Source organism: Taudactylus pleione, unplaced genomic scaffold (assembly GCF_031769625.1).
Source record: "Taudactylus pleione unplaced genomic scaffold, aTauple2 ptg000247l, whole genome shotgun sequence".
Classification (NCBI taxonomy): Eukaryota; Metazoa; Chordata; class Amphibia; order Anura; family Myobatrachidae; genus Taudactylus; species Taudactylus pleione.
The window spans coordinates 335185-405859 of NW_028284649.1; the positions used below are offsets into that span (position 1 = coordinate 335185).

At 46.9% G+C, this 70675-nt stretch overlaps 2 protein-coding genes across 2 annotated transcripts in view; both read left to right on the top strand.

The window, feature by feature from the left end:
- The window catches only part of LOC148516567 (collagen alpha-1(VII) chain-like), an 18258-nt gene extending 8415 nt beyond the window's left edge, over window positions 1–9843 (top strand). The window contains exons 3-6 of the mRNA XM_088479831.1: window positions 3612–3731; window positions 4710–4772; window positions 4902–5078; window positions 6907–9843. Coding sequence (XP_088335957.1) covers window positions 3612–3731; window positions 4710–4772; window positions 4902–5078; window positions 6907–6932 — 386 coding nt within the window. The 3' untranslated portion in view covers window positions 6933–9843. The remainder of the gene's footprint in view (window positions 1–3611; window positions 3732–4709; window positions 4773–4901; window positions 5079–6906) is intronic.
- Window positions 9844–26471: 16628 nt separating this feature from the next.
- COPG1 (coat protein complex I subunit gamma 1) lies at window positions 26472–59879 on the top strand. Its single transcript, XM_088479832.1, has 24 exons — window positions 26472–26628; window positions 38041–38093; window positions 39166–39246; window positions 41710–41781; window positions 42688–42767; window positions 43899–43974; window positions 44069–44161; window positions 44490–44576; window positions 44664–44821; window positions 44904–45037; window positions 45813–45880; window positions 46774–46962; window positions 47777–47872; window positions 48067–48310; window positions 48416–48491; window positions 49331–49434; window positions 49545–49670; window positions 51017–51085; window positions 54097–54239; window positions 54338–54509; window positions 55308–55405; window positions 55564–55702; window positions 56611–56709; window positions 58397–59879. The coding sequence occupies exons 1-24, from the start codon at window positions 26592–26594 to the stop codon at window positions 58525–58527; spliced, it is 2625 nt and encodes an 874-aa protein (XP_088335958.1). The 5' UTR covers window positions 26472–26591; the 3' UTR covers window positions 58528–59879.
- The last annotated feature ends 10796 nt before the right edge of the window (window positions 59880–70675 follow it).

Below are 70675 nucleotides of genomic sequence, written 5' to 3' on the forward strand. Positions count from 1 at the left end.
CAATGTGCTGCATGTGAGGCCTTTGCTCCCAATTACATTCTATATGATGTTTATGTTTCTTGTACCCTCTGTATGAGGTCTACGCTCTCAGTGTACTCTCTGTCCGAGGGCTGTGCTATCATTGTATCTTCTGTATGAGGTCTAAGCTCTTATTGTTCCCACTGTCCAGGTCTATGCTCTCTTTGTTCTCCCATGTGAGGTCTATGCCCTCATTGTACCTTTTGAATAAAGTGTTTGCCCTTACTATACCCTCTGTCCAAGGTCTATGCTTTCATTGTACCTTCTGTCCAAGGTCTATGCTCTCATTGTTCTTTCTGTGTGAGGTATATGCTTTCTTTGTATCCTCTGTATGAGGTCTATGCTCTAATTGTTCTCTGTGTCTGAGGTCTATGCTCTCATTGTACCTTCTGTCCAAAGTCTATGCTCTAACTGTATCCTCTACTTGCGGTCTATGCTTTCATTGTACCGTCTGTCCAAGGTCTATGCTCTCCTTGTTCATTCTGTGTGAGGTCTATGCTTTCTTTGTATTCTCTGAATGAGTTCTATGCTCTCATTGTTCTCTGTGTCCGAGGTCTATGCTCCCATTGTACCCTCTGTCTATGCTTTCATTGTACCCTCTGTCTGAGGTCTATGCTCTCATTGTACCCTGTCCAAGGCCTATGCACTCATTGTACGCTCTCTAAGGTCCATGCTCTCATTGTACCCACTATCCAAGGTCTAAGCTCCCATTGTACCCTCTGTCCGAGGTCTATCCATTCATTGTACCCTGTCCTAAGTCTATGCTCTCACCCTACCCTCGGGCTGAGGATAGAGTGAGCCCAAATCTCTATCTGAGGTCTATGCTCTCATTGTACCATCTATCTGAGGTCTATGCTCTCATTGTACTCTCTGTCCGAGGTCTATGCTCTCATTGTACCCTCTGTCCGAGGCCTATGCTCTTATTGTACTCTCTCTGAGGTCTGTGCTCTCATTGTTCATTCTGTATGAGGTCAATTCTCTCATTGTACCCTCTGTCTGAGACTATGCACTCTTTGTACTCTTTGCCTGATGTTTATGCTCTCATTGTACCCTCTGTATGCTTTTATTGTACTCTCTATGCTTTTATTGTACCCTCTCTATGCTTTTATTGTACCCTCTCTATGCTCTTATTGTACCTGCTGTGCAAGACCTATGCTTTCTTTGTGCTCCCATGTGAGGTCTATGCTTTTATTGTACCCGCTGTGCAAGGTCTATGCTCTCATTGTACTCCCTGTCCAAGAACTATGCTCCCATTGTACCCTTTGTCCGAGGTCTATGCTCTCATTGTACTCCCTGTCCAAGGCCTATGCTCCCATTGTACCCTCTGTCTGAGGCCTATGCTCTCATTGTACTCTCTCTATGAGGTCTATACTCTCATTGTTCTTTCTGTATGAGGTCAGTTCTCTCATTGTACCCTCTGTCCGAGGCTATGCACTCTTTGTACTATTTGCCTGATGTCTATGCTCTTATTGTAGCCTCTCTATGCTTTTATTGTACCCTCTCTATGCTTTTATTGTACCCACTGTGCAAGACCTATGCTTTCTTTGTACTCCCATGTGAGGTGTAAGCTCTCATTTTACCCTCTGTATGAAGTGTATGCTCTCACTATACCCTGTGCCCTTTACTTGTGGTCTATGCTTTGTTTGTACCCCCTCTGCCCAAGGTCTGTGCTCTCATTGTTCTCTCTGTCTGAGGTCTATGCTTTCATTGTATCCTCTGTATGAGATCTATGCTCTCATTGTTCTCTGTGTCCGAGATCTATGCTCTCACTGCACCCTGTGCGAAATCTATGCTCTCACTGTACCCTCTGTGTGTAGTCTATGCTCTTATTTTACCCTATGCCCTAGGTCTATGCTCTCATTGTACCATCTGTCCGAGGTCTGTCATTGTACCCTGTCCGAGGTCTATGCTCTCATTGTACCCTCTGTCCAAAGTCTATGCTCTCATAATACCCTCTGTCCAAGGTCTATGCTCTAATTGTTCTTTCTGTATGAGGTCTATGCTCTGATTGTACCCTCTATCCAAGGCTATGCTCTCATTATACCCTCTGAACGAGGTCTATGCTCTCAGTATACTCTCTGTATGACATCTATGTTTTCACTGTTCCCTCTGTCAGTAATCAATGCTCTCACTGTACCCTCCGTATGAGGTCTATGCTCTCAGTGTAAACTCTGTATTAGGTCTATGCTCTCATTGTACCCCATCTGAGGTCTATGCTTTCTTTATACCCTCTGTATGAGATCTATACTCTCATTGTACCCTTTGAATGAGGTATATGCTCTATTTATACCCTCTGTATGAGGTCTATACTTTCATTGTACCCTTTGAATAAGGTATATGCTCAGTGATCAATGCTCTGACTGTACTCTGTGTATGAGGTCTATGCTTTCATTGTACTCTCTGTATGAGGTCTATGCTCAGACTGTTCTTTCTGTATAAGATCTATACTCATTGTACACTATGTATCAGGTCTATGCTCCCATTGTTCCCTTATGCTTTTGGCTCACTGATGGGTATTTTTGGATCACTTTTTGGTATTGTTTTCATGGCATTGCTGGGTGTTTACAAAGTTGTGTATGATTTGTGGGTATACAACTGATATAATTTCTGTGTCACTGCTTGAGAGTCCCAGCTCAGTAATGACACTGGGGCCCTGGGATGTACCATAGATATATCACTGGGTCTATGATCTCATTGCACAATCTCTCTAACATCTGTACTTCTCCTGTATTATAATCCTGGAGTCTAGGCTCTATTTCACATTCTGCATGAGGTCTACCCCCTCATTGTGCTCAACTGCTTGAAATATTTTATCTCATTATACCCTCATCCTGAGGACTCTGCTGGCATTGTACTTTCGACAGGGTGTTTCACTGCTATAGGCCCCAATGTTTTTCTTATAAGTAGTTGACAACATTTAGTGAAATGTGACACAGACAGACCTTGGTCTATGAGAAACATGAGGAAGTCATAGCAAGTGTTGTTAGTGTTCGCCATTAGCAACCAGGCCAGCTGTTCATGCATGCGCGAAGTGAAGGCCAGCTGTTCACCACTCTAGTCAACAACGCAAATTCAAATAGGGGAAACACACCAACTGCCAGTGAGGATGGCAGTTGGTGCGGTTCCCCTATTTAACTTTTGGACTGCGCTACATCGCCACCTCTGGAACGTCAATTACTTAAAAAGTTATTAGGAAAACTTTGTGGCCAATAGCGAGTGAAACGCTCTTTAGCTCACACTGTGTTGTCAATGGTGCTTTCCAGTGTGATCTTTTGTTGCTGCTTGTCTCCATCTTCTCAGGACTCACATCTCCAATTGTTAAGACTTCTGCTGTCACTGCTCCTTTATATTCCCATTATAATGTCTTAAACTCCTGCTGCTGTTCTAGATGCCCCTTCTGTTTGTAGTCTACTCAGGCCTAAATGTAAATTTATTTACTCCTAGGCCAAGTTTGTGGCTTCTCTTTCTATTTCTAAGTTTGCTATCTCTTTGCCAATTCTACTTGAGGTCTACTGTGTCATGACTCCTTTCTATCTGAGGTCTGTCCATCAGTAGGTCTGTTATTAATACTTCTTCCCATGATCCTCCTGTAGGACGAGAACTCCGGGTGGTGGTGAACACCAATGACCCCGATTATGAGCACATATACACGGTGGATGACTACAAGGAAGATATGGATGAAGATGGGACGGAGAGCACCGTACTGTCGGATGGTGAGAGCCTTTAAAAACAATGGTCTTCATATCCGCTTCATCATATATTAAATGGGGAATGATCTAACTAACATACATGATGGCTTCCCATCCTCTTCTGATTATTTGTTACTACCTATAGACTTAATTTAACTGTGTGTCCATCAATATCTACAGGTCTACTCAATAAACCGGTCTCATCTCACTTTCATTTTGTGAGGGTTCCATGTGTGTATAAATATATATACCTGAACTTTGGGGAGTATATTCCTTCCATGACGTAAGCACCCACCAAGCAGGGATTTTTACTGTGGGATTGTAGGCTCATTGCCTGGGTCGGGTGGCAGCTACAGAGGTGGGGCTGCAGCAAAGTCCAATATTCAAATAGGGGAGCCACACCAACTGCCCGTAATGTTTGATAGCAGTTGGAGTGACAGTTGGTGTGGCTCCCCTATTTGAATCCTGACTGACTGACTTAATGACTCATCAATGCCCAGCCCAAACCACTGGACCTACAAACATAACATTCGGGGAGTATATGCCTTCCATGATGTAGGCACCTACTAAGCAGGGATTTTTTTTTTATTCGACTCCTAATGGGGTGAAAAGGTCTACATTTTTTTCCTCCCCCTGTGCAGTGTCCTGACTAAAAGACTCATCAACGTCCTGCCGAAACCCTTTGACCTAGAAACATGAAATTCAGGGAGTATATTCCTTCCATGACGGAAGCACCCACTAAGCAAAGATGACATTTGGGGTGGCAGTTGGTGTGGCTCTCCTCTTTGATTCCTGACTGACGGACTCATTGACTCACCAACGCCCAACCAAAAAAAAAAAAAATCTTAATTTACTTAATCTTGATACTAGCACACTCCTTTACCCCAGAAGCATAAAATGAACTAAATATATGTTAATTTAGGATGGGATGAAGGAAATGGAAATATCTAAGGAGGTCTACCCAAAAAATAAAAATGTAATACTATTTACCTTTCATTACAGGTGTGACTTTACCAACAGAACCGATGGAAATCTTACGGAGTAAGAGAGACACTTCGATGCATGGTACATAATACATTGCTTCTCCTGTCTAGGTGTAGATACCAATGATATCATCATGTAGGAATGAAGCTGTTACATTAACAGGAGTACTTTGATATTCTCATGCTGATAAGATCCTGTGACTCTCTATAGATATATGCAGATTACCCATGCAGGAGGGTCAGTGTACCAGGTATACGTTGAAATGGTATTACAATCAGCTGGTGGGAGAGTGTCGCCCGTTCGTGTACAGCGGCTGTGATGGAAATTCCAACCGGTTCGATGAGAAAGAGGAATGCGAGCTACGCTGTGTACACAGAAAAGCAGAAGGTTTGTTCCCTTACTGTAATGTACGGCGAGGTGGGCTTCATATAACTGCAAGGGCTATACAAGGCTCTCTTTTCAAATTAACGACTAACTCCAGCAAAATATCCCCCATGTAGTAGAACAATGGCAGGGGTGTATCTATAATGGCGGCCATTTTCCCGAAGATATGGATATGTGCTGTAGACTTTATCACGATGAGAGAGTTTTGTCCACGCACGTGGTGGCACCGGGGATGGGAAACTGCAAACGGGCCCCCTCCAAAATTTTAATCAATTTTGATCAATTTAAAATCTATGAAAATCGATCAGCATCGATGTTGTGTTTCTGGGGCTATAAATCACACATTTACTTATACTTAAAATAACAAATTAAAATTGTCTGTTTAATAAAAATAAAAAACCTGTCAAGTGGTTTTCTGCTCAGGAGCACCGAAAAAAAGGGTAATAGCGCTAAACAATTTAATAACATATATTGGTAAAATGGTATATGATGTTATACATTCAAGAAGTGTAATAGTAAAAATTAAATATTCACGATACACTTGACAATGTCAAGATATAAAAATGATCACAGTTCGGATGCGGCATATAAAAACATGAGATCTCACCCACAACCTCAAATGTCGTATTGGGCCTGTTCACATACAGCATGAAGGGGGGACACAGGAGTGTCAACTGGATTGATGTCCACTGATTGTAAGTCCTGGGTGCCGCTAGAGGTATGTCCCTTAGAAATGTGATGAAACAAATCAGATGAATGGGTCCTCAGACTGTGCGGTATCCTTAGAAAACAAAAGTCCCATTGTGACTGTAGATGTTGAAATCCTCCTGATTAAAGTCCTAATAGTCCCAAAAGCAGGTTCAGGCCAAATGGATCCAATGTTCTGATAAGTCCACAATGACAATAGGTGTGGGTGATGGTCACTGTGTAGTCCTAACGCGTTTCGCTGCAACTGAGTGCAGCTTTATCAAAGGTCAGGAGCACCGAGGCCAGAGTCTCTGTACAGACCAGAGAGTGCGTAACTCTTCACATGCCCACAGCATGAAGGCATAGCCACACCCCCTCCAGTGGTTATACCTTTCCCCCAGCACCACAGGTACCTGCCCGATGTCTCTGCCACGGCCATAGCTTGGAGTGTGCGAGCTCTGTCATCGCACACATCCTCAGCACCCTCTGGGCAGTGCCATACTTCCTACTGCTGGCACTCCGCCCCCTTGGCGCAACGTCATGTGCTCAGGGGGAGGGGCCGACACAGACTGCACTGCTGCCCTATTACGGTGCTGGTCTCTGCAGCCCCGATTCTAATTAAGGGGCGACCAAGATTTTATTTCTCACCCTCCAGAGCCAACTCTGCATTCACCTCTCTCCAACTGCATTTGTACACCTTATACCTTTTGCTGAGCTGCCCCTGCAGTGCCTCCCCCTGTGCACATCCTTTCATCAACATCTGCCACCTCTCCATCAAGACAGGGTCCCATCTCTGCCCTTCTGCCATCATATAGTAAAGAGGAGGAAGTGCATGGTAAAATGATTTTCCTTTGTATACTCCTTCCTGTACTGTATAAGGAGCTGGCCAGTCTCCCCTCACACAGACGTGCATCACTCTGTGCTTCCTCCTGCAGCGACATGAGCGCAGAAGTAGGGAGGGGTTGGAGAGCCAGGCAGGGAGACGTCACCCCTACAATTCTGCCACCAGAGGTCAGATTCCCATCAGGCACGATAGGAAAGACTTTATTATTCCCCAATTATAGCTCACCAGCCTAGCAAGCACCTCTACTCCCATGCCATTATCTCTACAAATGTACTAAACATATCTCTTTTGTATTTGCAGATAAACCACTTCAAGATGGAAGTTAAGATGGCGCGCAGAACTAGAGAAAATTATGTATAGTGTAATATTTTTGTAAGATTCACTAAAAAAATTTGCAAATGACATGGCCCAAATCTAATTATGTTCCTGTGTTATTACATCTGGGAAATAAATATTTGTATTTTTTATTTTTAATGTTATAATTATGACAACCGTAACTCGTATTACATTGTGCATAGATGTTTTTTTCTGTAGCAGAGAATTGGTGCTATCTTTTTTCACAATTTTTTTTATTTTTACAAAAAGTGAGAGTTTATCACAGAGGTTAGACTGATAAAGGGCCATTTCTTTAGCCCGATCCTCTCGCAGACAACATACAGTTTATCAGAGAGGTTTGACTGATAAAGGGCCATTTCTTTAGCCCGATCCTCTTGCAGACCACATACAGTTTATCACAGAGGTTAGATTGATAAAGGGCCATTTCTTTAGCCCGATCCTCTCGCAGACCACATACAGTTTATCACAGAGGTTAGACTGATAAAGGGCCATTTCTTTAGCCCGATCCTCTCGCAGACCACATACAGTTTATCACAGAGGTTTGACTGATAAAGGGCCATTTCTTTAGCCCGATCCTCTAGCAGACCACATACAGTTTATCACAGAGGTTAGACTGATAAAGGGCCATTTCTTTAGCCCGATCCTCTCGCAGACCACATACAGTTTATCACAGAGGTTAGACTGATAAAGGGCCATTTCTTTAGCCCGATCCTCTTGCAGACCGCTTACAATTTATCACAGAGGTTAGACTGATAAAGGGCCATTTCTTTAGCCCGATCCTCTCGCAGACCGCTTACAGTTTATCACAGAGGTTAGACTGATAAAGGGCCATTTATTTAGCCCGATCCTCTCGCAGACCACATAGGGTTTCTGGACTATGATTCCGGGATGAATGCAAAAATTCATGCATCGCAACTGCGTCACTGTCCGAAAATATGCAAATGTTGCAGCTGCCTAGATTTGTATTGAGACACCCACCAGCGTCTGCGCAAATCCAAGCGGTTGCGTACAAAGACTTACCATCGGACGCAGATCAGTCGATTAACAAACTTCTGAGTATGGTTACTCAAACTTCTATGGTTACTCAGAATTTCTGTGGGAACTAATACCCTGGGTGCCAGCGAATCTACGTATAAGGACGCAGTCGTTGGCTGCGACATGATTACAAAATGGTCGCAACATGCCCGCGTTTCTCTATCCACCACTATCCCCCCTTACCACAACCAGCCCCTGTCAATCATTTTGCATGTCAATCCTATCTGCGCGCGACAACGGTAATCCTTCGGGACGCATGCGCCTTGTGACTCTGATGTATGCGCAGTAATTAAAACATCAGCCAATTGTGAATATATCGGGTTTACGTCCATCTCTGTATCGGGCCCAATAACAGGATGTGCCTATATATAGCGGAGACAGCCATTTATTTTCCTCTTACTAGTAGAAACCAGTTACACCACTGACACCCATAGAGAACAAATCTTTGGCAAAAATCTCTCCCCAATCTAGAGCGTTAAACCTTCTGAGAATATGTTTGTGTGTAAATATTCAGTATATACTTTTATATTGCTTTATATGAAAAAAAAAAAATGGTTGTCAACCTAATCTTATTCTTAACAAAAAAAAAAAAGAATAATAAAAAAAGAATTCAGGGACTGAAATATGGTGCTATTGAGAACTCCAGCCAAGCATATTGCTTGTGATTATTATAAATCGCTTATTGTTGTTTTCTTCCTGTTAAATTTAGTTTTTTTACTAATTGACTGTAGCTCACAAAACCGTCAGACATCGATGCCGGTATTGCTCACGTCATTACTGCTGAATAAGTCACCCGTCTCTCACACAAAGATCATTTCAAGGTGAACTCTTTGCCCCCTCTGTTGTATGAGATGGTAGCGATCCTGCCAAAAGAAAGATGGTTCCACCGCTATAACTTTTAGTAGGGGGATAAAAAAAATGATTACAGCGTTAGCGGATTTCTTTTTTTTTAATCACCTTCCCTTCGCTGGGATTTTGGGCTGCGGCGCATTTTTTGGCATAGGACGTGAAAGAATGTGTTTTTCAAAGAGATTCAGCAGGGGAGATATATCAAACCCAAAGAAGACAAGCGATGTAGTTGCCCATAGCAACCAATCATATACTCGCTATAATTTTATAGAATGTACTAGATAAGTGATACCTTGGTTGCTATGAACAACTTCTACACAGGTCCTCTTTAGAATGTTTGATAAATCTCCCTCTTGGGAGTGAAATGTGATAGGCTGCAACTTACAGGCATCAGCGAGATTCCAGTGAGTTTGCACAACGTCAGTAAACCCTTTTTTTTGCCTTTTAAATGATTGCCACTTTAATACATCGCAGACTCGTAGGAATCTAAATTATGACTGCAAGTCGCAGGCAATTACATTTCCCCCTTAGAGCTCATTGGTGAAATTACAAATAATTTCCGAAATCCCACACGATCAATGGAATTCCTGGCCAACTGCCACTTCCTACCACCAACTGCCACTTCCTACCACCACTTTGATCTATACCCTCATGTATCTGTGACATCTCCGAAAATTGATATTTCACCAATACCGTTTGAGCAGTGCATAGTTATGTTATGGGAATGTAATTGTTTTTATTTACAGAAATAGCCTAACAGACATCCATCGTTCAACTAAATATGTCCAGCCATCTTTATAGCCGAACCCTGACAGGATTTTCAGTAACTTCTTACATTCCCTAACGGATACGTAGACGTCATTTCTTTAGATCATGTCTGCTATAAAACAATTTTGTTACCGTCACTGAGAGCTCATAGTGTGAGGATACTGGACTGAATGGTGGGGTACTTGTTTGCTTGTGTATCTAAAGTTACACAAATCGTATTTGTCACAAATAAAAATGGATTTATTTAAATGTTCTTGTCTGGCTGTGCAATTATCTTCCATCTATCAAAGCGTACCAGTCACTTACACAGAGCGGAGACTGCCATGAACCAACATTCAGCCTATTAAATCGCAAAGAACCAGTGGCATCTCAGAGGTATAAGGTACATGGTGCCTCAGTCATATCATTAATTCCCAGTGTATTGATAGCCTGCATTCTCATGAACAAACTAGCTGCCTACATTAGGTTAAACAACCAATAGATAAAAAACCGTCAATAGAGAAGGTAACAATAAATCCAAAAAGCAAAAATACCTGGGACATACACAGAAAACAAAGCACATACTTGTTTAATTGTCTTAATAAAGTAGCAAGTACGAAGTTGTGACTTGGCCGCTAGCACTGGATAAGGGTTCTACCTAAAGCAGCAAATCCATGGAAAAATAAGGCTATAAGAATAACCATAAATACTTATCATTTTTCCTTGGCTTGTTCTTCAAGGTTGCTATTAATGTTGTATAGTTCTGCAGTTTCCACAGTGTCATGTCACTTCCATAGAAACCAGTCATATGTAGTGAGCAGAGAGGCTTTGGAACACCTCTCTGAGCTCTGTGCAGTGTGACATCCTGCCCTCCGTTCTCCCCCCGCTGCCATCACATGACCACAGAGGCGTGATGGCGTTGCCTTGTCCTGTTAAAAATACTGGAGCAGAATCTGTGTGCCCCAGAGAGGCCTGGGCCAGGGTATTTTATACCCACTCCCACCCTTCTGTTGGCACCAATATTCACAACACCGAGAAATTACAATTGCTCTCCAGCTGAGAGTCTGAGTGTGACTGGCAGCCATACTTGTCTGCAGTTCAGAAAGATTTTGAATAGAAGAAAATGCTTTCTAGGGGTACAAGTAAGAGGAATGATTGTGAAATGCTTGCTTAAAAGGAACTTAACTTGTTCCTAAACGAATAGAAGTTTGTGGTAGAACATTTTTGACTACCACTGCCCTGTCCAATATAGATATCCTTTAAGAATAAACAAACTGTGTGGAGTATAACCCATACTTGCCTACCCGGAATCCCCGCCTGCACCCAACCCCCACACACACACCCCCCGCAGCGAGGGGGGGGTGACGATTCGCATTGAATCTTGTTATCGTGTCACTGTTCCCTGCTTCACAAACCTGATAATCTCAGTATTATGCAGTGGGTGGTGGGGCCACGATGACGTGGTCATGCCCCCGCTCCGCCCCTAATGTTAAGTAATGTCCCCGGCCACTCCCCTATATGCCGAGCCACCCCCCCTCCTGCTGTCCCGACCTGGCTGTCCCCTCCCAGAGGGGGCATCCAGGATGTCAGCAAGTATGGTATTACCACAACTTAATGCTAGCCTATATAAGCCATTGATTCTGCACTGAGGGCCTGATTGGAAGTTGTATGCTTGTGCACACATCAGCTGCATCTGTGTATGCATATATGTGCTGCAAGAGGCGACTGAAGGAAAAGACGCCTCTAGGCAGCATCTCAGGTCTGATGTCCGTGTCCGATGATGCAAGATTGGATCGATGGTCGTGATGTTTGCGACACTGGCCATCTGAGTAAGCCCAAGCTTACCCAGAATGGCCACCTCCTACCCACATCCGAGGCAAGCAAACCTGTGTCAGCAGACGAAGACGTTAGCTTCGTCATTCCCACAAAACATGACCCGACGCGCCCTTGTTTTCTGGGAACGCGGGCAGCGCAGCACCGTCCCCCGTCCATGAACTGCCTCGGCATGTCAATCACGCTGCGGCTTAGGGGGGACCGCCAACACAGCCAGTGATCGACACATGTGCAGTACAGATCCTCCACATCCACAGATCATTAAACATGGGAGCTGTGCGCAAACTATCGGGTTTGCATACACTCTGAATCAGGTCCTTAGACAAAAAGGGAAACATACAGTAAGGGCTGATTTACACCTCTCCCCTCTATATTCCCCTTTAGCTACAATAATAGTCTATCCATATTTGTTTCGTTACTTTCAGGTAAGTTGGTAATGAAGAGCGACTGATTATTGGTACTTAAAAGCCAATAAAGTCACAAACCTCTACTACTGGCATCCAGGACACATAAGGGTAGTATGTTCTAGACGCCAGCAGAGGAGTGCTCTTGAGGGCAGGAGTAGAATGTCCCAGGGGTTAGGAGTAGAGTGCTTTGGAAAGCGCAGGAGTAGAATGCTCTAACGGTAGGACTGGAGTGTTCTAGGGGCAGTAGTATTTTCTGGCCATGCATTAAATGTCCAGTTTCCATCCAGTGATGGTCTAGATGTTTTCCTGACTTTATAAACATTATTTATTTTTATTTATTACCAGTTATTTATATAGCGCACACAGAATCCGCAGCGCATTACAGAGAATTTATTACCATTCACATCTGTCCCTGCCCCGGTGGAGCTTACAATTCATGGGCCCGATTCAGACCCGGTCGCTAAACTGCGGACGCACGCTATGGGCTATTATCGCACGTTTGCACATGCGTATGCGTCAAAGTACGCATGCACGAACCAGTCACTGCGTCCGGGAATCGTGCGCTCACAGTGCACAGACAGGACGCTATTTTGAGTGACAGCGCCATTTGTGGGTGGTAACGGGAAGGTGCTTGTAAATGGGGGAGTGGTGGTGCGAACGCAGGCGTGTCTGGGCATCAAAACGGGGTCTTATGGTAGTGAATAATTAGCAAAGTAGCGTCATTGTACACGTCACTTGGTTGTATTTCAGCCTGCAGTGATCGCAGTGCTTGCGGCGGGGTAGGGTCTACCTCAAGCGCTGTGTGCACCTCCGATGGCTCTCAATGGTTCCGATTATTCATACACTTCCTGGAGATGACGTGTGCTAAGTGAGAAAAGTGGGCATCTTTATACCGGCGAGCGTTCGCTCTGCCGTCGCTCTCTAAGACATAGAGGGCGTCCTTACACCAGACAGTGCGATTGCAGAATTTGCATACCTGGCCACTTTAAGCTGTGAGAGAGCGCAGCTTAGCGACCGGGTCTGAAAGAGCTCCTATATTCCCTACCACATGCTCACACACATACACACTATGGTCAATTTTGTGGGGAGCCAATTAACCTACCAGTATATTTTTGGAGTGTGGGAGGAAACCGGAGTACCCGGAGGAAACCCACGCAAGCACAGGGAGAATATACAAACTCCACACAGTTAGGGCTGTAGTGGGAAATAAGTACATTCATTAACTTCAGCAAAGTAAAATGCAACCAGTAGGAATATGGGGAATACATATGTTATACCGGGGGCCGCATGGCCGGCAGTTCAAATCCCGGCAGCGCCAGCCCGACGTGGATGGAAATCCTGATCGTCTACAAGGTAAGTATCAACTAACCTAATCTACCCCCTAACCCTAACCCTCCCTTAGGGGTGCCTAACCCTAACCTCCCCCCCTGTGCCTAACCCTAATCCCCCCTCTAAGTGCCTAAACCTAACTCCCCCTTTTTCCCCCGCCATCTAAACCCCCGGGGGGGTGCCTAACCCTAAGTTCCCCCCGGGGGTGCCTAACCCTCCCTCCCCCTAGCCTAAACCTAACCTCCGGGGGGGTGCCTAACCCTAAGTCCCCCCCGGAACCCTAAACCTAACCCTCCCCCCCCTGCGGCTGTCCGCGCTCGGCACCCTTCAATCGGGATGCCGGGCGCCGGTCTCCTGGCGTAGGTTAATTAACCCTCGCCGGGTTTCTGTAGTGGAGATGCCGACCGCCGGCATCATAAACGCATCCCGAATATGGTATGGTCAAGATATTCATTAGTAATCCCTAAAGCTGGCCACATACATAGCGATATTTTACCCGATCTGGCCGATTCCGACACATTGGAACGACAAATCGTGTAAAATAAGGCCAAATCCTCAGTAAATCGCGAGTCCCCACTCACGATGCGATGCGCGTCCCCATTGGTCGCACATCGCATCGTCAGATCTGCCATGCAGTAGGGCAGATCTGACAATCTAGGAGGTGATGCACTGTGAAAGCCTGGATGCAGGAGAGATCGTATGAAGATTGGACACCAAATCGTGTGCAGAGCTGCCGGGGAGAGTTTCAAGGGAAATCGTACACATCGGCTGATCGTGTGCAGGTCGCCATGTGTGTGGCCAGCATAACTGTCCTCTTCCTTGTGTTGAGACACGAGCACATACCATTGCCATGTGGTGGGGTGGCTAGGGGGTGCTGCAGAATGCCCGCTGCCGTGCATGTGCCCATGGGCACTTACCTTTGCCACTCGCTGCACCTTTAGACCTCCACCTCCACCTCTCCTGGTGGACGTTTCTGGTACGGGTGAGGACGGTGGAGACGACCCTACAGTGGGAAATATGGGCTAAAAAAGAATTACCTCCACAGGGATCAGAGATTGGTCATTATTGGCACTTTTGGCCTCAGACTGGTTACACCCACGTGCCAAGCACAAGGGTGCAACCTGGACGGAAATGCCTTAAGGGGAGAGGGGTAGAAACGATGCACAACACAAAATATGCTAACCAAGGCACCCATGTCCCCTCAATGGAGGTCCTGCTCAGCCCCTGCAAGAAATGTGAGACAACCCACCTAGTGATACCCTGTTCCTATTGCCCTAGTGTGTACCACCCACAGCTGACTGCTCTGTGCCCAAGGAGCCCTATTCCATCTAACCCGGTGAATTCCCCAAAGCTCACTTTGGTGTAGGGTGTTCTAGCATGGGCCTACCGCCCTGACATAGCAACTGCGACTCTAGCAAAACCCAAATATATATACAGATATAACCGGTATACGAATATGACACAGTGAACAGTATGTGTAGAACCGCAGATAGTATATAAAGATGACACAGCAAAACATATATATATGCCTATTGCCCTGTATTGAAGCTCAGGCCTAATGCCTGCCAACTGATGGGCTTGGTACAAGCTATAAGGCCTAGCACCCTCTACTACCCCTCAGGTCTAATGCCTGCCTAAATGGAGGTCACTTACCATGTAGGGCCTAGCGCCAATGGGAAATTGTTACCCATTGTAGAACTGCACTGCATTGTGATAAGACAATCATATGCAATGTTTGATCTGATAAGTTTATTTAGCTGGAATTTTTTGTGAAGTATATGAATCAACCAAATATACCTTTGTAATAATTTTGCACACAATTAAGATTTTCAGGATTTACCTGGTTTAGCAGACCATATATCAGACCAATTTTTAAAGCAATTTATACATGGGTTAAAAGTGCAATGTTGTACAGCATAGGGAATGATGCATGCAGTAAAAAAACAACGGGCAAACTGCAGTAAATTAAATGTATGAGAGTCTTGTGAATATAACTGGGTTATAGACTAAACAACTATTCTGCCAGCAGAGGTATATAGGGGTATATATAGATTTTTGACCCAATAATACATTGAAGTACAGCACCAATTATTAGGGAAGCATATAGGGCCTCATTCAGAGGCGGTCGGAGGATGCAAGCGGTCGCTCAGAAACTGGGCGGCCGCTTCCATCCTGACCGCCCGCCTCAACTTGTCGTAAGCCCCCGGAGAGCTACTGGCTCTGTCACTAGTGATGTCAGTGGGGCCTCCCCCAAACGGCAGGCGTTCCAAAGGGAACGCCTCCATTTGGGCTGCCACCCCCCGGCTCGCCTTCCAAACGGGGCGAGCTGTCAATCAACATCGACAGCTCGCCCCCTTTGGAAAGAGACCCGCTACGACCAGCGCTGTCGGTCGTAGCGGGTCTCACGCATGCACACAAAGGAGCCGGCTAACTCGTGCGCATGCGCACTGGACAAACATCGAGGCGGCCGTGCGGTCGTAGACCGTATGGCCGCCTCTGAATGAGACCCATACTCCCAGGGTAATAACTGCCACAGCACTCACTGGGGGGCGACATAGCCTTAGTGATTCTTTCTGTCATGAACAGCCCAGACATGAGTGTTCAGGGCCGGCTCTAGGGGTGTTCGACCAGTGCGGTCGCACAAGGGCGCCACCCCTAGAGGGCGGACCCTTCCCCAGCAACCCGATTTCAGCGAGACAGTACTGACCCGTTGCTCCACTAGCGGGCTGAAGTGGCCCGCGGGTGGTCTAATCGGGAAGTTGGGGACCCCCACCGCCGCAGCTGTGCGGCGGTGCCGGACCCCCGGAGTGTGAATGGATCCATTCACTGACGGGAGAGGGCTGGGGGAAGCCCAGCCAGTGACGGAGTGCTGGGCTTTACCCCCAGCCTGACGTTATTTGGAGGCGTGCCATGCGGGCACGCCTCTAAATAACGTCACATAGGGGGTGTGGCCTATGGTAATTAGGTCACGCACCCAAATATGGTCGCGCGCAGCTTTGCCGCGCGCAATGAAAGGGCTCCTTCTGATGGGCCGGTACAGGGTGCTCTGACCCTTGGAGCCGGCCCTGTGAGTGTTGATTAATATTTTTCGCCAATATCTTTGTCACCATTTTTAAATACAAGGGAGACTCATAATCACTTTCTGGAGTCCACTATATATCCCTTATATTTTAGATTTACATGACATTAAAAGCTATGTTTTAATTATAATATCATTACATATAACAGTAAGAGTGCCCCAGCAAGGGAAATTTCTGATCTAGCTCTAGTCTAGAGGTTTTTGTTACCATAATTCATCATACATCATTCCCAAACTACAGAAAGAGGACAGACTAATGGTGCGTACACACGGGACGATTTTTTGACTGATTTGTCGTTAACGGCAAATTGTTCAAAAAATCATTCTGTTTCTGAGGTATAACGATGAACGAAAACTACAAATGGCGCTCCCGTTTGAAGTTTCCGTTCATCGTCCGAACTTCCTGTCCAACCTGACGATAATGTCAGGTGGAACATGTTCGGGGATGAGGGAGGAGGCCCGGCACTGAACGAAATCGTTATAGATTTTGTTCTTGTTGTGCTCAGTGTTGTTAACGACCCTGAGCACACCCCTGCCGGGGTCACACCGGGCGATTTTCGTTCGGGGAGAAAATCGTCCTGTGTGTACGCACCTTAAGGGTCTGATTCAGATTTGGGAGTTGAGTAAAATAGAGCAAGTAACTGTGCACCTGGGCAAACCATGATGCAATGCAAGGGGTGCAAATACATAATTTTAAAATTATAATAATATATTCAGGGGCAAACACATGATTTGTTACAGGGGGTTGTCAACAAACATACATAGATATGAAACAGAAACTAATATATATATATATATATATATATATATATATATAATATATATATATATATATATATATATATATGAGAATCCTTTACTGCAGCAGGCTCTGCCTTGATTTTGCACATCCTCTGTTGTCAGTTCATGCACCTTTCCTTATACCATGGGAATTGATACCTGATTCGCAGCTGAGAGACAACTATTGTGTATGAAGAGCTATACATGTATATGTAAAGGAGCCCTGGTGATATCACTTTCATTTTTTGTATTTTGTGACAATTGGTGGAGGTATCAGCCTATCAGGGACACCTGCATAGGTGATTGACACACTCAGCAGCCCCTCTTTTACACACTGTTTTATTCACCATTTGTTTTGGATCAGGAACTGAAATGCTACTTGTGATGACCTCCTGTGACTCAGTTACTACGACTTCAGTCATTATAGGGTAAAGTCTCCGGCTACTGATAAGTGCTTAGTTTTGTATTAGATATCAGTGAAGCCATAGGCTGGTTCAAAGTACAGACACCTGTGTATAGGAGGTATGGCCCTGCAGTGAATGTCAGACGTCTCCGGACACCATGTTTCTGAGTGACCACCACAACAGTATGTATATATTACATTACTATAATCACTGCTAAGTTTATTTTACTGTGATGACTAAAACATAAAGCAGAGCAGGGCTGTCTTCAGAAAATGTGGGGCACTACATCTCTAGCCCGATGGTGTCTCTCTAGCTCCAGCCATCACCCCTTCTGTCTCACCAGCCAGCACTCCTTCTGTCTCACCAGCCAGCACTCCTTTTGTATATCCAGCCAGCACTCCTTCTGTCTCTCCAGCCAGCACTCCTTCTGTCTCTCCAGCCAGCACCTCTTGTGTCTCTCCAGCCAGCACCCCTTCTGTCTCACCAGCCAGCACTCCTTCTGTCTCACTAGCCAGCACCCCTTCTGTCTCTCCAGCCAGCACTCCTTCTGTCTCACCAGCCAGCACTCCTTCTGTCTTATTAGCCAGCACCTCTTGTGTCTCTCCAGCCAGCACTCCTTCTGTCTCACCAGCCAGCATTCCTTCTCTCTCTCCAGCCAGCACTCCTTCTGTCTCACCAGCCAGCACCCCTTCTGTCTCTCCAGCCAGCACTCCTTCTGTCTCACCAGCCAGCACTCCTTCTGTCTTACTAGCCAGCACCACTTGTGTCTCTCCAGCCAGCACTCCTTCTGTCTCTCCAGCCAGCATTCCTTCTGTCTCTCCAGCCATAATCCCATCTCTCCAGCCATCACTCCTTCTCTCTCTCCAGGCAGCACTCCTTCTGTCTCACCAGCCAGCACTCCTTCTGTCTCACCAGCCAGCACTCCTTCTGTCTTACTAGCCAGCACCTCTTGCGTCTCTCCAGCCAGCACTCATTCTCTCTCTCCAGGCAGCACTCCTTCCGTCTCACCAGCCAGCACTCCTTCCATCTCACCAGCCAGCACTCCTTCCATCTCACCAGCCAGCACTCCTTCTGTCTCAGCAGCCAGCACTCCTTCTGTCTCTCCAGCCAGCACCCTGTCTCTCCAGCCACCACCCCTTCTGTCTCACCAGCCAGCACTCCTTCTGTCTCTCCAGCCAGCACTTCTTCTGTCTCTCCAGTCAGCACTCCTTCCGTCTCACCAGCCGGCACCCTGTCTCTCCAGCCATCACCCCTTCTGTCTCTCCAGCCAGCACTCCTTCCATCTCTCCAGCCATCACCCCTTCTGTCTCTCCAGCCAGCACTCCTTCCATCTCACCAGCCAGCACTCCTTCCGTCTCACCAGCCAGCACTCCTTCCATCTCACCAGCCAGCACTCCTGTCTCAGCAGCCAGCACTCCTTCTGTCTCTCCAGCCAGCACCCTGTCTCTCCAGCCAGCACAGCTTCTGTCTCAGCACGCAGCACTCTTTCCGTCTCTCCAGCCAGCACTCCTTCCGTCTCTCCAGTCAGCACTCCTTCCGTCTCACCAGCCAGCACTCCTTCCGTCTCACCAGCCAGCACTCCTTCTGTCTCACCAGCCAGCACTCCTTCTGTCTCTCCAGCCATCACCCCTTCTGTCTCTCCAGACAGCACCCCTTCTGTCTCTCCAGCCAGCACCCCTTCTGTCTCACCAGCCAGCACCCCTTCTGTCTCTCCAGACAGCACTCCTTCCATCTCACCACCCAGCACTCCTTCTGTCTCACCAGCCAGCACTCCTTCCATCTCAGCAGCCAGCACTCCTTCTGTCTCTCCAGCTGGCACCCTGTCTCTCCAGCCAGCACCCCTTCTGTCTCACCAGCCAGCACTCCTTCTGTCTCTCCAGCCAGCACTCCTTCCGTCTCTCCAGTCAGCACTCCTTCCGTCTCCAGTCAGCACTCCTTCCGTGTCACCAGCCAGCACTCCTTCCGTGTCACCAGCCAGCACTCCTTCCATCTCACCAGCCAGCACTCCTTCCGTCTCACCAGCCAGCACTCCTTCTGTCTCACCAGCCAGCACTCCTTCCATCTCAGCAGCCAGCACTCCTTCTGTCTCTCCAGCCGGCACCCTGTCTCTCCAGCCAGCACCCCTTCTGTCTCTCCAGCCAGCACTCCTTCCATCTCACCAGCCAGCACTCCTTCCATCTCACCAGCCAGCACTCATTCTGTCTCAGCAGCAGGGCACTCCTTCTGTCTCTCCAGCCAGCACCCTGTCTCTCCAGCCAGCACCCATTCTGTCTCTCCAGCCAGCACTCCTTCTGTCTCTCCAGCCAGCACTTCTACTGTCTCTCCAGTCAGCACTCCTTCCATCTCACCAGCCAGCACTCCTTCTGTCTCACCAGCCAGCACTCCTTCTGTCTCTCCAGCCATCACCCCTTCTGTCTCTCCAGACAGCACTCCTTCTGTCTCTCCAACCAGCACTCCTTCTGTCTCACCAGCCAGCACCCCTTCTGTCTCACCAGCCATCACCCCTTCTGTCTCTCCAGCCAGCACTTCTTCTGTCTCTCCAGCCAGCACCCCTTCTGTCTTCCCAGCCAGCACCCCTTCTGTCTCTCCAGCCAGCACCCCTTCTGTCTCTCCAGCCAGCACCCCTTCAGTCTTCCCAGCCAGCACCCCTTCTGTTTCTCCACATCCAACACTCTGCAGCCAAAAGACACCTTCTCCTGTGTCTTCTGGACGCTCCTCTTGGCGCTGTGGCTAGCACCTCTGACAATAAAAATATATATATATATATATTATACCAGGCAGCCGCCGGCAAGCTGCTGCCCGATCGGACCCCACAGTAATGTATAGGTTAGATCCATCTATAACTGCTGCCTGCACCGCTGCAGTGGACAGATCTCTCTATGCCCTCGACAGCTGGTGCCCAGAGAGTTCTGCCACTGTGCAGCTCTCCAGGCATCAGCGATAGGAGCCAGGGGCAGGCTCCCCTCTCTAACCGGGTCTGAGACTCCAGTTCTGACAGTCCCCCCCTGATGGCGGCCCTGTAGCAGAGCATTCAGATTCTGGGTATTAAATATTTTGTGTACAAATGTGTCCTCATACACTGAGCGTCTTTATGCCATATGGTGCGAGATGCCCAGCATGAATGAGACACACGAGATGAGTAGCGTACTATAGATTTCTTTCAATTTTGCATTTTAGTCACAGTGCAGCGAAAGGCTGCTCACTGGGCCTGATTCAGCAAGGATCACTGATACGATTGCGGCTGCAAACGCACATGCAGTTCTGCTGCGAAAGTATGCTAACAATTGCAATCGCACGGACAACATGCAGACGCCCACTTCCCTTCTCGCACTACCGTGATACCTTGCATTCCAGCCAAAACATCGGTAACATCAAAGTACATCGTAGCCTCTCGCACAATTACGGCAACTCAGACCTCACTTATAAATTGCTAACTCTCCTGTATGCAGTGAGCACTCAAGCTGCGCATGGCCCCGCAATGGCTAATTTATGCCCCTGTAACGGCGTTTAAACGCACTGGCACGCCTGCGTTTCTCCGACCACCTCCCCGTCAACACTTCCCCAAATGCTCGCTGCCTGTCAATCATTCTGCGATTTGCTTTGCGTGATCTCAGTGATCGCAGTGCGATCACAGTGAAGCATTCGTGCACACGCACTGCGATCCATACGCAGACGGTGTAATGGTTAGCATTACTGCCTCACAGCACTGAGGTCATGGGTTCGATTCCCACTACGGCCCTAACTGTGTGGAGTTTGTATATTGTCCCTGTGCTTGCGTGGGTTTCCTCCGGTTTCCTTCCACACTCCAAAAATATACTGTTAGGTTAATTGGCTCCTAACAAAAATTATCCCTAGTGTGTATGTGTGTAAGCATGCGGTAGGGAACATAGGGCCTGATTCAGATGCGCTCGCTATTTGCGAGCGCACGCTCTGAATCAGGGCGGGGAGGAATTGTATTTATTTTTTCTTGTCCGCTCGCAAAGCTGTGGGTGCCCACCCACAGCTAGTGCGAGCGGGCAGGAGATGGTCGCGATTATATCGGACTTGCGAGGAGACCCTGTGGTAGGGTCTCAGGTCCCGCAAGCCCGAGTGGACTTCCTGCTCTAATAGAGCAGGAAGTCCACTACTGACATCACTCGTGATGTTAGTAGGGCCGCCCACAAACGCCAGGCGTTCCTTTTGGAACGCCTCCATATGTTCAGCCACCCCCCCACCCCGTCTACAAAATGGGGCGAGCTGTCGGTCAACATCGGCAGCCGCCCCATTTTGTTGCGAGCCACGGAGCGAGTGATTTATCACTCGCTACGGGCCGTACACACTGGCCCACCATCGACCCGCTTGCGAGCGCTGTGCGCTCGCGAGCGGGTCTGAATCAGGCCTATAGAGTGTAAGCTCCACTGGGGCAGGACTGATGTGAATGGACAAATATACTCTGTAAAGCGCTGCAGAATTTGTGTGTGTTATATAAATAACTGGTAATAATAAAAAATAAGTAAATTAGGTTAGCAAAATCTGAGTAAGGTCTGACCTTGTGCAAGTGTACCTGAGGCTGCGATTGTACTTGATGTTACCGTTGGTTTCGCAGACTTGCAAAGTATTACGGATGCGTGTTAGGTGAAGTGGGCGTCCTTGTGTGGCTGCGACAGCATTGCGATTGCAATCATTAGCATATTTTCGCAGTGGGTCTGCGTGCGTAATCGCAGTTGCAATCGCAATAGCAATCCATAATGAATCAGGCCCTATTTCCGCACAGGAATTGGTTTTACACACGAACAAAGTCTCAGTTGACATACCACTTGAACTTAGCATGGGGAAAAGCCGAGGGCGCGTCGGAGCCCTTTTTAGACAGATTCAGGCTCAGTTGCACACAGAAGTACAATTGTTGCAAATCCCTGTATACACTAACTGCGCAGTTTTGTTGCATCCAGTTGTTTTTATTTACGGGGATAATATGCACATTTTGAAACGAAAGAGTCGCACAGGACCTGGAGCGCTAAAAGGTACTAATTGTCGCGATGGAGCCCACTGTATAAAAGAACGTCACTGTATTTTAAAGAGGAGCAAAATATTATGTTACACCCCCAAATCTTGCATGAGCGTTTTAGGGTAGTTGAATGCAAACCTTATTGGGTTTAAGGATTCAAAGGAATTTTCTGCAATGCAATCTTATTTATTTTTTATCATCAATAGTATTTTTTCGAAAGTTTTTTTGGGGAGGGATACAGAATAGAAAAAAAAAAGGGGGGGGGGAGAGGGGAACAGAGCCATAGTACAAGGGGTGCATACAAATTAATGATAGTAAAGATATACAATACTTAAGTTAAGAATAACAATTCGTTCTACAGTAACTTAAGGGTTTGCGAGATAAACACAACAGAAAAGTATCCGGGATTAGGCAGCAAAGAGAGAAATTATATTGTACAACTTGAGGGTAGTCAAAGTGAATCATCTTCATTTAAACTAAATTGAAGAGAGTTGGACTTAGGTGGTAGGAATACATATTGAGTGCTCTCCACGATTGTCACTAATTAATGCCATGCCATCCACTTCATGCTTGGGGAGGAATCAGAGTGGGATAAACTCAGTTTCCATGGTAAAATAGAAAATGTATCTTATGGGAAACCTTAAGAACAGTTGGGGAAGAGGATGCTTCCAAAATTGAGCTAGCACGGCACCGGCTGCCAGGGCCGTAGCTAGGGTAGTGCAGCCGGTGCCATCGCACAGGGCACCACAGGTCAGGGGGCACTGTTTGGGCCTGTCAAATGTATGTTTATTATCCTTCTCACTTGTAGCTTCCTCATCTCCTGGCCTCTCCTATCTCTTCCCTGGCCCTTCCCCATGATCCATGGCCCTTTTTTGAGTGCATTATGTCCCTTTGAAAAATGAGGGGGGCGCCAATGCTCTTTCTGGCACAGGACACCAAAAAGTCTAATTACGGCTCTGCCGGTTGCTATGCAAATATGACCAAGTACATATCAGAGCACACCTCTAGTTACGGCCCTGTCTTTGATGGGAGAGAACCGCATCGGGAAATATATAAAGCAAGGCCAAAGCAGGATAAGGAGAGAGAAAAAGATGTAACACCTTGTTAATCAGTCGGAAAACCTCTTTCCTGAAATTGTAGGGAACGGGACATGACCAAAAGATATGGGCCCTGATTCAGAGCCGGACGCTCTGACTAGAGCGCTCGCTCTGAATCAGGGCCCACCTCCATTAATATGGAGCGTCCTCCTGGACGCTCGTATAGCTGTGGGTCACCACCCACAGCATATACGAGCGTGCAGGATGATGGTCGCGATGGTCTTCACCATCGTGACCATCGAAACTGCGAGCAACAGCCTGCGGTTGAGGTTTTCAACCGCAAGGCCAGGAGTGATTTTGGCTCTATCAGAGCCAAAATCACTCCCACTGACATCACTAGTGATGTCAGTGGGGCCGGCTTCAGACGGTAGGCGTTCCCTTCTGAACGCCTCCGTCTGGCAGGCACGCCAACATCGACAGCACGCCCCCTTTGATGAGACACTCCAAGCGAAGGAAAGTCCTTCGTTCATCGCGTCTCGCGCATGCGCACGACGGAGCTGCCTCCGTCATGCGCAGTGCAGACCATCGACCCACTTGCGAGCGGACAGCCATGGACCATGAGGGCCATGGACCAATGAGGGCCATGGACCCACTTCCCCTCACTTTCACCAAAAGTACTTAGAGCAGGTGGACCAGAGCGTGTGTAATCTGTCATGTGTAAGATACAACCAATTTTAGTCATATTTTTTTTTTTCCACTTTTTTCTTTATTGAAGCGATTCAAGCAACGGGACATATGATAAGATGAGGTATTAATTTTCTCCCATTGAACATCAGAAAGTGAGAGACCCAAATCAACTTCCCACCGCGTCTGGGCGTTCGATTTAGTGGACGGTAATAAATCTAAAAGAATATTATACCAAAAAGAAATATCCTTTAGTTCCACTCATTTTAACACGAGTCATAACTGCCTGGGAAAGATCCTTGGAGACGTGTCAAATCTTTAAACCAAAGTGGAACTTGAAAGAAATTAAACAATTCCGTTTGTGGGAGAAAATAGAGTCTCTGTAATTTTAGAGAAAGAAAGCAGAACTGTACCATCTAAAAGGTCTCCCAGGGCCCGTATACCGCCGGCATATCCATGAGAAAGAATAAGATTCAAAATTAATTTAGTGATAGCCCGCAGAGAGAGAGTCGAAAATGCAGGAGAATGACCAGGAATCCTGGAAACTAACTTATCCCAAACTTGTATAGATGCGTTTGTGGAGGGAAGGAGCACCAAGTTTGAAGGGCGCAATGTTTAAGAGCTCATAGGATGTCTTCTAGTGGATAACCTGAACAGCCTACTTTTTAATAGACACCCAACACAGGGTGGAAGATACGGAAAGACATTTTTTAAGCTGAGCTAATAGACACACTTCATGATAAAATACCAGGTCCGGAGAGAGCTAGGCCCCCACGGGAACGTGACTGAATACTTCTAGATCGAGCCATTTTTGAGGGGCGAGATTTCCACTCAAATCTAGTAAGAATAGTTCTACATTTATCTACGTATTTTTTAGGGAAAGAAAACGGGATTGTGAGGAATAGGTACAGTACATGAGTTTTGGTAAAAGGGATATTTTAAATGCTGCTAAGCGGCCTAACCAGTAGATTTCATAGGAAAGCCAGGATGAAGTTATAGCCAACAGGCGATCAATAATGGGAGATAGATTCACCTCAAAGACAGAGGAAGTAGAAGGAGGTATCTGAATGCCTAGGTACTGGATAGAAGCAGTTCACCAATTATATGGATATAAAGAGCGTAACGTAGAAACATCTAAGTCAGAGGTAATTATAGGAAGTGCATCGGTTTTAGTCGTGTTCAGTTTATATTACGAGTCTTCACTGAAACCATCTAGTAACTATTGAGGTGAGGGAGCAAAGAGAAGAACGTTGTCTGCAAATAATCAGAGCTTATAAGGTATACCCCCACTCATAACCCCAGGGAAATCCTTTTCTATTCTAATCTTCGCGGCTAAAGGTTCAATAGCCCATACAAAAATCAGGGGCGGGAGAGGGCAACCTTGACGGGTGCCATTGGTGATTGGGAAAGTGTCCGACAGAACGCCATTACTGTACACCCGGGCAGATGGAGAACTGTACAAAGCAGATACAGATGACAATATTTGATCATGATAGCCAGTAACCAGTTCAATATATCAAATGCTTTTTCAGCATCAAGAGAGTAATAAAAGGCCCTTATCAACAGAAAGAGAGTCCATTAAGTTAAATACCCTGCGAGTGTTGTCGGATGCCTGTCTGCCAGGCACAAACCCAATTTAATCGGGGTGGATCAGGGAAGGCAGATAAACATTAAGGCGACTACCAATCAATTTAGCGTAGAGTTTAATATCACCTTTAAGTAGGGCAAAGGGACGATAATGCTGACAATGCCCGCCCCCGCGACATAACGTCAGGGTGCAATAAAGCCTATAAAGGGTCACGAGGGACTTTTCATTACAGTGATAAGAAAGTGGCTGGAAATCCAAAAATTAAAATGGTAACCCTAGTGCTTTTTGCCCCTGACCACACCCCCTGGTCACGCCCCCTGTCCTGGAATCCCCCTGGGCCCTGCGCCCTGTGCAACAGCACCGTCCGCGCACCCCTAGTTACGATACAGTATAAGCCGCAAGTGCTTTATATAAATGCTGGTGAGGGAGGTGGGGTGGGAGAGATGCATTCTATGTCAGAAGACCCCTCTCCCACCTCGCTGACCCATTACTGCTGGGTCCCCAGACCTGTCCCCCCGCTTTCCCAGACATGTGTTTCCATCCCTTCCCTGTCCCATTAGACATGTGTCCCCACCCTCTGGCTGTAAATGACGTTTCATTTTTTTTTTTTGTGTCCTAGATATGTTTTTGGTGAAATAAAAATAAATCCGCTAGAGGGCGCACTTAGCCACATGACGGTTCTTCTTACTGTAGTGCTCACGTTCTGCGCATGCGCTCCTCCATCACGTTCTATTACTCCCCCAGCGCCTGCGCCCGTCTCCCCCCCAATGCGCCTGCGCAGCCTCCTGCCCTCTCACCCCTCGCGCATGCGCTGCCGTGTTGTCAGGGGTGACGTGTCCCGGTGACAGGCTGGCAGAAGCAGGAAGTGGCGCGGATCGGAGCAGGCGACAGAGATGCTGAAGAAGTTCGATAAGAAGGACGAGGAGTCCGGTGAGAGTCTGGGGGCTGTGCGGGTATTTGGCTGCCGGTGCCCGGGTGCCAGTCATGGCTGCCTTCGTGACCGGTGCTGGTCAGTTCCTGGAGCCAGGCCGTGCACTGTGGACATTGAGCCATCACATTTCTAAAGGCAGCAGCCAGGGACAGTACCAGGCTTAGGGGCCACCTGTACCACTGTAGCAACTGGGGAACTACAAGTCCCAGCATGCCCCGCTAGCTCATATTGGGATGTATGTAGTGCCCAACCAGTTGAGGCACTCAGGCTGTATCCACCATGTGTGGTGTGTGTATATGTATGTATGTATGTATGTGTGTGTGTGTATATATATATATATATATATATATCCCACTCCCTAAAGCAGTATAGTAGATATAGTTCCTCGGTTATCGCTGCTCGCTGTATTCCTGGGAGAGCATCATTACATGGTCGGTCCATGCCGGGCAATCACTTACACTTCAGGGGCCGCATAGCTAAAACAACATGTTTAATCAAAGTAAAGAGTCATTTTAATGTAAGATAAACAAGTATTAAAAGCCAAACCCCCCAAAAAATCTGGGCAGCACAGTTGGTGTAGTGGTTAGCATTACTGCCTCACAGCCATGAGGTGATCGGTGCAATACCTGACCAACACATTATCTGTGTGGAGTTTCTATGTCCTCCCCATGTTTGCATAGGTTTTCTCCAGGTGCTCCAGCTTTCACTCACGCTCAGAAAACCACACTGGCAGGTTAGTTGGTGTCTGATAAAAAAAATAACGTGTGTGTATATGTTTGTGTGTTGGTACATGTAGGGAATATACATCATAAGCTCCACTGGAGCAGGGACTGATGTGAATGACTGTAAAGTGCTGCACTATATACATAACTTAGTGAATCTGACAATGTGGGAAAGCGTTAAACGACGCAGTGGTGCTGCGGAATTAACTTTTGCGGAATGTTTTTGTAGGCGCCCGGCGAGTAATATTAAATTATTTTGCCGATGAGTGCCGTGGGCGCCCATTACTTATTGTGCATGTTGTGCATGACGTAAAGCGGCTGACCCCTTGTAGACTGCTGGGGGCGATCAGTTTGGGTTCCCAAAAGCCGGAGCTGTGGCCGCGTTAAATCGATAGAATCTGCCCTTTGCTGGGGAAACCTAGCACCAAGCTGATCGGGGACGGTGCTCTTAACTGATGCTTTAAGCTCGACAAACCTCAAGCTTTGGGCTGAGGAGAACCAGGCACATCAGGGATTCTCCAACCCCCACGTTGTGGTTGGGTGCTGGAGAACAAGGAAGCTTGTCCTTGGAAGCTTATTTAGGTTTTAAGTGTTATTGGAAAACTATCTCCATTAATGAGCAGATATTATAAAAGAATAGAAATGTACTTTAACAGCAGTTGGAGTACTGATTTGCTTTTTGGTCTTACTCTTTATATATCACATATTTTACACCACTCCGTACAGAGGGCCTTATTCAGAGGGTTGGGTTTAGGGGGAGGGGAGGTTAGGGTTAGGCACTAAGGGGGGAGGTTAGGGTTAGGCACCTCTAAAGGAGGGGGAGGGGGGGGTTAGGTAGTTTACTCAACTGCGTCGGGATCTCCGCTGTTCGGCCTGCTGGCGTCGGGATTTCGACCGCCGTGCTCTCGTCCGGCGGTCATTCATACCAATCCCACTTCCTGCATGCATCTGCGGCCTTTGATGGCCGTCGCCATGGTTGCTGCTTTGGCCAGGCTGCACTGTGTTGGACTAATGTATTGCTCTGATAGTACAGCCTGGGAAAGGGGGTGAGACTCTGCAGTAGATTAAGCACAACATGAAGTTGCAGTGACACAAATGTCAATCACAGGGTCTGGGGGGAGAAAACACATATAGTGATAGAGGCTATTGAATTATCTCTGAAAACCAAACAGTAGCATATGCATACAATTATCACACACATACAGGAGGTTTCTGTCAGTGAAAATAACGTATGTGCTGATTATAAGTACATAACTGTTGCATTCCGGAAAGAGTACTTAATACCAATTGCAACAAATATAACAAGTGTTTTGCTTCCATCTGATACTGTTTCAATATTGTATCATATAAAACCAGCAGAGATGTGTGTAATAGAGGTAACAATTTGCTATATAATTATCTAATATTACAAGAACTGGACCCTCAAACAAAAACGAATAACCTCTATGGGAGACTGGTTTATGAGAACTAACATCCTTAAATAGAGATACAGGTTGAGTCTCCCATATCCAAATATTCCGAAATACGGAATATTCCGAAATACGGAATAATTTTGGCATGACTGAGATAATGAAACCTTTGATTTTTGATGGATCAATGTACACAAACTTTGTCTAAGGCACAAATTATTAAATATAATGTATAATATGACCTACAGGCTGTGTGTATATGAAACATAAATTAATTTCATTTCTGTACACAAACTTTGTTTGAGCCACAAAATTATTGAGAATATTGTATAAAATGACCTGCAGGCTGTGTGTATAAAGGTGTATATAATACATACATGCATTCTGTGTTTATATTTGGGTCCTATTCCCAAGATATCTCATTATTAAATGCAAATATTCCAAAATACGGAATATTCCGTTATCCAAAATACCCCTGGTCCCAAGCATTTTGGATATGGGAGACTCAACCTGTAATAATAATATTAACTCTCAGGGGTCTCTTGCCATAGGCATACAACCCACTACTAATAATAATATCTGCTAAAGATAATACCAGTTAGCAAATGAGATCTGGACACCGTTGCAGATAACAACTTTGAATTCACTGATTTTCTAACTTCTTTCACAAACTCTTCTATATTTTATTTTGCCTGAAGAGAACATGTTGAATTATGCACCCATTTAATAAAATCACTAATAAAAGCTATATTTGGAGCATCAGATGGATACATAAATACACTTCTATTTCTGCGCAAACACACCCAGAGTGCACCATAAATACTATCTTTTCTTATGTATATTACTAGTTTAAAGTATTGACAGCACCATTATTTTCAATTGAAATATTAGATTAGAAAAGAATACAAGAAATAAAGGAAAGAGGAGCGTGTTTGGATGTATTGGCAGTATCTTCTTTTTCTCTGCACTCTGTAGAGTCACCCATCTTTCACCCTACAGGACACATCAGATCCCCACACACAAACGACCCTGCAGAGATCCATAACACTACAGCCAACCCCACAGAACCCCACTACAACTCATACACACAGCAGCGGGCCAACCATTAAGCATGGTAAGCCGCATACACACTATACAATGTGTGTATGCGATGGTATTGTCATTGGTGGGCCCGGCATCGGCAAGTGTATACACACTTCCCGATGCCGACCAGCGACGCACGACGGCGTGGGGGGGACACCTGTTATTAGACACACACTACATGCATTTTGCATTCACCCTGATGATCAGTTTTTATTAGCACAGCAATACACTTACCCTTTCTACTTCAGGGTCCATAGGGGTCCACAGGGTGACCTTGGGGTATAGCTGGATCCTGGATCCTCGGGCACCACGGAGTTAAAGCTTTCAGCTGCTCCCAGGATGCACTTGGGTCCAACCTCCCCTATACCCCGCCCCCGAGCCACAGGCACCCCAGTTTAAGATGGTGCCCGGCCGGAGTCGGGTCACCCTGCGGGGGGGGGGGGCTGCAGGAGCAGCCCCCTAAAGCTTTTTATTTTAACTTAGTTAAATTTTTTTTACTATAGTTTTTTTCTCCAGAGCGGCAGCAATGGGCTGTCTGTACAGACGCCCACGCTGCCGCTCCTTCTCCCTGCTGGCGCCGCGACGCCAGCACTGAACTGGGGATCGCGGCGGGGGAAGCCAGAGTCTGTACTAGCCGGACTCTGGCTTCCCCCGGGACTGCTGCCGGAAGACGCCGGGGAGATTAAGGTAAGCCGCGCACCGCTGATTAGCGGCGGTGCGCGGGTTCCTTGTAAATGCAGTCCCATGCCCCCGGTCTAGGGGACAGACCGGGGGCGCTAGCGGTGGCGGCGGGCCTCCCCTCCAGCGGAGGAATACCCCACTAGACCACCAGGGTAAATTATGCGGCAAGCGGGATGCCGGCAACCCGGGGGTTAAATATGCTAGCCAGGGGAGGAAGCCTTCCCTGTCTAGCGGCTCCTCCCCTCAGCTCAGCGCGCCTTTCAGCTCGTAGTCTGGCGTCGCTGAGCTGCAGCTACTCGGGCCACTCCTCCTCTGAGGTCTCCAGCGGCCATTTTCTTCAAGTGGCAGCGCAGATCTTCAGGGAGCACGCGGACCCCCGACAAGGACAGTGTACACAGCACTATAGCCCTCCCAGACACTGAATCTGGGAGGTTGATTGTAGTGGAAAGGTGCAGTGAGTATATCTTCCTGCATGGTATGTGACTTTTGCTAGTGCTGCCTGTCTGTCTTTTTTCTACTTACTGTCAGCCTATACCTATCCCTTTCCTTCTCCTACAAGCCCTACAGGTGTGCGGGGGAAGGGTGTTTCTACAGACCTCGCCTATATAAATCACGTATTTGTGAGGTCCGTCACATACAGTTGTGTGCTACACAGTACCATATTGTGGGCTGTTGTTCAGCACACTGGTGAGTGCGCACGTTTTCTTCCTAAGTCATGTCTGAGGAGGAGATTGAGCACTCCGGGGCTCCGGTATTGTTCTCCTGCAGGCGCTGTTCTGCAGGAGTGGATAGGGAGGATTTGCCACAGGACGGCCTGTGCGGACGGTGCCAGGCGCTCCCTGGTATGTCTAAACCTCCCATGTCGCAGGAGCCACCATGGGCGATGTTTTCCCAGGTGCTGGTGTCCATCGCGGACCGTCTGTCGGTCCCGACTGCCGCCCCTACTAGGGCGATGCCCCTGCCTGCCATCCCCCATTCCCCGGGTGTCCCACAATTATTGCAGACTCCCCCGGGGTCTCAGCCTGTTGGTCCCTATGCGGGGTTGCCAATGTATATTCAGTCCACCCCTGTGGCACAGCAGGCTGTGGTGCCGTTTCAGGCTCCTGTGGCAGCTCCTCCACCCTGGGTGGATGCGCTTTCCCACACTGTCCAAGATTTGGCGGCAGCATCTTCGGCTTTTCAGTCGATGTTGCGCAGTGACGTGCCCTCCAGGGCGTCTAAACGCTCAGTCATGGCGCAGGCTGCGCATCTTTCGGATTCTGAGGGGTCCTCGGATGATGGTGAGGTGCAGGATGACTCAGCCTCAGATGCCTCAGTCCAGGAGGTAGACACTAAGTCTTCCATCAATGTGCGGGCTCTGGTTAAGGCGGTGCGGGCCATTCTTCTGATTGAGGATGAGGCACCCGCTCCCAAGTCGAGGTATCCTAGTTTTAAAAAAGCTAAGGTTACTTCTGCAGCGTTCCCCTTGTCTGATCAGTTGACTGATCACATGGCGGTGGCCTGGCAGACACCCAGTAAGCGTTTCCTGCCACAGAAACGCTTGGCGTCCAATTATCCATTCCCGGAAGCGCATTGTAAGAAATGGGAAACTCCGCCTGCAGTCGATTCCCATGTAACACGCCTCATCAGGAGTGCTACTTTGCCATTGCCGTCTATATCCTCACTGAAGGATCCTACGGACAGGAAGGTGGAGACTTGTCTAAAGTCTATTTATTCTCTCTCAGGGGCTGTAGCCCGGCCGTCCATGGCCATCTCCTGGGTGGCCAAGGCCATTGAGGGGTGGGCCAACGCCTTGGAGGAAACGTTTACGGATGAAGCTCCGGACGTCCAGAGGGCGTTGTTAGGACAGATGTGAGATGCCGCCTCCTACATTGGAGAAGCATCGTTGGATGCTAGCCTGTTGACCTCTAGGGTTTCGGCCGCAGCAGTGTCTGCTCGTAGATCCTTGTGGTTGCGGTCTTGGAGAGCAGACGCGGATTCAAAGAAAGGCTTGGAGGCCTTACCTTTTAATGGAGAATTACTATTTGGTCCGGACCTGGACAAAATAGTAGATACCCTGGCAAAATCCAAGTCAGCCTTCCTCCCTTCAGCTACTACACCTGCTAAGGTCCGGAGCTCGGCGTTTCGTTCCTTTCAGGTTCAGGGCAAGGCAAAGGGTCAGTCCTTCCCGAGGCAGTCCGCACCCAAGACCGCCTCAAAGCCAAGGAAGCAAGCCTGGAGTGCTAGGCGCCCTTCTTCCAAGCAAGAAGATAAGCCTTCTGCGTGATGGGACGGGCCTCCCTCTGGGGGACCCCAGAGTGGGAGGCCGACTTCTTCAATTCGCCCAGTGCTGGCACAATACCACCACGGATGCCTGGGTGCGAGAAGTGGTCTCCCAGGGGTATGCCCTGTCTTTTCGGCACAGGTCGCCTGGCCAGTTTTTTTGCACAAGTCCTTCTCAGGACAAAACCAAGGCCTTGCAGGTTCAGGAAGCCATAGAGGCCTTGCTGACGGCGGGGGTCATTATACCTGTGCCACAGTCTCAACGTGGGATGGGGTATTACTCTACGCTGTTTCTGGTGCAGAAACCCAATGGCTCTCATCGCCCCATCCTCAATTTGAAGTCCCTGAACAGGTTTCTCAGGGTTCCCAAATTCAGGATGGAAACTTTGCGTTCCATCATTCTGGCGATGGAACCAGGGGACTATATGGTCTCCCTGGATATCCAGGACGCCTACCTCCATGTGCCTATAGCAACATCGCACCAATGGTTTCTGCGGTTTGCTATTCTCCACAACCACTACCAATTCAGGGCTCTACCCTTTGGTCTCTCCACGGCACCAAGGGTATTTACCAAGGTGATGGCGGTCATGGCGGCTCATCTTCGGAGCCAGGGAATACGGTTGCTACCGCATCTAGACGACCTCCTCTTGCTGGCAAGCTCCCCGGAGGTACTGATCCAGCATCTCCACCTGACGGTCGCTTGTCTACAGGCGCACGGCTGGTTGATCAACTGGAAGAAGTCCTCCCTCATCCCATCACAGCGGATGGTTCATTTGGGGGCCCTGCTGGACTCTCGTCAGCAACGGATTTTTCTGACTCCAGAGAAGGTCTCCTCCTTACAGCTGCGGATTCACAGTTGTCTGAGCAGTGGCAGAGTGTCGGTGCACTCAGCGATGAGAGTTTTGGGGTCCATGGTGTCGGCATTCGACATGGTGGAGTTTGCCCAGTCCCATTCCAGGCCCCTGCAGGGGCTGATTCTTTCGGAATGGAACGGATTGCCACACAGGATCCGCTCTCAGATGCTGGTGTTGTCTTCGGAGGTGCGCCTGTCCCTAGCCTGGTGGCTGCAGACGGCTCATCTCCTCGAGGGGCGCCCCTTTTGGATCCCGGAATGGGTTCTGCTCACGACAGATGCCAGTCTCCGGGGTTGGGGGGTGGTGACAGGCTCCTTGTCACTTCAGGGTCGTTGGTCGGCGGAGGAATCGCTTCTTCCCATCAACATCCTGGAACTGCGGGCAGTATACAGAGCCCTGCAGTCGTCCGGCACCGCTCTTCACGGAAGGGCCGTTCAGGTGCAGTCAGACAACGCCACCACGGTGGCATACATCAATCACCAGGGAGGGACTCGCAGTCGAGCTGCGATGTCGGAGGTGTCCCGCGTCCTGGCTTGGGCGGAGCGCTATCTTCCAGCTCTCTCGGCAGTTTTCATCCCAGGAGTCCTCAATTTGGAGGCAGACTTCCTCAGCCATTACGACGTGCATCCCGGGGAATGGTCGCTTCATCCAGAGGTATTCCAACTACTCGTGGACAAGTGGGGGCTGCCAGAGCTGGACCTGATGGCGTCCCGTCACAATCACAAGCTGCCTGTGTACGGGTCAAGGACAAGGGACGCAGGCGCAAGTTTGATAGACGCGCTGTCGGTGAAATGGCTGTTTCAACTGGCTTACTTGTTCCCTCCGATATCTCTGCTGCCTCGGGTCCTGCGCAAGTTCAAACAGGACGGAGGCACACTGATCCTGGTGGCCCCAGCGTGGCCCAGAAGGCCGTGGTACTCCGATCTGAGGAGCCTGTCCATCTACGCTCCGTACCTCCTACCTCAACGGCGGGACCTGTTGTCTCAGGGGCCCTGTCTTCACCCGGATCTGGGTCGGCTATCTTTGACGGCGTGGCTCTTGAGACAGCCGTCCTGAGGTCTCGGGGCTTTTCTGGCTCCGTTATTACCACCATGCTGAGGGCGCGCAAGCCTGCTTCCGCGAGGATCTATCACAGAGTGTGGCACACTTTCTTTCAGTGGTGCGAGGCCAGAAACTATGATCCCCAGGTGTTCCGGGTTTCGCGTATTCTGGCTTTCCTTCAGTCGGGTTTGGATTTAGGATTACGTCTTTCCTCGCTGAAGGTGCACGTGTCTGCTCTGTCGGTGTGGTTCCAGCGCAGGATCGCTGCTATGCCGGACGTACACACCTTTTTCCAGGGAGTTTTGAGAATCCAGCCTCCCTTTGTGCCACCTGTGGCCCCGTGAGATTTGGCGGTGGTTCTTCGTGCCTTACAGGGTCCGCCTTTTGAGCCCTTGGAGTCAGTGGAGCTCAAGTGGCTAATTTTTAAGACGGTTTTCCTCTTGGCAATTGCTTCTGCCAGGAGGGTTTCAGATTTGGGGGCGCTTTCTTGTCGTCCCCATTTTCTGATTTTTCATCAGGACAGAGCGGTGCTTCGCACTCGTCCTGAGTTCCTGCCTAAGGTGGTTTCCAGGTTCCACATTAATCAGGAAATTGTTGTACCAGCCTTTCAGTCGCCTGATCTTTCGGCTGGGGAGGCTTCCTTAGACGTTGTCCGTGCACTCCAGGTTTATGTGGACCGGACTAGTTCTGTGAGGAAGTCGGATTCTTTGTTTATCCTCTTTGGTTTTCGCAAGAGGGGTTGGCCTGCCAACAAACAGACTCTAGCCCGTTGGCTTCGTTCTGTTATTATTGAGGCTTATATGCAGGAGGGTTTACCTGTTCCAGCCTCTGTTAAGGCTCATTCCACTCGGTCTGTGGGCCCTTCTTGGGCTGCTGTTCAGCTGTGTAAGGCGGCCACCTGGTCTTCCATTCAGACCTTTTTGAGGTTCTATGCGTTTGACACCTTTGCCTCTCAGGATGCATCCTTTGGGCGCCGGGTTCTCCTATCAGCACAGGAGCGTCCCCGCCCTTAGTTGGACTGCTTTGGGACATCCCCAAGGTCACACTGTGGACCCCTATGGACCCTGAAGTAGAAAACAAGAGATATGGTAAGAACTTACCTTTGTTATCTCTGTTTCTACGAAGTCCATAGGGTCCACAGGGCACCCGCCCTGACGCACCTGGCTTCATATGGGCTCTGTGACTGGTCACCGGTTTTCCGTCTCCCATTTCTGTGAGTATGGTTTCTTGTGTGTTCCAGTCTTCCTTCTCTCTGTTTCGTCTCCTCCTCCGGCCTGGGCTGCTTACCAACTGAGGTGCCTGTGGCTCGGGGGCGGGGTATAGGGGAGGTTGGACCCAAGTGCATCCTGGGAGCAGCTGAAAGCTTTAACTCCGTGGTGCCCGAGGATCCAGGATCCAGCTATACCCCAAGGTCACCCTGTGGACCCTATGGACTTCGTAGAAACAGAGATAACAAAGGTAAGTTCTTACCATATCTCTTGTTTTCATTACATTTATATTGTGGTGTTACACTACAAACACACTTAGATGCAATAATTTGCAATGTTAAGTTTAGGTCTTCACACTATAAGAAATGGACTTGTTAAGAAAAGTATATACAGTAAGTGGCTAAAATTACAGTGTCCTTTTAATATTTACTCGGAAGGGTTTATAGTCTATGCTCATTTCATACGTTTTATTGATTTGGGTGCCATTACGGCCATGGTGTCTGGGGAGCAAGGTTGCATAAAATTGGATTTAAAAAAAAAAAAAAAAATCAAAAACTGATTTATTTGATTTAAATCAGATGTTTTTGGATTTTAATAGGAGTTTTTATGACCTTTTTTTTAAGTAAACGTTTCACATTTTTAAACTTTTTTTTTTTTTTTTAAAAACCTATTTAAATCAAATAAATTGGTTTTTGATTTTTTTTAAAACAAAAAAAAAATAAATTAAATTTATGCAACCCTGCTGGGAGATCCCAACAATGACACTAATGGGATGGGAAAGGGCTACCCCAGATTTGTTTTTTTTTACCTGTGAAGGATGCAAAAGTTTCCTTAAAAAGAGTGCACATAGAAACCTCAGATATACTTTAGGTATGCAGCACTGTCATATTTGAAGGCTATGCTGTAATATATTAATGAATATGTTTTGTATGCTTAAAAATGTTCTAATATTTTTGAAGATCACTGTCCCTAATTTCTTTGCTGCAGATTATTCCATTACCATGGTGTTTGGTGACTGACTTTCCATAGTGTACAGTATGTGTAGGGCATGTGGGGTGGTCTCATGGCATATGGGAAGCTCAGAAGCATAAATTGTGATGGGACTCAGAAACTGTGGAGTAGGGCCCCAATTTTTTAAAGAGAGGGGTTCCCGGGACCCACATTTTTTTTTTGCTTAACGCGATCACTAGCAGTACATATAATATCATCAATCACCCTCTATGCAGGGCAATCCTAGACCTGTATTTTGACCAGGCTGCGTAAGCTGGAGAATGAACTGGCCGTACACTTGACCAATTTATATCCAACTAGTTGGTTGGTTAGAATGAAAATCTGGTAAGGGATGGAAGCAATCGACAAGCAGCCATTTGCTCCGAAACCCCAGAAAATGGACAAAAACTGTTGTTAAAACAAACTGATTAAATCAAACATTTAACCAACTTGTCTGAACGACCATTTTCGTCTGTTTTCCAGCGTTTGGAAGCAAATTGCTGATTATCATTTGCTCCCATGCCTTACCAGATTTTTCATCAACTAGTTGGATGAAAGTTGGTCTAGTGCACAGGTTCTTAAACTCGCTCCTCAGGACCCCAAACAGTGCATGTTTTCCAGGTCTCCTCACAGAATTACAAGTTAAATAATTAGCTCCACCTTTGGATCTTTTAAAATGTCAGTGAGTAATGAATACATCTGTGCAGCTCCTGAGTGACCTGGAAAACATGAACTTTGTGGGGTCCTAAGGACCGAGTTTGAGCACCACTGGTCTAATTTCTCTACCAAACACCTTTTTTAGCTGAGCCAGTTTGCAGCCTATCAGTTAGCTGGAAACCTGTTACATTGGTGAGCCTGACTAATATTAATGAGACCTGACTTATATTTATGAGATGCAGGTAATGACTAATAGTTCAGCCTACAACACGGTAACTGCTCAATTCTTAACTACTCGCAGCGATGATACGGATCAGTGTGTGTTTTTGAGAATCCCTGTTGTCTCTGGAGGTGGGAGCACAGTGGTAGTCCTATTTGATGTGCAAGTTGAATAAAACATGATTTTGACAAGAACTTACTGGCCTGTGTAACTATGTAAAATTGTACAGGAATACATAATGCGGAACATCAGCCGAGTTATCATTTTTGTATTTGCAATTTCAGGAGGTGGCTCCAACCCGTTCCAGCACTTAGAGAAAAGTGCGGTCCTCCAGGAGGTAAGTTCCTATGTTTTGCTGTTACTTTTGCTTATTGAGGTTTGGGGGGTGAGGGGCACAAACTTACATCTATGCACAGCTGGTGTAATCAGACTGGCTGAGGTACTAATTAAGTCATTGTGCTATTCTTAAAACCTGGACTGTTAGGGGAGCCTTGAGGACAGTTTGTTTAGTACTTTGTCCTGGAGGTATCACAAATTCTTTGTTAATGTTTCGGTGGTGACCACAAATGGGCCCATTTATCAAAGTATATTTGAGGTATAATTCCTGAAAACACCCGTTTTCGGGGGTTTAACTCAAATATTAAGAATCCCCCTGATGTATTAAGGAGGGACCGCAACAGGCATCATGTTGTCATGCCCTGAACGCATTGCAAAAGCGATCATTAATAAATGGGGGCCAAAGAGTCTTACGAATTTCGGTACCAATCTTGTGGACAGTAACATGGCCAGTCTGCCCTCACACCCCATAAATGTGCCCAGGAAGATGAGCGATGCTGTACTACTGTATATCTCAGAGGTATGCACAGCTGCACATCGCAGAGGGATTACATTCTCCCTATAGTACATTGGCAGACCGATGTAGTTTCAGTACACATATTAGCTGCCTCCACTGTGTAGATTATGTGTAGTGTTTATGGAGATAAAATAATAATTCTTCCTTTCTTTTTATTAGTCTTTATGATGTCCCATAAATAATTATAGGTCTAATTGCAGCTGAGTTAGTGAACAGGGGACCGATGATCTGCCGCCTTTACATGTTAGGGAATAGGCAGATACATTATTATCTCTATAACAGACCGTGCATATAACTTACTGCATCAGCCGCCATGTTTCCATCAGTAAATATAAATTGTGTTAATGTTTACACCAATATATATATATATATATATATATATATATATATATATATATAACACTTCTCTATAGGAAACTATTTAAAGTGCTGTGAGTGTTTTTACCGATGGTTATTGTGTAGCTCGGCTTGCAAGTATTTGCATATGTGTAATGAAGTAAGTGTATGCGAATGCTGACGGCCTCTTACTCATTGCTGTTTCTGTCTTCATTATTAGGCTCGTTTGTTTAACGAGACTCCGATCAACCCCCGAAAATGTGCTCACATCCTGACCAAGATATTGTACCTGATAAACCAGGTTTGTTTAACCCACCAGTGCGATATTTGTGTTATAGTAATAAGTAGGGTGGGGTGTTGTATAATTCCGTGTGTAAGTAGGAGGATTGTCTTCAAAGGTAAAGGTGCTAATGTTTACTCCTGCAGTTGGGGAACATTACTAATGGGTAAGCTCCACTCCCTAGGAGGCAGGGCACTAGGAGAAAAGCAGACTCCTCCCATTCCAGGCTTAAGCCGGGTACACACTAGACCATATCGTCCACATCGGCCAGTGTGTACCGGCTATGTCGATGACGATGCGTGCTCCCGCCTTCGCTCCTCCACTGCCGGCATCGGCAAGTATGTACGCACTTGCTGATGCCTGCACCCTCACCGGGACCTGCTGCACGTGACATCGGCTGGGTACACATTAAGTGTGTACCCAGCTTAAGTTTCTCCGGCATAGTAGGTAGGAGCAGGGTTTATAATTTTATTCCAAGTCAGGGTCTCAGGCTTCATATCAGTAGATGCTTCCCCCTTGGTGCGCTGCACGGTGCCTCTGACCACTTGTGTTCCGGGTATCTCTTAGTTATACTGTATTCCGAAAAAGCCCTCATCTCTAAAGAGAAGGGCCTGGTACCCCCTCCTTGGCAGCACGTAGATAGGTATTTGCTTATACCATACATCATTTCCTGGGGGTCAGCCATGCACTTCTAGCACAATTTTTGCTACTCTCAGCTGTCAGGAAGCAATAGCCCTATACTGGTACCAGTGGGTGTCCGTAGCTCATTGATGGCCTAAATGTCCCATCTACTGGGTCTTACTGTGTATGATGGGGAGGTTACACCCATCTCATTATGGGCCGTATTACAGTCTGCTGTGTGGACACATCTAGGGTGATATAGAGCTGCAACTATCGCTATTATTAGACTGCTGTCACAAAGGGGATTTATTTAAGGCGCGATTATATTTGTATAAACCACAGCTAAATGTATCTACAGTTAATGTCCCAGGGACATCTGTTACACCTTAGTGCGGATGTCACACTGCAGAATCCTCTTTACTGAGTCGCCAATTACTACTTACATAGATTTACTCTACTAGAATATGTTGTAATAAATGGAATCTGAATGTCACACCGTGTATTCAGTACAGGGGGAACAATCGCTCAGCCTTTATTTTATCACATCAGAAATACTCTGCAAATAACTTCTCCTTTACAGCCATTGTATCGTATTGCAGCAAGTTACACCAGTGTGCTATACTCCCGCAGATTGCTGTCATTGCTGCTGGCAGTTTTCTGGTGGATAAACATTAATGGAAAATGCAGCGCTATTGAAATCCATGGTATCTGACAATCCGGTGGGGCGCAGAGATATTCCCTGCCGCGGGGGTTAGCGTCACCGTGGCAGTTCTTCAGCTGCTGGTTGACACTGCCCTAATATGGTGCTTCTTCATGTGATTTCTGAGGGGTGACCTACACAAATAAGGGCTACAAGTTGTTGCCTGACAGCAGTAAATACTCTGTGTCCCCGATAATTGTCGTGGATCTCATCAGCGCTGTGCTGTCCAGCAGCATTTTGTGGTTGCTGTCGGCATAGATCGCTGGCGTGACGTTGTCCAATAAACTGTAGTAACTGTCTAAGGGAATTTTAAGTTATTTTATTTATTTTTTTCTACCGATGTAATTGCTATGGGAAATCTCATTGTTACCCCCAGCCTTACATAGCGATCTGTGGCCTTTCTTTCTCAGCGGGCAGAATACAATAGCCTGTGAGATGCAGGTACCGCGAGATCCTGGCTAGCGTGCCCTTTTTTTTTTTTTTTTTAAACTGGCAAGGATCTCGCCGATGTCTACAACTAGCAGGATATTACATTTCCCTGATCTGTCAGATGTTTCTAGTATTTCCTAATTGGACTAAAGCTGGCCACACACTAGACCAACTTACATCCAACCTGCCAACTAGTTGATTGGTTGGAATGAAAATCTGGTAAGGTATGAAAGCAAATGACAATCAGCAATTTGCTCCCAAATGCCGGAAAATGGACAAAAACTGTTGTATGAACAAATTGTTTAGATCAAACATTTAACAAACTTGTCTGACGCCATTTTCATCTGTTTTCTGGCATTTAGGAGCAAATTGCTGATCATCAGTTACTCCCATACGTTACCAGATTTTCATTCCAACCAATCAACTAGTTGAATGGTTGGATGCAAGTTGGTCTAGTGTGTGGCCAGCTTAACTGTACCCGTCCACTAGACACTATGGAGGCAGCCATTTTGTTACCTTCTAACCTTGGTAATGGGCCAAATTCCCAGCAAATGTACTGGCTGCACACTTATTTTTTTCAGCCCACAAATGGCTGCCCCCTCAACCACTATGTATCATATAGCAGAGTCTAAATGTCTCTTACATAATGACGGTAAAGTGCGATGGTTGCTTTATGTGCACCTCCAGGAAACCTTTTTATCGTATTACGATTTATTCTCTGTCTTATCGTGTAGGGTGAGCACATGGGCGCCACAGAGGCAACAGAAGCCTTCTTTGCTATGACGAAACTGTTCCAGTCCAATGATGTAAGTGGCATCAAGCAATGTATCCTGGAAGGAAATCACTGAAATTTTTTGTTATTGGTAAAACCAGTTATATTCGTGTTGGGCGAGAGACGGCCCAGGGGACACCCGCAGCTTTGTGGTTTCCTGAGCAGATATAATTCCCCATTCATCCTGCCCTCCCATATAAAAATACATTTACATGTCAGCGTTTCACACTCTCCCATCATCTGCTCATATCTCGTACATGGACCAAAATACCACGATCTCAGTGCGTTTGGTGCATCTGCCGATGAACACGTCACTCTGGGTTCACATTATATCTGGGTACTGTGTACATTCCTAAGGGAAGTCCAGGAAACAGGGTCTTCACAGTCCAGCACCCATCATCTGCGGGGTTCCTGAGCATTCATATTTTACCCTTTTACTGGATAAGCAACCAGACAGATCATTGTCATTTTTTCAAGTACGGTTAATAAAAGAAATGAAACATCTGGCTACTCCAGGTTACACCACATTTGTCCATTAATGTTATTATGACCCTATAATAAAGTATCTCTGCGTAGTTAGTCTTCATTCTAGCACCCTGCACTTGTCAAAACCTGTGCAGTTCCTCTGTCCTGCCTGGGGTGTCACTCACTGCTCTGGTGCTTCTTGCACACTCAGCTGATACAACAAACTGCTGAGATACACACCAGAGTGTGCTAGAAGCACCAGAGCAGAGTGAGACACCCCAGGCAGGACAGAGACACTGCACATGTTTTGACAAGTGCAGGGTGCTAGAATGAAGACTAATGGTTCTAACCCATACTTTAGTTGGCATGATAACACGTGACCTGTATATAATGACAGAATGAGGGACATACATTTCATACCGCCTGTGTAAATGTGAGGGGTATTACTGACCACGGAAATGCGTTTCTTCCCCAGCCCACGCTCCGCAGAATGTGCTACCTGACTATAAAGGAGATGGCGAATATTTCTGAGGACGTGATCATTGTCACCAGCAGGTCAGTGTTCCATCGCACGCCCGCAGTGCCAGGCTTTGGTATTATTCACCACAGGTGACCTTGTGTCTTCATGTCTCCTGCCTGGTATTGGTAGTCTGCAGGGAAAGGTGCTTCTTCAGCAAGACGTGGATTTTCTGTGATTTACATTTTTTTATTTTCAAAATGAATAGTTTTCAGTATCCTTGTAACTGGAGGAAGGCAGCAGTACATCTGCCCCCCCCGGTGTCATCTGCCCCCCCCGGTGTCATCTGCCCCCCCCGGTGTCATCTGCCCCCCCCGGTGTCATCTGCCCCCCCCGGTGTCATCTGCCCCCCCCGGTGTCATCTGCCCCCCCCGGTGTCATCTGCCCCCCCCCGGTGTCATCTGCCCCCCCCGGTGTCATCTGCCCCCCCGTGTCATCTGCCCCCCCCCCCCGGTGTCATCTGCCCCCCCCCCCGGTGTCATCTGCCCCCCCCCCCCCGGTGTCATCTGCCCCCCCCCCCCCCCGGTGTCATCTGCCAAACCCCCGGTGTCATCTGCCTAGGTGTCATCTGCGCCGCCCCTCCCCCCCCGTGGTGTCATCTGCGCCGCCCCCCCCCCCCCCGTGTCATCTGCCCCCCCCCCCCCCGGTGTCATCTGCCCCCCCCCCCCCCGGTGTCATCTGCCAAACCCCCGGTGTCATCTGCCTAGGTGTCATCTGCGCCGCCCCTCCCCCCCCGTGGTGTCATCTGCGCCGCCCCCCCCCCCCCCGTGTCATCTGCACCCCCCCCCCCGGTGTCATCTGCCCCCACCCCCCCCCCCTGGTGTCATCTGCCCCCCCCCCCCCGGTGTCATCTGCCCCCCAGTGTCGCATGCGGGGATTTGTGGAGTTGCTTTCTAGGCATAATGGGACTTTTAGGTCTACAACACCTGTATAGTCACTGCTTGTTGGGCATTATAGGATGTTCAATGCTGTAACGGCTGGATACCGTCATTTTGTGAGACATGCTGAGACTTGTAGTTCTACAGCAGCTGGAGAGCCCCTACTTTCCTACCTCTGCTTTAAAACACAACAACCTGCCACTTGGGAAACTGATATAAAGCTTATATATAACTTTTTTTTTTTAACAAAGTTCTGGCTGAAATGATGATAAGTGTTTGTTCTCTTTGCAGCTTAACCAAAGACATGACAGGGAAGGACGACAGCTACAGAGGCCCCGCAGTGCGAGCTCTGTGCAGAATTACAGACGTACGTTGCTTGTCCAGCCAGCCGGCTTCTCTTCCCACTAGCTGATGACTGATATCAGGTGTCGCGTGGTAACTCCTTGTCTGTATGTATTTAGAACACGATGCTGCAGGCCATTGAGCGCTACATGAAACAGGCGATAGTGGACAAGATGCCCAGCGTATCCAGCTCTGCCCTGGTCTCCTCCCTGGTACGTGGCAAAAGAGTTTTCTTTCAAATACGCCCCTGTTAATGATATAAAACTGTACCCCCTAAAGTAAGTTTGTTTATACCATTAATGTCTTATCCGTCAGACCAAAGTACCGCTTGAATGTTTCATAGGTATGAGAGGGCATGGCTTACGTGAAAAATCTAGATAGGTGATTGGTTGGTTGATCTGGAGGGCGTTGGGTCTGATTTCTGTACAATGCTGCACATTGAATAATAGATCCTCGCTGGCGACCCTCGTACGTGTGTATATACTGTCAAAAAGTCTGTTATTCCCTTTTCTTTACTGAGACGTGTGTTTTGCCCCTCAGCACCTGCTGAAGACGAGTTTTGACGTAGTGAAGCGCTGGGTTAACGAGGCGCAGGAAGCGGCGTCCAGTGATAACATGATGGTACAGGTGAGATTTCTATACAGAAGCACAGGAACATCTGACATTCCCAGCCGCTTGTCCAGTGCCGTGACCATCTGACTCCTATTCCCCTAGTATCACGCTCTGGGATTGCTGTATCACGTGCGCAAAAACGACCGCCTCTCCGTCAACAAGATGCTGAGCAAGTTCATGCGCCACGGCCTGAAGTCCCCCTTCGCCTACTGCATGATGATCCGCGTGGCCAGCAAGCTGCTGGAGGAGGAGGATGGGAGGTGAGGGGCTCTGGGGCTCATTAGTAAGGTGCTGCACGCTGCGCACATGTAAGGTTGGGTAGTAACGGCCGTTGTCTTCCAGCCGGGACAGTCCGCTGTTCGATTTCATTGAGAGCTGCCTGAGAAACAAGCATGAAATGGTCGTCTATGAAGCTGCCTCTGCCATCGTCAACTTGCCCTCCTGCACTGCCAAAGAGCTGGCTCCTGCCGTGTCCGGTGAGTGTGGATCTGGGGCCTGGAGCTTTCATTCATATACCAGATCTAATGCTGATACATTAATAATACTTTTGCACTAAGCAAGACAGAGTGTACTGTGGGAGGAAACCTGATTACTGTACCCATAGAGAACACATAAATCGGGCCCTGGTCGGAACCAAAATACTGGCCTTAAGGCCCCCATACATCAGAGATGGATTGCAGCTATCGTGCAATTTGCAATCGATTGTGTATAAAAAAATCTTTCCCCTTTTCAATCGATTGTGGCAAATCTGCAATCGATTGAAAAAGGGAAAGATTTTTATACACAATCGATTGCAAATTGAACGATCGCTGCAATCAATTGCTGATGTATGGGGGCCTTAATATGGAGAGAGATGTTTGTCAGACAGCCGCAGCCTATTAATTTACTAGAACAAGTGAAACCTTTTCGCCTAGACTGCCTGCATAATAACGTGCTCTAATTACTCACCTTTTCACTAAAGCCTACCACACCTGCTAACTCTCCAAAGTTTGCGCCAATCACTGGGCGCAGTTTTGTTTCTATAGCATTGATTTGTCTGAAACATCCATCGATATTGGTTTAGCCCACAAAATGGCTGCCTCCACAATGTAGGCAACAACAGGTACAGTTTGTTATTTTTATTTTCAACTATAATGCACAAACTCACAATGTTCACTATAATGCAGAGTAATAATGTATCGCTTGCACACATGATTAAAACTGATCCTTTCCTGTAACAGAACATTTGAGTAATTTGTGTTTTTTATTTAGTGTTACAGCTGTTTTGCAGCTCTCCCAAAGCCGCCCTTCGCTACGCTGCCGTCAGAACCCTGAACAAGGTACTGCGCGCCCATCTGGTGACTTAAAAACCTAGCAGCTAAAAGACTTTACTGACCAATTTCAAGCTGTTTAGTTTTCCCCATTTCAGATATTATTGCCTGGAATAATGTAGACCTGCATTACGTGTATTGTGCAGCAGGGGAAAAGAGGATTTCCACCATCAGATCACATTGATTTGTAGGCTGGTACCTACCCCTACTGCGACTTCTTTCTAAATACATTGATTTCTGGCTGCCTTCTGTGTTTTTCAGCTGTGCCTTTTATATCATCAGCCACCACTGTATTTTTTTGTTTTCCTGGCTAAAGACACAACTCTGCCGTGCTCTCTACATTCGATACTATTGTATCTAGAGACCACCTTTGTGTCATATTCTAGCACAATCTGAATAAAGACTTGTCTGATGATATAAAGACCAAACTGAAAGAGCCAGAAATAAATTTTAAATGAGTCGTGGGACATGCACTTTACAAGCCAGTTGTGTAACAGTGGAAGACTCCTTTACATGTATTTGATAAAGCACAGGGATAGATAAAAGTCCTGACCTTGAGGCCCAGATTATTGGACTATTTAAAATTGTTTTTGTTTTATCTTTTTAAAGCACTACTAAATATAAAATGCTACATACTGTATACATACTAACATAATTTACAAAGGCAACATATTTGTGACGTATCAAGGAGTTAAACACATATAGAACTTGTTAACTTTTTGCTCTATCTTCTGAGCCTTTATTTTAGCGGAGGTTGTAGTCATTATCTAATATCTCATCTCTTGTCAGATTGCAGAGACTTCTGTATATGTGTTTGGGGGCAGCGACCTTTTTATATCGGCCCAATTTGAGACTAGCGGCATTTAATCTGTGCCCTGACGTATTTCTCCTTATTGGCTTAGGTGGCTATGAAACACCCATCGGCTGTAACCGCCTGCAACCTGGACCTAGAGAATCTGGTGACTGACTCTAACCGCAGTATAGCCACCTTGGCGATCACCACGCTGCTGAAGACCGGCAGCGAGAGCAGCATTGACCGACTCATGAAACAGATCTCATCCTTCATGTCCGAAATCTCAGACGAGTTCAAGGTTTGGACAGAACTAGTGATTCTTATTTGCAGTAGCCTAGACCGTTCCTGTGGTAATGTGTAATATTCAATGTATAGGCATTGGCTGCCAGGGATTGTATTAAAGGGATTCTATCATAAGGGAGGTATGTCTATCTGTGGGATGCAGATTAGGAGGCTGGAAGAAAGCGCTCAGCTACTATATAGGAGGGTAAGAACAAATGTAGTGAAAATGGTTATTTCTAATCAGATAAACGGTAAGGTTCCTATATATCTCATCACCCTTCCCCTTAAGGCCTTTAAGAGGGGGTTTCAATTAGCTGCTAGGTTCCATCAACATTTCACGTTAATATGACGCAGGAAGGAGGCCTCACTTGTGTTTGCTTCATGTACACAGCCACACACCGCACGAGATCCTGAATAAACTTTGCGCTTAATTGAAACTACCCCCTGATTATACCATGTCGCTGGTGCAGAGTAACAATAGTGACGTCAAATTCAATATCGCTGCCTCCATTATGTGTATTTGATGGGTACGCTGCCATATTGACTTTTATTAGAAAAACATACAAAATGCAGGTGGCGATCTTCTGTGTAGCGGAAATATTTCTACTGTGCAAAATCTGTCACCCTTCAGCAATCCGTCTGAGTGATCACATGAGAGGCTGTGATCACATGACCTTCAGCCCTCAGGACCGCCCACTCCAGAGCTTACATGGGATCTAAAGCAGGAAGTACTAGACACAGAGTTATGGGTACACTGTTAAAGTGTATGTGTGTTAGTAAATGTACATTACATTAGGGCATCATTGGTCACTTTTCATGTATGTTACCAGGTGGTGGTTGTGCAGGCGATCAGTGCTCTCTGTCACAAGTACCCCCGCAAGCATGCCGTCATGATGAGCTTCCTGTTCACAATGCTCCGAGAAGAGGTAAGATCACCTGGTAAATTCCCGAAAACCTGATTGGCTGCAAGAAACATTTCATGTTTTCTCTGCTGTAGTGTCTTACAAGGAACTGATGTCGGTTAGTTGTTCCGGTTATATAACCTCTGTGCCACAAGCTTTAATTATAATGTTTAAGTTGCTCATCCCGTACCATGTTGCCAATGTCTTGTTCCACGCAGGGTGGTTTTGAATACAAGCGGGCGATAGTTGACTGTATCATCAGTATTATAGAAGAGAACCCAGAGAGCAAAGAGACCGGACTGTCCCATCTGTGTGAGTTCATAGAGGACTGTGAGTTCACTGTTCTGGCCACCCGCATCCTCCACCTCCTCGGACAGGAAGGGTCACGGACCACCAACCCATCCAAGTACATCCGCTTCATCTACAACCGGGTTATATTGGAGAATGAGGAGGTTCGGGCAGGTAAGCTGTGCGGAATAGCACGTTACCTTCTTGTGGAACATTTGATTATCACATTAATGACGCACACAGACTATTTGTTTCTTACTTTCCAATTTTACTTGATAGGTGCGGTCAGTGCTTTGGCCAAATTTGGTGCTCAAAATGAAGACATGTTGCCTAGCATTTTGGTGCTATTGAATAGGTAGGTGATTTCATGTCGAAAGGAGCATTCATTGCCTTGTCCTGAGTATAGCCAAGTGTGCTAGTGTATGTATGGAAATGTAGTTAGGCAAATAACAACAGATGGGTGTGGGGGCAGGTTTAGGACAATTGGTAACCAAACATATCAGAGTGGTCACAGCAAAAGATAAGTGTTCTGATCCCGTCACTCGTGTGATTGTGCTAGTGAGGACAGGGCTGTATGTGACAGGGGCAGTGACATGATGTGAGGAGGGGAATGGGGGCTGCAGGAAGCACAGACTGATAGTTATATAGTGGAAGAAGCAGGTTCCCCCAGCAGCACTGAGTATATCAGGAGATGAGTGATGTGTTAGTGAGGACAGGGCTGTAAGTGACAGGGGCAGTGACATGCTGGGAGGAGGGGAATGGAGGCTGCAGGAAGTCAGACTGATAGTTATATAGTGTGAGGAGCAGGTTCCCCCAGCAGCACAGAGTATATCAGGAGATGAGTGATGTGTTAGTGAGGACAGGGCTGCATGTGACAGGGGCAGTGACATGATGTGAGGAGGGAATGGGGGCAGCAGGAAGCCACAGGCTGAGAGTTATATAGTGTTAGGCGCAGGGTCCCCCAGCAGCACAGAGTATATCAGGAGATGAGTGATGTGTTAGTGAGGACAGGGCTGCATGTGACAGGGGCAGTGACATGATGTGAGGAGGGGAATGGAGGCTGCAGGAAGTCACAGGCTGATAGTTATATAGTGGATGCAGTAGGGTACCCCAGCAGCAAAGAGGTTCTTATAAGGCCAATATAAGTAGATTGTGGTGTCAAACACTATATGAAACTTGCTTGGTCTCATGCAGGTGTGTAATGGACGATGACAATGAAGTAAGAGACAGGGCAACATTCTATGTGAACATATTGGAGCAAAGACAGAAAGCTCTCAATTCCACCTACATCCTTAATGGTGTGTATACTGTGTGTGTCACAGAGCCCTTACCCTCTCATGTGATTTATCTGTTATTATTGTCTTCCTATTACTGCTGCTGTATTCTGATCATATTGTTTTGTACGCAGGGCTGACAGTGTCCATCCCAGGCCTGGAGCGATCACTGCAGCAATACACTCTGGATCCTTCTGAGAAGCCGTTTGACCTGAAGTCTGTCCCATTAGCTACAGCACCTATGACAGAGCAAAGAGCAGGTACTTTATCCGGGAGATGGATCTATACTCTAATCTCACTTATTACACCTTTTTGTTGCTTTTACATCCGACTTTCCAGCATTCACCTTTGTGATGTTGCCAGTTGTAAACCACTGGTCCTGACCCCACGCTGTAAACCACTGGTCCTGACCCCACGCTGTAAACCACTGGTCCTGACCCCACGCTGTAAACCACTGGTCCTGACCCCACGCTGTAAACCACTGGTCCTGACCCCACGCTGTAAACCACTGGTCCTGACCCCACGCTGTAAACCACTGGTCCTGACCCCACGCTGTAAACCACTGGTCCTGACCCCACGCTGTAAACCACTGGTCCTGACCCCACGCTGTAAACCACTGGTCCTGACCCCACGCTGTAAACCACTGGTCCTGACCCCACGCTGTAAACCACTGGTCCTGACCCCACGCTGTAAACCACTGGTCCTGACCCCACGCTGTAAACCACTGGTCCTGACCCCACGCTGTAAACCACTGGGCCTGACCCCACGCTGTAAACCACTGGGCCTGACCCCACGCTGTAAACCACTGGGCCTGACCCCACGCTGTAAACCACTGGGCCTGACCCCACGCTGTAAACCACTGGTCCTGACCCCACGTAACTGTACAGTAATCCTTTCAGAGACTCTGTCACTGTGATCTACAATACAATGATTGGGGAATCCGCCAATGGGCCTGATTCAGCAAGGATCGTAGTTTCTAATGCACACGTAATCGGCAGATTATTGCGCTCTGCGCATGTGAACGCATCACAGTGCGCGTTCGCAAACCGGCCACTGCGACCCCTCCGCAGAGTGATTGACAGGAAGCGCCGTTTGTGGATGGTGATGGGGGGGTGGTCATGCGAAACCAGGCGTGCCAGTGCGTTTTAACGCCATTTCAGGGGCGTGCATAAATTATCCACTGTGTGACCATACACAGTGAGGGGTCTCATAGCGTGCATTGCTGTTAGCAATTGCTGAGTAAGTTCTGGTCTTGTGCAATTGTGCGTATGGGTCTGATGTTACCGATGGTTTCGCTATTCTGCTAAGTATTACGGATCTGGATATGGTAAAATGGGCGTCCTTATGTAGTACTAAGTTTGCATTGCTATCGCAGTTGAACTGCGTGCGTACGCAGGATTGCGATCTGTGGTGACTCAGGACCAATGTCCTTGACAGTATCACTCGGATGGATAGTCTGAGACGGTTTAAAAAAAATCCAGGCACCTAAAAGTATTTTAAATGCTTTTATTTGCCCGTTGTTAAGCTGCACCAGACCTAAGTGTATGTATGATATATATATGTTTCTATTTCATAGCACTGAATAGTTCTGTGTCTTGTTTATTAGACAATTTGCCGGTCACCACCATCCGACAGCCAGAAAAAGTGGTCTCCACAAGGCAGGATATTTTCCAAGGTGAGTCAGACTTGTACGTACATGTGTGATTCTATACTATACAAAAATACAGTAAATGTTAATTAAGTGAAAAAAAATATTGCATCAAATGTAGAAATTATAATGTAAGTGTCTCAGAAAACACCAAGGGGGTGGTTGGGGTGTATATCACGTTTTGGGACATCATGCTGCTATTTTATGGGAAATGCCTAGATCCTACAACAAGTCACTGGGGTTATGTTTAACCCGTTCGCTACAGAGACTGTTTTGGGATTTTTGGGGGGGAGCTGGTCACATTCCAACATCAAGATCAGTAATTACACAGTACCCACACAAATTGTACCCTGGTTTGTTAGTTTTACTTCAGAAGACTTATTTGAAAAATAAATAACTTACGGCATTAAGTGAGGGGACCACTGTGTTTATTGATGCCAGGATGGGGGGAGATCTGAGCATTAGAAACCCCAATCTCTGAACTTTTAATGCTTCCTGTAGCAGTAGTGCTATTATTTGGTAACCAGAAAAAAAAAACGACTATCCGCCATTAGTATGTCTTCAATGCAGGTTGATGTTTCTGGTGATCACAGGTAATCATCAGACTCTGGGCCAGATGTATGAAGCTCTGGAAAGTGATAAAGTGCAGAGTGATTAACGACCAGCCACTCCGCTCCAGTGGCGGATCCAGGGTGGGGGCGATTGGAGTGATCGCCCCCCTAGCACAATTTATCCGACCTTTTATCATCTCTCTTCTCTGCATCATTAAGTTCAGAGGAGAGAGATGATAAAGGCTGTGCTGTGATCGGAGCTCCCGTCTCCCAGTCAGGGGGATGTGTCAGTGACAGGCTGTCACCTGACCCGGGAACCGGGGAGGAAGCGATCACAGCCGGCTCCTCACACCCTGTGATCAGCTGTGTGGTCTAAACAGACCACACGCTGATCACTGGTAAAAAAAAACTTCTGTCCAGGGTGCGAAGATCGGGGCTCTGGTGATGTCCTCCCTTCAGTCAGCTGGTCTCCCGGCTCCTGCACTGTGACCCTAGTTAGCTACTGCATTAAACAGCTGAGCATGTCACAGTGCAGGATGGGAGAGCAGCTGACCGAAGCCCGGAGGGAGAACATCACAGGAGCAGCGGAGGTAAGTGAAAGTAAAGGGGGGGGAGGGGGGTGTCGCGGGGAGCAGAATAAATCATTAACTCACCCCCCTAATACAACAGTCTAGATCCGCCCTTGCTCAGCTCCTAAGTCATGTTACAGGCTGTGTTTGAAAAATGACAGTTGGGAGCTGACTGATTGGTCGTTTATCACTCTCCACTTTATCACTTCCCAGAGCTTCATACATCTGCCCCAATAACCACTAAAGGGAGACTTCATACATCTGCCCTAATAACCACTAAAGGGAGACTTCATACATCTGCCCCAATAACCACTAAAGGGAGACTTCATACATCTGCCCCAATAACCACTAAAGGGAGACTTCATACATCTGCCCTAATAACCACTAAAGGGAGACTTCATACATCTGCCCTAATAACCACTAAAGGGAGACTTCATACATCTGCCCCAATAACCACTAAAGGGAGACTTCATACATCTGCCCTAATAACCACTAAAGGGAGACTTCATACATCTGCCCCAATAACCACTAAAGGGAGACTTCATACATCTGCCCCAATAACCACTAAAGGGAGACTTCATACATCTGCCCTAATAACCACTAAAGGGAGACTTCATACATCTGCCCTAATAACCACTAAAGGGAGACTTCATACATCTGCCCCAATAACCACTAAAGGGAGACTTCATACATCTGCCCTAATAACCACTAAAGGGAGACTTCATACATCTGCCCCAATAACCACTAAAGGGAGACTTCATACATCTGCCCCAATAACCACTAAAGGGAGACTTCATACATCTGCCCTAATAACCACTAAAGGGAGACTTCATACATCTGCCCTAATAACCACTAAAGGGAGACTTCATACATCTGCCCCAATAACCACTAAAGGGAGACTTCATACATCTGCCCCAATAACCACTAAAGGGAGACTTCATACATCTGCCCTAATAACCACTAAAGGGAGACTTCATACATCTGCCCCAATAACCACTAAAGGGAGACTTCATACATCTGCCCCAATAACCACTAAAGGGAGACTTCATACATCTGCCCTAATAACCACTAAAGGGAGACTTCATACATCTGCCCCAATAACCACTAAAGGGAGACTTCATACATCTGCCCCAATAACCACTAAAGGGAGACTTCATACATCTGCCCCAATAACCACTAATAGGAGACTCACCTCTATGAAATGAGGCTCCCCCTGAGACTCTGGGTGCCAAGATGGAGGAGATACAGCATCTTTCTTCCTTATTTCCTGGCCTGCGTAACGTTTATCCTGGAAGGGTCAGGGCCAGATGACGGCAGCTAGTTACAGCACAGAATGGCGCAGAAGCGTATATTTTGTGGTTGGTTGTGTTTTCATTGCCCCCTGCTTCTGCTCACCAAGATTATTGTATTCGAAGCATTGAATTATACGTGTGGGTGTATTTTCAGGGAAGGTACGTGTTATGGCCCTGGCCTGCCCCATGCTTAGTGTATTAAAACTGGTGGGCACATGACTATATTAGCAGAGTTGATATGTTGGCTCTCCTAGGAGTGTATAGCTGGGTACACACTGGAGCGATGTCTGGCCGATATGCCGTCTCCTAATGACATATCGTCTACATCGCTCGGTGTGTAGGCATGATTGCGCACACCCATGGTCGCTAGCATGGGTTGCCAGGTTAGAAGTGCTGCGCATCAAACCTAGCAATATCACTAGCGGCCAGTGCTTTGTTAATGATTGTTCCATTGTTCATTAAAGTCGTCCAGGTTCACGGGTATTCGTACCGATGTCCGTCTGAATGAATGCCCGTCCCTCCAATGTGTACCCAACCTATCGGGGCCTGTTGGCCTTGACTTTGTATATATGAGATTAGTACTCATTGGTGTTAATTCTATTTTAATTGTATACCTTTTATTTCAGAGCAACTTGCTGCTGTCCCAGAATTTAAAAGCCTCGGCCCCCTGTTCAGGTCATCTCCAGAACCCGTTGCCCTCACTGAATCGGAGACCGAATACGTGGTCCGTTGTACCAAGCACACATTTGTTAATCACCTAGTGTTCCAGGTGAGATTGGCTTGTCCAATACAGGTAGGCGGCTGGTGTATCCTGTATGTGACGCCTGGTCTGATCAGTGCTGACCATCCCCATTCCCTCTCTTCTAGTTTGATTGTACCAATACACTGAACGATCAGATACTGGAGAATGTGACGGTACAGGTGGAGCCTACAGAAGGATATGAGGTCCTTTGCTATGTTCCTGTGAAAGCTCTGTCCTACAACCAGCCGGGGACGTGTTACACTCTGCTCTCTATACCCGAAGAGGACCCTTCTGCATGTATGGACGGTTAACAAAGCATGATTTGTAGCATCGTTCACTTAATATTAACAAAATAATGAAGTGCATTATTATGCTAAATATCTGAGTAGCTTACAAAGAGTCTAATAGTTCCTCCCCTCCGTACCCCATTTATACGGTGGTGAAAATCTTTAGTTCACACCTCTGTCTCTGTCCTTCTGCCCTCCGACCCTCTGTCTCTGTCCGTCTGCCCTCCGGCCCCCACCCCTCTGGCCCCCGGCCCCTCTGTCTCTTATCTTCTGCCCTCTGACACTCTGTCTCTGTCCTTCTGCCCTCTGACACTCTGTCTCTGTCCTTCTGCCCTCAAGCCCCTCTGTCTCTTGTCTTCTGCCTTCCGACCCTCTGTCCTTCTGCCCACACCCCTCTGGCCTTCGGGCACTGTGGCCTCCAGCCCCCGCCCCTCTGCTCTCCGGGCACTCCGGCCCCTGCCCCTCTGGCCTCCGGCCCCTCTGTCTCTTGTCTTCTGCCCTCCGGACCCCGCCCTTCTGCTCTCCGGGCACTCTGGCCTCCGCCCCTCTGCCTCTGGCCTCCGTCCTTCCAGTAAAGCCCTTTGATTTAGTGTTCAGGGAAAGGATCACAGAGGAAGAGAACAATCACTTAGTAAAACAATGAAGCTGCATGCTTTGCTACGTCACTAGTTTATAGTGCGAAGCCCATCAGGCACCTCCAAATAGCAAATAAATTTTTGAAGCAGGCTCTATGATCTTGTACCTCTACATTGTGACTGGTTATTATTCGCCGTTAGGTTTTATAATTTGTTCCTTCTCTTTCTTTTAGATTCGTGTACGTTCAGTTGCATGTTGAAGTTCACCGTGAAGGACTGTGATCCCAACACTGGTGAGGCGGAAGAGGAGGGCTACGACGATGAGTATGTGGTAAGCAGACAGATATCGAAGGGTAATTTAGCTTACACACACACACACACACACACACACACACACACACACACACACACACTTACACACGTTCTATGGTATAATTATGTTCCTTCTGAATTCTGTCCTAAAGCCGTTTTCTTTCCCTTTTACGGCAGCTGGAAGACATTGAGGTGACCGTGGTAGATCACGTACAGAAAGTCCTAAAGCCGAACTTCGGTGCCGCTTGGGACGAGGTGGGAGATGAGTTTGAGAAAGAAGAGACTTTCAACTTATCCACCATCAAAACGCTGGAAGGTAAAATCTTCCCAACAAGAAAACGCCAGGATTTTGTTACTGTACAGTAAAATTAGCATAAACATAGGGGGCGGGGACAGCGCTATGTAGTCGGAATGGAAGTAAAAGTCCTCTCTGCTCTAGACGTGGGAAGGTCTATAACGCTGCTGGGACCCCGCAATGATTATTTAATTTTTTTAAATCTGAAGAAATACAAATTATTGTTGACATTGATCCAAAAGATTGATTGTAAAACTGGTCTATTAGTTTTTTCACCTATTCGTAAATGTTATAATAATATAATTTCTATATACTGAAGCATGTGACAGAGTTATGCTGCCCATCATCTACTAGATTCGGGGGACGACGGCACGATTACGACACCGTCGTCTCCCGCGGGGTGAACTGCATACACTGAACGTTCAGATGTTCAGTGTATGCAGATCAACCATCCCCAAACATGGCAACCCGACGGCGGTCGTCAGGTTGACCGTCATGTTTGGGCGATGATTGATGTTAAAAACGACCAGCGGGTGCGCGCATCGGTGGTTGTTTTTAACATTTTACTGCCCGATTTGCGGGCGATAACGACTGTTTCATTGCCTAGGGATGGACAGCCTTATGGTTTATGTAGTTGGTTTGGTCTGACACAGTATTACTGGTCTGTAATGCATTTCTTGGGTAAATGTGAGGGAACAGTCTGTAACCCCTTCCCATATTATTACATTGACTGATCATATAATGCCAAACAATAAGCGGCCAAGTTTATTGTATTCCTTAAAGGTCAATTTATATGATCAATAAATCCAAATCCGTATTAGACAGCCGCCGGTATACGTCCGTACTATAAATATATACTATCCAGAGTTTCACTGAACTTAATGGAAATATGTAAAGTAACGACTATAACCATCGGTCTGTCCACACAGATGCGGTAGGGAACGTAGTGCGATTCCTGGGAATGCAGCCCTGCGAGCGGTCAGACAAAGTGCCAGAAAACAAGAACGCTCACAACCTGTATCTGGCCGGTAAGTCCTACCTAATGTTCTGCTGAATGTTAGTGATCGTTACACTCTGTGCCAAATTATGCATGATGTATAGGATAATGTATCCCTTCCTGTAAGTTATAGTGTCACTGGAAGCCATTGAGAGCACTCTGACCATATATATAGCGTGCTTTATAATACAGGGTCACGGAATTCCAACGTGACCTGTAATATCCTTACAAAGCTTTGTGATAGGTGGTTCCTTATACCTTTTGGTGATGCACAAATTTTACTAAAGTACAATGAAGTGTTGACATCAGAGAACACCAATGACATTTTATTTGGTTTTATACACATATTTGCATCACTTGTGGATTATATTTTATATCCGGAGATTGACTGGCAGTTCTCCTATGTAGTGTGTAGTAGAACATGGTCCTGCTCTATGGAAGACACAGGTGGAGGAACTTCACAGTATCAGTACTAGGGGTCTGATTCAGAGCCGCTCACTCGTGCTGTGCGTTCGCAAGCGGCCCGATGTTATGCGTACGCTTCGTTCTGCGCGTGCGCGAACTACACACTGCGATCGCAACGCTCTCGCTCGCCCAGCAAAGACAGCCCAGGGTAATGAGTGACAGGAGAGGCCATTTGTGGGTGGTAACAGGGGCAGGACACTAATAACGGGGGGTTTTAGACGCGAACGCAGGCGTGCCTGAGTGTTTTAACGCCGTTTAAGAGGCGTGCATAATTAACAGGCAGCGTCATAGTACACGTCACTTCCCTTTTTTTTTACACTGATTTCCTCGCAATGCTTGTGGTAGGGTAAAGCTACCTCAAGCGCTGCGTTCACATCCGGTGGTGCTCGATGTACCAATGTTTTAATACACTCCCTGGAGATGACGTGTTGCTGGTGGGCGGCTCTGCCTGTGCGATTGGGCGTACGCATACACAAAGTGGCCGCTCGCTAAGACATGGTGGGCGTGCTTATGCCTTGGCGAGCGTTCGTTTCCCGTGGCGTCACTGTGACAAATTTGCATACACATCTAGCGAGCGTACGCAGATAGTGAAACGGGTCTGAATCAGACCCTAGGTTTTTATTTTTGAATTGTGTAGAAAACTCTTACATCAGGGAAGGAGGGGGAGGGTGCAGCTGGTATCAAGCTCAGTGCCCAAATTAAATTTTTTCCCCTTATCTTACAGTGGGTGGGGGGGTATAGTGAATGGTTGGTGTGCTTTGGAGATAAAGGTAACTGGCTGGGTGGGTGGCATCGCTTCCCCACTCTTTTCACTGTTTGGTACATCAACCCCGAAGTTTGTTTGCTTTAGTCTTTATTACCTCATATATTTGTAACGATTGCTCAGTGTGATTCGTCTCCATGTACCTTAAACATTTTCTAATGTGCCTATTAAATTGCAGAGTTAGAATTTTAAAGGGCGATTCAGTTTTGCGCCATGTGCGATCTGAAACAGCACTTGGCGATCACCAACACCATTAATTTTGCCTCAAACGCCAGAGTATTGCGCAGGAAAATCAGAGATGTAATATGCAGTACTGTGCGTTTATCGCACCCAACATCGATCAAAATGAAATCACCCCCTCCTGGAAACAGTTACCCTTTTATCTTGCTTGTGTACTGCGTACATTCTGTATTTCTTCAATGATTTGCGTTATTTCCCATTACCCCATGTAAAGTTCTCACTACAGAATCTCCTTTTACTCCTTTTGCAGGTGTGTTCCGCGGTGGGCATGACATCTTAGTACGGGCAAAGCTGGTACTGACGGACACTGTAACCATGCAGGTCACAGCACGCAGTAAGGAGGAATATCCGGTGGATGCAATCATGGCCTCAGTGGGCTAAAGAGCAGCAGCATAGACACTACAGAAATAACGGGATTTATACTGTACAGTACATTACCCCTACACAGCCAGAGGGTGCCTTCAGTACGCGGGAACACTATTGCATAATACATTTACATTCTCTTGGTATATCACTGGCTCATACTTTCACATCTACCGAGTCTGCTGGAGGTTGAGCAGTTTAAAAAAATAAGTTAATATAACAAAAACTGGTCAAAAAAAGAATAAATGTGTTTTTATTAGAGGTGGGCGGGTGAAAATAAATGACTGTCTTTGCAAATCTGTAATTATTGTTTCTTCTTTTTGTAATGAGACAAACTTTATAAAACCATCATTACCCCCCTTTCCATGCTGTTTAAATTATTGAAATGTTTGGGTACTGATTTTCTTGTATAGTTGCTCTATGATTAAAGGAAATGAGTTGACCTATTTAGCATAGCTCCCCCTAGTTGTGGAAGACTTCATGTGCAAGATACAGTGTCACCATATATAAGACAGTCTTTTAGCTGCATCTAGTATTGAATGATCTAGCGGTTATCTGACATCTGGAAAGCAGTTTGTACTGGATCATCAGCCACTAGACACCGATGTATGAAACTGGCACAAAATAGTAGTTATATTACGAAGAAGGATAATGTCAAGGTTCCTTTACACATATGAGAATTATGGCCACTCCTGCAACGTTCTTCTCTGTCTTGCAGGGAACATTTTATACAGCGATCACCTGCTATATTTTCTAAGGTTTAAGATTAATAGTAGTGACGTCTTTCAGTCTGCTTCCTAAATACCACTTCTTGTATTTTAAGGAATAATATCACATGGAAATTATATTATAGATCATCTTAAAGTCATTTAATGCGTGTAAAAACAGATTTAGTTTGCAGTTTCTCTTATTGTCCTTCAATTCTTCAGGGGCTTGTCCTTTCTTTCAAGGTTAACGAGATAATGATGGATAGATACTGTATTAGTATAGTATACCTGTAACGGTAAGATTAAATTGTAAGATAATAGTCTTTAATCTATGACCCGCAAGGGGATGGGCTTTTAGGCAGACCCTTTTTATAGCCATATAATAATGTTCATTCCTCCTATTCTGACTACACAAGGTAATTGTGTCCTGCGCTCTGAGCTGTGTGTTTGTATGATTTATTGTGCTGCAATGAGAACGTTGTTGGGCACTTTGGATAATTTGTAGATTCGGACATAATAAAGAGACTTTCCTTGGCCTACAGTGTCCAGTACTTTGGGCGATATTTGCTTGTGTACTCTGTATACTCACACTTTATTGCTTTTTTTTTGTATGGAAGAGGAGCATATGGTGAAACGCCACAATAAATAAATGATCGGATTGTATTTGTCCTTCATGTTAATTACACGAAATGCATCTCAGGTGCAGGAGTCCTAATTCTGTTTCTAGATTTACTCATTCTCTGATGAATTAAACAAGTTTACCAACATTTCACAGTTTTCGTTCCCAGTACCCATGCCACGGTTGATGTCCGTTATATTGATGTGGCTGATATCTAATTTTCTCATTCATTCTTGGGTGGGTGACACTGGAGCAGCGCTGTGCTCTTTAAATCTCTTTCCTAAAGCTTAAGCTCCCCCCCTATAACCTGTACATCTGTACCTTTGGCCGGTATTGGAGATTGAAGCTCATCCTCTTAGAGACAGGAGTTTGGCTAATGTAGCCTTGAGGCACCACTCTACCCTTCCCCTGATTTACCAGTTGGGCAAGGGAACAGCGGTCCGTTAACCCACTTTTACCATATCTTTGGTGAATGAGGCCGTTAGTGGGTGAGATCTCTTCCAGAGACCAGCTGGGAATGGGATCTTCCCCTTTACTGAATGGCATCAAACAAGCATTCACCTTGTACAAGTGCTTGGGGGGGATTTAAAGCCGAAATTACAGCAAAACCTACATCCCAGGCAACTAAGCCTACGAATACCACAGGTTCTTGCACAAACACTTCCAAAGGTAAGGACAGAGGCCCTGATTCAGAGCCGGACGCTCTTTCAGAGCGCTCGCTCTGAATCAGGGCTGTCCCTTCTCCTATTTGGAGCGGCCTCCTGGCCGCTCGCATAGCTGTGGGTGACCACCTCACAGCTATAGTGAGCGGCCAAAATGATGGTCGCGATGGTCAAGACCATAGGGACCATCGGGCTTGCGACGAGACCCTGCGGTAGGGTCTCGCTGCCGCAAGCCCTGGAGTGCTTTTAGCTCTATCAGAGCCAAAATCACTCCCACTGACATCACTAGTGATGTCAGTGGGGCCGGACCCAGACGGTAGGGAACGCCTCCATCTGGGCAGCCAAGCCCACCCCAAAGGGGGTGTGCTGTCAGTCAACATCGACAGCACGCCCCCTTTGGTGCGAGATCCATAACGACGGCTTGGCCGTCGTTATTCGGGTCTGGTGCATGCGCACGATGGAGCGCTCGCGAGCGGGTCTGAATCAGGCCCAGACTACACACTGCATTGTGCTCCTCTTCACCAGCCTCAAACTCAACAGGTGAGTTCAAATATTACTATACTTATCCTTGGTAATTTAAATGAAAGAGAGCCGAGAACGGGTCAGGTCAAATATTTCTATATCAATCTATATTAAAAAATAAATGTGTATATTGTACACAAGTCATACAAAGAACATACAAGCTCCATACAGATTATATATTTGTTTAGAGATATTTGAATAAATGTAATCTGTACAAACTTTGCACGTTCTTAGACTTTCTAAAAATTGAGCTACTGTAGATGTCAGATGTCTAAGAATGCACATTTAATTTGCTTTAATGCCTTTAAAAAATTTTGTTTTTTTAATTATATATACATGTAATAATAAATGTAATGTTTATAATCTAAATCTATCTTGTACTCGCATGACAAAATGTCTGGTACCATCTATGCGTTTGTCTAGATCAACTTCTACCATCATATTGTAACACAGATTTTGGGCACAATGCTGCATGCACTAATTGAGGGGGAGGACAGCAGCACACCCCCGGCCCTGTCTAAACGGTGAAATCTGCTCTGAAGTGCACTGAAGGCCCTTTCTGTTACATCCCTTGTTGCCGACTGGCACCTTTTGTCAGTGTCAGAGGCAGGTGCAGTTTCCATATACTGTATCACCTGTAAAAAAGAAATAAATTAAGAAATACATTTAATTTGTGATCGTAGTATTTCATTCTAAAGGTGCCTACACACTTGGCGATGTGCTCACGATCCGACATTGTGTCCGATTTCCCCTTGAACCCTCCCCGGCAGTCGTGGGCACGATTTGGTGTTAAAAACTGTCCAATGTGACACACGATCTGTCGTGCCCGCTCGCTATTCCAGTGCATCGTGACTGAGATTGTCAGATCTGCCCTACAGCACGGCAGCTCTGAAGATGCGATGTACGACCTGCGGGGACGCGCATCGTGATCGTAAGTAGAAACTCACGATTTGGGCATATATTACATGGATTTGTCGTCACAATTGTGTGTAGGCACCTTAACATATCCATATAATACAATGCTCTCACCAACCAGCCCACTGCACAGGAATGACTGGAGTGATCGTCCCTCAGATTGGTGGAAAAAGTGGCGATTGTTACAAAATACAAGAATCATAATTTTTTTTTTTTTTTTTTAAATCACAGTTTTTGCACAAGAAAGGAGGGAAAGGGAGGAGAGGGAAGGGACACGGATAAGCACTAAGGCAGGAGGGGTACACAGCATAACACACATAAGGATAAATGGATCGACCTCACAGATAAACAGTATGACAACACAGAAGACTAGATTGTAACCTATGTAGCATCACTAAAGCAAGAGGGAGGGAAATGCAGTCAGTCACCTGCAAAGTGTTAGCTGGGCCAACAGTCTTGCCAAAGCCTCCTAGACATCCTCTCCCATCCCTAGATTTGCTCCAACTAAACCATCTCATCAGAGTGTGGGAGGTCGAGGAAGAAGATTTACTATCTGAAGTTTCAAACTCCTAGTTCTTCTGCACTTTATTATCAATAAGGGTCAGGCTTGGCTCTGAAGCAGAACACCAGTTTTGAGCAATCCCCCTCTCCCTTTAGCGGCTATGAGTAAGTATATGCCCCAAAAAGCATTGATCACCAGACCGGTGGAAACTAAATAGTGCCAACAATGGGTTAGATGACACCAGCATCCCCATAACTCGTGTAATAAGTGAGAATATCTGCCTCCAAACTGGGTGCAGCTCGTGGACCGGCAGCCAATAGAAAGCGGCCAATCACCGGCTTACTGCATCATGGCTGGCCCCGCCCGTTGTGACTGACGTCGTTGGGCAGCATAGCCAGTTCGGGCTCAGGAGAGAAGAGCTCTGGCAGCTGTGCCACTGGCCAGGAAGGTCTAAGGACCGCAGAGTTCTGCTGTGGTGGTAAAGTAAAAGAGCTAACGAAGCTTCCCACTGGACAGGTAGGCCCTCTAAGAGACCCTCCCGTCATTAACTCCTCCCTAGACCACCAGGTTGTCGGGCACTATACCCATAGAGGGTAATCAGGCCTTAGGCCTGCGGCACTTATAGGCAGGCATTAGGCCCGTGCTCCAGAGGCTGTAAGTGACCCTGGACCCCAATACCCCTAGTTACACCCCTGCAGACACTATCAAATAAAATGTCTGTCAGACTGACCCCCAGCAGGTATTGTGACATATACATATATCTGCTTTCCTTCCCTGTGAAGGAGCAGGGGAAACGTCGGCCGTCGCTGATTGGTCGTGGTCATACACTATACACCAATCATCATTGGATAAAGTTTGGGAGAGATCTACCGTGGAGCCAAAGCTATTGTAACAGTTTGAGAAAGGGCAATTTGTGCCTGAAATGTAGCTGATTTGCACAATAAACACCTTGTTTAGTACAACTGATCCAGAATGTTGTCTTTTTCTCTCACAATCTCTTTTTTTTTTTTTTTTTTCTCTCTGGGGTATTTTAGGGTCTAAATCATACATTTACGAATATGATTTTTGAAATAATTTTTATAAACAATGTCAAAAATCATCTGTTAGTAAATGTGTAATTTAGCTGTATATTTACTGAAAGTCGATTTTTGTGTTTCAGGCTCTAAAGCGCACATTTGCTTAGAGATGATTTTTTTTTTACATTGTTTAAAAAAAAAAAATTCAAAATCATCTGTTAGTAAATGTGTGGTTTAGACTCTGATACACAAAAAATTGACTTTTAGCATATATACCACACTGGGGTAGATGTATGATAGCGGCACTTAACGTACCGCTATAATGCTTCCCGTTTCGCCTCTTTACCGAGACGAAGCATGAAGCACTACCGATGAGATGTAAGAACATCTCATCGGCCGGAGAGGGGGATTGTTAACTCCCCCCCTCCGGTGCTACCCGCTAGAGACAGCAGCGCATCAGCCTAGTGCTGATGTGATGTGTCTCTGTCCCGGCCAGCTCCACTGAGCATGCGCGGGATCTCGCAGGTATCGCGAGATCCCCGCGTGCAGCCCTGGAGCCGGCAGCAGCCCCGGCAGGGACAGCGCTGTCCCTGCTGTGGGGGTAGGCTAGCGCCAGGCTGTAGCTGTCGGTAACGACAGCTACAGCCGGCCAAACGGTCATGCAGTATGACCGTACATGGTCCTGCCGCTCGGCGCTGCTATCTTGTAGATAGCAGCACCGATAATGACAGGGGCGCATAGCACCCCTGTCATTTACCGCCCAGATCCCCGATCATACTTAGGGAAGAAGCGGTATCAGCGCACATAACGTGCGTTGATACCGCTTCTAGGCTTCGTACATCTACCCCACTGTCTCTATTAATATATAAACTGCAAATTTGCCAAAATTTATTATGGTAATTCTGTTGAAAATGAAAAAAAAAAAAAAGTTGCAAAAGATTCATGTTTCGTTTTCTGGCATACAGTAGCAGTATCACTTGACAACTCCTGTTTAAGCTACTCCAGAGACAGTGAGCCTAATTCTGAGGTGGGAGTAAAGCAAAAAAAAAAAAAAGAGCAAGTAACTTTGCACCTGCACAAACCATGCTGCAATGCCAGGGGGGCAAATACATTTATTATGTTTGCATGCAGGGTAAATACTAGCAGCTTCTGCATGTAGCCCACAAATGCTGGGCAGCTTTATTTTTGCACTGCAATATAGATCTGAGTTAGGACATGCCCCTCCCACATATATATCTCTCTGCACAACTTACATCTGCCCCAGCCACAGTGCAGTACGGTGTTACCACGGTGCAAAGTTACTTGCTCTTTTTGCTTTGATCTTACCTCAGAATCAGTCTCTATGTCCTATTGGGAATAGATTTCAGTTATATAAATATAAATAAATAACTTCCCACTGACATTTGTATGATTTACATATCATTTTGAAGTTTAAAACAAACAAATTTGTATTTTTTATTGAAGCATCATATAAATTGTATAAAGATAACACAACACTGATGCAAAATCAATACAGTTGAAACACAGACTATATAGTGGTTACCACATACAAAAAAGAACTGAAAACATAACTGAATATTGTAACTAGCAGTGACAACCACAGACATATATATATATATATATATATATATATATATATATAAGAATATTCTTGAATCGATCAAAGAATAAATAAAATAAATTCACATCAATATAATGAAATAAATAAATAATGATTAAAAAAAACAAGTCCCCCCCCTGCCCGGAGGAACCCCACACCAACCGCCCCTAAACAACATTTGAATCAAGATCTTATTTTTAATCTTGCACGGTGCTGAGGGGCGAGCTAAAACAAGGGTAACTGCAATCTATACCGTGGTGCACGTTAGGTGACACATTCACCCACCCAGTGCAGCCGCTAAAGAACGGCCCGCAAAGGCGATACTGATAAAACTACAGAGCAGGGGGCACACAGAGGGGTAAGAGAGTGATGAATAAAGAACAAGACACAGCCAGGGAAAAGGGAGGCAGTATGATAACACAGAGAAGTCTCAGCACAGCCCGAGAGAGAGAAAATATGACATGGGGAGAGACAGACAGAGGAGCAGAGACAGAGAGAGGGGGAGAGACTGACAGGGGAGTAGAGACAGAGAGAGGGGGAGAGACTGACAGGGGGAGACACTGACAGAGGAGCAGAGACAGAGAGAGGGGGAGACACTGACAGGATCAGAGACAGACAGAGAGGGGGAGACACTGACAGAGGAGCAGAGAGAGGGGGAGAGACTGACAGGAGCAGAGACAGACAGAGAAGGGGAGAGACTGACAGGAGCAGAGACAGACAGAGAGGGGGAGACACTGATAGAGGAGCAGAGAGAGAGGGGGAGACACTGACAGGAGCAGAGACAGAGAGAGGGGGAGAGACTGACAGGAGCAGAGACAGACAGAGAGGGGGAGACACTGACAGGAGCAGAGACAGAGAGGGGGAGACACTGACAGGAGCAGAGACATAGGGGGAGACACTGACAGGAGCAGAGACATAGAGAGGGGGAGACACTGACAGAGGAGCAGAGACAGAGAGAGGGGGAGACACTGACAGGAGCAGAGAGGGACGGGGAGAGACTGACATAGGGGTAGAGACAGATAGGATAGGTGGAGCAGAGAATGACAAAGGGGGAGACAGATTCAACGAGAGAGGGACGGGGTGAGAGAGAGGGACGGGGAGGTAGACAAAAACCGGCAATGTTCAGTGCAACCTCTAGTGCAGGGGTGCCCAAAGCATTGACTGCGGACCCTCAATCAACTGCCAGATCGCAGTGACGTCCAGCAGCAGCCAATAAAAATCAGGTTAATATTGGCTGAGCTACACCCCGGCTATTGCGATTTCAACAGCCGTGATCCTCACCATCACCACCGGCAGCTCCACGCTGCATTCAGGACGCAGGCCCCGATTCTGTTGAGAACGTTATTGAACAGCTGCAGGGATGCGGCTGTGCAATACTGTATAATGCAAATGCAGCAGGAGAGGTCTGTAGGAAATCCGCCTGCATGGATCTGCGATCTGAGGGCTGCATCCAAAAATGCAGCATCCAATCACCATCCCCCAGCCTGTGTAAACCACTTACTCAGATTGGCCGTTAGCTGGGCTCGGCACGCCCCCGTTTTTTACAATGACCCCCCCGGTCTCCATCCCCCAAACGTTGCAGCATGTCAATCATGTTGCGACTACAGGGGGGACTGCACAGCGATCACGCAGGACCCATTCTGCACGCCCAGATGCCAAAATATCGGATGTTAGTAAACCATCTGGTTTGCATACGAATCCGAATCAGGCTCACAATGCGCACATGTCTAGGCAGCGTCCCTACATCTATAATTACAGCCACGCTGAGACACAGCGCCTCTAAGCTACACAGTGCGAGGCTCCCGAGAGCTCGAGCTGGATAATCAAGATGGCATAATGGGGTCTATTCACTAAGTCTTGGAGAGAGATAAACTGGAGAACGATAAGTCCCAGCCAATCAGCTTCTAACTGTCACTTTACAGGCGGTGTTTGAAAAATGACAGGAGCTGATTGGCTGGGACTTATCTTTCTCCAGTTTATCTCTCGCAAAGGGGCCTATTCATCATCACTTAATTTTCACAAAAGCAAGTGAAAATACACATTATCACCTGTAATAGTGAAAATTAAGTGTTCGCCATTCATCAAGAAGGTAAAGCATGAGATATTACAGATGGCCCGCTGTCCCCATACACTAGTATCACAGATATCTCCTGCTTACCTTCCTCTCCCGGAATGGCCTGCTGTCCCCATACATTAGTATCACAGATATCTCCTACTTACCTTCCTCTCCCGGAATGGCTCACTGTCCCCATACACTAGTATCACAGATATCTCCTACTTACCTTCCTCTCCCGGAATGGCTCACTGTCCCCATACACTAGTATCACAGATATCTCCTGCTTACCTTCCTCTACCAGAATGGCCCGCTGTCCCCATACACTAGTATCATAGATATCTCCTACTTACCTTCCTCTCCAGGAATGGCCTGCTGTCCCCATACATTAGTATCACAGATATCTCCTACTTACCTTCCTCTCCCAGAATGGCTCACTGTCCCCATACACTAGTATCACAGATATCTCCTGCTTACCTTCCTCTTGCAGAATGACTCGCTGTCCCCATACACTAGTATCACAGATATATCCTGCTTACCTTTCTCTCCTGGAATAGCCCGCTGTCCCCATACACTAGTATCACAGATATCTCCTGCTTACCTTTCTCTCCTGGAATGGCCCGCTGTCCCCATACACTAGTATCACAGGTATCTCCTGCTTACCTTCCTCTCCTGGAATGGCCCGCTGTCCCCATACATTAGTATCACGGGTATCTCCTACTTATCTTTCTCTCCTGGAATGGCCCGCTGTCCCCATACACTAGTATCACAGGTATCTCCTACTTACCTTCCTCTCCCGGAATGGCCCACTGTCCTCATACACTAGTATCACAGATATCTCCTGCTTACCTTTTTCTCCTAGAATTGCCCACTGTCCCCATACACTAGTATCACAGATATCTCCTGCTTACCTTTCTCTCCTAGAATGGCCTGCTGTCCCCATACACATATCTCCTGCTTACCTTCCTCTCCCGGAATGGCCCGCTGTCCCCATACATTAGTATCACAGATATCCCCTGCTTACCTTTCTCTCCTAGAATGGCCCACTGTCCCCATACACTAGTATCACAGATATCTCCTGCTTACCTTCCTCTTGCGGAATGGGCCACTGTCCCCATACACTAATATCACCTGCTTACCTTTCTCTACTGGAATGGCCCGCTGTCCCCATACACTAGTATCACAGATATCTCCTACTTACCTTCCTCTTGCGGAATGGTCTGCTGTCCCCATACACTAGTATCACAGATATCTCCTGCTTACCTTCCTCTCCCGGAATGGCCCACTGTCCCCATACACTAGTATCACAGATATCTCCTGCTTATCTTCCTCTCCCGGAATGGCCCGCTGTCCCCATACATTAGTATCACAGATATCTCCTGCTTACGTGTCTCTCCCGGAATGGCCCACTGTCCCCATACACTAGTATCACAGATATCTCCTGCTTACCTTCCTCTTGCGGAATGGCCCGCTGTCCCCATACACTAGTATCACAGATATCGCCTGCTTACCTTTCTCTACTGGAATGGCCCACTGTCCCCATACACTAGTATCACAGATATCTCCTATTTACCTTTCTCTCCTGGAATGGCCCGCTGTCCCCATACACTAGTATCACAGGTATCTCCTGCTTACCTTCCTCTTGCGGAATGGCCCGCTGTCCCCATACACTAGTATCACAGATATCGCCTATTTACCTTTCTCTCCTGGAATGGCCCGCTGTCCCCATACACTAGTATCACAGGTATCTCCTGCTTACCTTCCTCTCGCGGAATAGCCCACTGTCCCTATACACTAGTATCACAGATATCTCCTGCTTACCTTCCTCTTGCGGAATGGCCCACTGTCCCCATACACTAATATCACAGATATCGCCTGCTTACCTTTCTCTACTGGAATGGCCCGCTGTCCCCATACACTAGTATCACAGATATCTCCTACTTACCTTCCTCTTGCGGAATGGTCCGCTGTCCCCATACACTAGTATCACAGATATCTCCTGCTTACCTTCCTCTCCCGAATGGCCCACTGTCCCCATACACTAGTATCACAGATATCTCCTGCTTATCTTCCTCTCCCGGAATGGCCCGCTGTCCCCATACATTAGTATCACAGATATCTCCTACTTACGTGTCTCTCCCGGAATGGCCCACTGTCCCCATACACTAGTATCACAAATATCGCCTGCTTACCTTTCTCTACTGGATGGCCCACTGTCCCCATACACTAGTATCACAGATATCTCCTATTTACCTTTCTCTCCTGGAATGGCCCGCTGTCCCCATACACTAGTATCACAGGTATCTCCTGCTTACCTTCCTCTTGCGGAATGGCCCGCTGTCCCCATACACTAGTATCACAGATATTGCCTATTTACCTTTCTCTCCTGGAATGGCCCGCTGTCCCCATACACTAGTATCACAGATATCTCCTGCTTACCTTCCTCTCGCGGAATAGCCCACTGTCCCTATACACTAGTATCACAGATATCTCCTGCTTACCTTCCTCTTGCGGAATGGCCCACTGTCCCCATACACTAATATCACAGATATCGCCTGCTTACCTTTCTCTACTGGAATGGCCCGCTGTCCCCATACACTAGTATCACAGATGTCTCCTACTTACCTTCCTCTTGCGGAATGGTCCGCTGTCCCCATACACTAGTATCACAGATATCTCCTGCTTACCTTCCTCTCCCGAATGGCCCACTGTCCCCATACACTAGTATCACAGATATCTCCTGCTTATCTTCCTCTCCCGGAATGGCCCGCTGTCCCCATACATTAGTATCACAGATATCTCCTACTTACGTGTCTCTCCCGGAATGGCCCACTGTCCCCATACACTAGTATCACAGATATCTCCTGCTTACCTTCCTCTTGCGGAATGGCCCGCTGTCCCCATACACTAGTATCACAGATATCGCCTGTTTACCTTTCTCTACTGGAATGGCCCACTGTCCCCATACACTAGTATCACAGATATCTCCTATTTACCTTTCTCTCCTGGAATGGCCCGCTGTCCCCATACACTAGTATCACAGGTATCTCCTGCTTACCTTCCTCTTGCGGAATGGCCCGCTGTCCCCATACACTAGTATCACAGATATCGCCTATTTACCTTTCTCTACTGGAATGGCCCGCTGTCCCCATACACTAGTATCACAGATATCTCCTACTTACCTTCCTCTTGCGGAATGGTCCGCTGTCCCCATACACTAGTATCACAGATATCTCCTGCTTACCTTCCTCTCCTGGAATGGCCCGCTGTCCCCATACATTAGTATCACAGATATCTCCTACTTACCTTCCTCTCGCGGAATGTCTCACTGTCCCCATACACTAGTATCACAGATATCTCCTGCTTACCTTCCTCTCCCGGAATGGCCTGCTGTCCCCATACATTAGTATCACAGATATCTCCTACTTACCTTCCTCTCGCGGAATGTCTCACTGTCCCCATACACTAGTATCACAGATATCTCCTGCTTACCTTCCTCTCCCGGAATGGCCTGCTGTCCCCATACATTAGTATCACAGATATCTCCTACTTACCTTCCTCTCGCGGAAT

What these genes read in the sequence shown, in the direction of transcription:
- COPG1 (XM_088479832.1), top strand. Translation starts at nt 26,592, where the DNA reads ATGCTGAAGAAGTTCGATAAGAAGGACGAGGAGTCCG. An exon ending in CCGTCAGAACCCTGAACAAG is followed by an intron (nt 45,881 to 46,773) that starts GTACTGCGCGCC and finishes TTATTGGCTTAG; the next exon opens with GTGGCTATGAAACACCCATC. An exon ending in GAATGAGGAGGTTCGGGCAG is followed by an intron (nt 48,311 to 48,415) that starts GTAAGCTGTGCG and finishes TTTACTTGATAG; the next exon opens with GTGCGGTCAGTGCTTTGGCC.